This window comes from Equus caballus, chromosome 6, assembly GCF_041296265.1.
Source record: "Equus caballus isolate H_3958 breed thoroughbred chromosome 6, TB-T2T, whole genome shotgun sequence".
NCBI lineage: Eukaryota > Metazoa > Chordata > Mammalia > Perissodactyla > Equidae > Equus > Equus caballus.
This window is the reverse complement of record NC_091689.1, coordinates 53,913,322-53,985,410: the sequence shown is the minus strand read 5'-3', so window position 1 is coordinate 53,985,410 and position 72,089 is coordinate 53,913,322. Positions and strand designations below refer to the sequence as shown.

The following is a 72,089-nucleotide window of genomic DNA, read 5'->3' as shown; positions in this document are numbered from 1 at the left end:
TAGCAGATGTCACAGCTCACATCCACCGGGGCTGGAAGGGTGTAGCCGAGGACCAAGGACAGTCCTTGTTTCAGATAACTGTACAGTTAGCCCAAATTTGGGATTTGGGAAAAATTGAACTCAAGACTGGGGAAAGATATATCAGCAGACTGTCAGTTCCTCAAGGACAGGAGGCATGCTCATTTATTTTGGTATCCCTAATACCTATATATCCTAGCATAGGCCTAGAAGTGTTTGTTGGAAAGAAATGCTGGATCATTAATTAGGATACCTATTTAAAATGAAATGCTCTCTGGTTTCACATATGAATAGGACTCCTCACGGTGGCTACTCACAGAAATCCACCGCTCTAGAGGTGAGGGAGCAAAGAAATTACTCGGGAGACAGGCTTTCACCAGGATCTTTTGCAGGACGGCAGGGGATAAACACACAGCGCCAGCATGTATGTGGACATCTAACGTATGTTTGGGAGTCAGGGAGGACCTCCCAAAGGCTCTGGCCTCCAAGCCTCATCCTGGTTATCTCCAGGAGTCCTCTTTTCAGCTTGGTTGTTACATATTTTGTATTACACCAAGCTCTACCATTCAGCTTCCTCATCTAAAATAATGGACCACTTCAGAAACTAATAACTGGTCTTGGGAAAGCCAATCTTATTCTGGAGTGAAACAGCATATTAACTATGTGCCTGGTGAGTAACACCACCGGACACGGGCATGTGAGCCACCGCGGGGCCTAAAGATGAGTGGAGAGTAGGCTTTCTCAGTAAAATATTTGTGTCAGGTTCTTGTTTTTATCAGAGCATGAACATCTGTCTTAAAATATGTTCAGAGACTGCTTTGTGAGGAAGAAAAAAGACAACAGAACGGAGAAAGTAGGGTGATAACAAGGGAGAGAGAATGAAGAATAAAACTGGTGGGTAGAGCAGTGGGGAGGGAAAGCTTGAGGGAGGAAAATGCAGGGGGAGGATAAGGAGGAGAGAAAGAGGCTGGAGAATGCTAAAAATTGAGAATCAAAAGCCAGTGGAGAGTGAAAAAGACAATAAATGTAAAAGGAAGGACCTACATTGATGAACACACCTTAGGGGAAAATCAAGACAAAGAACAAAGGAATTGAGGGTGTGAGCCAGCAGCGGATGGAGATTCAGCACCCAAGCAGCCTGGCCCTCCGTGTTGCCGAGGGAGCCATCTACTGCGTCTAAGTAGAATTGTGGAGCTCGGAGAACAAGAGGGCTCTTGCAGATATAGGATAAGATCAGTGCACTCCAGAGCCGGCGCCACCCCTCCCTTGTGAAAATCTTTGGGGGCAAATTGGAGACAACCACTTGTGTCACAAGAGCCTCCGTGAGCCCTGTTCCTGAGGACATCCTTCTCCGTCCTTCACCAATTCCCAGCATGTCCTCTGGTATTTCAGACCAGATGCCAGGTGAGGACAGCGGCTTCTAGAAGTCTTCAGGGTCTGGCCCCTTGACAGTGCAGTGGGATCTCTGTCCTAGCAGCGTTTGTTCCATATATTCAGGCCAATCTCTGGAACAAGTGCCTATCGGGGATTTTTCAAGAGTCCCCAGGATAGGAGGACTACCTGACTTTGTTGTAAGATACCCTCCAGCTACTCAAACCTTGAAATAGCAAATGTTCCCCTTAAGAATCTGTTTGACTTTTTTTTCATTTACTATTTCCTTAACCTGTTTTCTGTGGAAGACATGAAAGGCATTCTCTGAATTATGGTGACGTTGATTTGAGGATGCTTGTGCTGGTGTAGACATTGTGCTCACCGCAGCAGAGCTTACATCCCTAAATCGTCAGTACAGACAAGAAACTCACAGCCAGAGGTGGACAACATGGCTGTGTTTGAACAGGAAGCTAATATGACCACTGCAATTAAATTAAGAACACTAATGGGATTAACCAAATTTACCGGCTATTATGAGGTCATTGTTGATCAAACCTAAGAGTCTCATGGGAGGGGTCTTCAAATCCCCTCATTCCACCTCCAGGGAGGATGGTAAACATCAAAGATGATATTATGTTCTCAAAGTCACATAAAATTGGTCGTCATGTCAGGAGATGGAGTTGTCAGTGAGTAGAGCAAAGGGGACACCATTTCTGTTATTCATCCCAGTTCATCCCTTTAGTTCCATCTCTTGCTATGGGTGATTAAGATAATACCTGGGGCTGCCTTCTCTCCAGGATTATCTACCCTTTGAAAGGCCAGATAAGCTCCAGGAGGACTTCGGAGGAAAGGGGACAAGCCCAGCTGAAGAAGGCCAGAATGGCCTGGATAGACGGAGGATGACTTAGAGCCAGGCTAACCTGTACCATAAGCCCTTAACAGGGTGCCATTCTTTCTGGTGCCTCCATAATCTCACGGGAGATATTTTCTCCCGGCAAAGTGATGATAACTCATGGGGTGGTGGTAACTCAGGCTCCAACGGTTAGACTGACTTCCTTTTTCTTGATCCTGTTTGCTCAGGAAGAGTACATGAGAGGCCGGAACTAAGCAGATCCTGACCCAGAGCTCCAAGTTCCCAACAACGCTAAGAATCTATGACTGGGGAGAAGGGACACAACCTCTTGCAGGGAACCAGTAAGTATCAAGTCAGACAGAGGAGCAAAGAGCATTAACTCAGAAAAAAACAAGACACAAGTTGAAGCCTAAATGCTATTGTAGCTCCATGCTGGATGTTTTTTTTTTCCTCTTTGAGGAAGATCAGCCCTGAGCTAACAGCTGCCTCTAATCTTCCTCTTTTTTTGCTGAGGAAGATTGGCCCTAAGCTAACATCCATTCCCACCCTCCTCTACTTTATATGTGGGACGCCTGCCACAGCATGGCTTGATAAGCAGTGCCCTGTCTGCACCCGGGATCTGAACCGGCAAACCCTCAGCCACTGAAGCAGATTGTGCGAACTTAACCACTGCACCACCAGGCCAGCCCCCAAATGTTTATTTTTAAATTAATAGTTTATTGAGTGCCTTCTAGATACTTTTTAAAATTGCTTATTGAGTGTATGCTAAGTACTTTATATATATTATGTCATTTAGTATTTATTCAAATTCTACAAGGTAGGTATTATTATATTCACTGTTTCAGGTGAGGAAAATGAGGCACAGGGAATTTAAATAGCCTGTCTAAGATCTTGCAACTAGCAGGTGGCTTAGCGAGGTCCCTCTGACTTCCAGTCCCACGACTGCCATGCTGCCTCTCTTGGAGAATATCCCCAGAACATGATTGAGCCTGTCACTTCAGTCCCAGAGCACCTCCCCGAAAGCCCTGTACAGCTGCACACTTCTGACTCTTGGTGGGGGAATTCAGGTGCGTGCTGACTGGCCAAATGAGACATGATTGGGAATAATTGTGACATGACATGGTCTGGAATGAAGAGCAGATGGGGCTTGAGTGCAGGGAAACCCTTTGGGGTCTGATTTCAAGGGAAGGAGACATGGCCACCTTAATGATTTCCAGCATGCTTTGGCAAGAGGAGGTAGAGGGGAAGGGTGACAGCCATGGCTGATGTGGTTGGCAACAGCTGAAGCTGAAAATCACCTCCTGCCTACAATTATAAGTCATCATTCCCGACATGGCCAGCCCTGGAGCCTGACACGGAGAGGAGTCATATGCACGGGGCAGAAAGCAAGGCCAAGAGGGCCATCTCTCTGGAAGAGTTCAAACCATGACCAAGACAGACCCACGGCATTTCAGTCCTTGCAGCAGTAGTTGGACTGGAGGGGAGAGGGACAATGATATGGTGAAAGAGTTCTTCAGAGAAGTCTCCAGAAGGCTGGCCCCCATCCCACTTCTACCCCTAACTTGGTATGTGATCCTGGAGAAATCGTTGACTCTCTTTGATCCTTGAGTGAAGAAGTCCCTTGTAATCCTAAAATATTCTGATTCTAACCTGAACCTATTAAATCCTCTATATAAAGCTCTCCTCTCTAAGGAAATCAAAAACAAAGGTACCTCTTGTAAGAAATAGAGCAATACAAGTGTTCAGTCCAAAGACAGGCATAGATTGGTGTCTAGCTTGCCATCCTGAGGGCATAAAGGAATGGGTCTCTTCCTTTCTTCCTCTTGTGTATCAGTCAGGATACCTTTGGCTGCAGGAAGAAAATACCCTGATTCAACTGGCTTAAACAATATGGACATGTATTTCATAAGAAGTCTGGTAGGCCAGCTCCAGAGTTGGTCAACTCATCGCCAAGAGCCCAGCTTCTTTCCGTCTCTCCCCTCTGCCATACTCCAAGTACAGCTTAATTCTCAGAAGTAGGTTTTCCACAGGGTTACAAAGATGGCCGCTATATTTCCAGGTGTCATTACCACGTGCTACAATGTCCAGTAGAAGAAGAAAGTCAGTCTTTTTCCAAGCATCACTTTTTTAAGAGCAAAGAAACCTTTTCCAGAAGCCCTCTGATATCTCGTTGTCCAGAACTAGTCATATGCCTAATCACAACCAATCACAGGCATCACAGGCAAGGAGAGTGGTACCACCCTGACTGAGTCTGACTATTAAGGATTACCTGAGAGGCTGGGGTAGGGCTGGGACCTGAAGAAAATCAGGGACCCAGCAGCAGGAAAGATCCAGGGGTAGCTGTGAGGTTGGTAACTATAACAAAACCTGCTCTTTGCTTCCCAGTACCCAATTTCCTCTTCTTCCATGACAACATAAACCCTCGTGTTTAACTGGGCAGTTAACTGCCCAGAATAAAGATTACATTTGTCAGCTTTACATTTTCACCACTGTGTGTGGCCATGTCATTAAATTCTAGCCAGGGAGATCTAAGCAGAGGGACCATGCAGAGCTTTTGAAATGCTGCTTAAACGAAGAAAACTCAACTTGGAGACCTGCCAACTGTATTCTTTTGCTTTCCTCCTTTCAGCCTGCAATCCAAATGTGATAGCTGGATCTCCATCAGCCATCTTGGACCATAAGTCGACCTTGAGGATGGAAACCACATCCTAGGATATGGTAAAGCAGAATGACAGAAAGAGCTCAGCCTATATCCATACTTATGTGGGAGAATAAACTAGTGTATGTTGAAGCCATTATTTGTCTGGGCTGCTTACCACCAGTGCAATTTTTAACTGATACAGCAACCAGCAATCAATACTACACCCCAGGAGTTAAATTACATTGGGTAATTGAGTTTATTCTCTCAGTTTAGGAATGCATGAAAGATAGGATAAGGCAGTGAGAAGTTTTGCAATCAATCTGATCTGAGTGCAAATCCTGGCTTTGTCACAATATTGTGACCATTGGCAAGTGACTTCACTATTTTGAGCTTAGTTTCACCATCTATAAAATGGAGCTGGCTCGTACTTCAAAGGGGAGTCATGAGGGTTAAGTAATAAAACGTTTGCAAATTACCTTGTGTTGCAATTGCATATAACAGAGGCACGATACGGGGTCCTAAATGCTTTAGAAAATGGTCACAGAACCTTAAGGACTTAGATACCACGTGGCTCAAACCTCTCATTTTCGTAGAAGGAACTGAGGACCACAGAGGTGAAATCGGGTTCCCAAAAGCTCTCTAAGGTCCCCTGTTGGAAGGCACAGTCGTCCTGATTATTCCCCACAAAGGATACCTTCATCATCCTGTGTCCTGCGTAGTATCTTCATCGCTCATGGCCCTTGCTCCAGGACTTCTCTTCTGGACGCTGTGCCCAGCCCCTGACGAGGGACAGATGCTCAGCCCTGAGCACCAGCCACTGAGATGGCGTTCTTTTCCTGCACTGATATCATCAGTCACATCATGTGGTACTACTTTAATTGCTGTCCTATTTTTGGAAAAATAGATGGCTAAACATAAGCAATTTTTTTCTCAGCATTTTTTTGGTTGCTGAAGCAAAGTGCTCAGTAAATAAGGACTGATTTGCATGACATTTTGCATGAATAGCAATGTTGAATGAACAAGGTAACCGACTTTGAACTGTCGTAGGCATTCGATTCAATTTTAAAATGATTTTTGTTGTTAATTCCCAGTAGATTTCCACTGACATAAAAATCAACCATAATTTGGGAGGCCTCTGGTGGCTACAGTGGGAAAATATGAAAGCAATTATAAACCTGTGTGTGTGTGTTCAGCTAGGTGTGGTATTTATGCACACTTGGCTGTGCACATTTTCCAGGCATGGGGAGCCTGGTTTTACTCTGAACCCCAGGTGGTGTCAGAGTTTGGGGCCTTATCAGGGTCTCGCTGAGAGTCCAAGAGAACTCATGCTGTGCTTTCCCAGGCTGGAGCTGGTCAAAACAACACCCACAGAAACTCAAGGTCAAGAAAACCAACTACAAAGTTCAAACAACCACAAATCTTATGTTCTAGAGGTACTAATGTGTTCCAATTTTGGCTTGTATACTAAATAGATAGAGAGTTCCACACTAAAATAACTAAATAAAGACTTTTGGTGTCTTTTCCACCAGCACAATCAGAATGCTCCATCACCCAAGAAACGTGCTAGGTGTGACTACTTGTTCACATAACTCACCCAAGGGCATAATTGCAGAGCAGGCAAGGATGAATGACGAGGAGAGAACAGAATATAATAATGATTCTGCTCTGGATTTATGTAATGCTTTTCCTCCTCAGAGGTCTAAGTGCTTTCACTTAGATTAGAAGATAAGGGTGGGTATGATTATCCCCATTTGAGGATAAGGAAATAGAGTCAGAGATGTAAACTGTTGGTCCCAGACTTAGAATAAGAGACTTTTAGAGGTGAATAATATCCTCTGACATTATCTTTGTAACCCTCTCATTTCTCAGATGAAGAAACTGAAGTCAGGATGATGACGTGACTTTTCCGAGACTGTGTCGTTAATGGCCAAATAACACACCTGACCCTTCATGGAGCCGAAAACAAAAATTAAGCTTCCTAGAATCCTAGTAAATAAGGTGGTCCATGTTCAAGTCCAGCTTTCCCAGGAATGTAAGCACCAAAACTGAGACTTCTCACCCAGCAACTCCAGAGCGGGGTCTCCCTGGGGTCACCAGGGTCATGGTCAGAGACAATGTCTGCTTACAGAATCCTAGGGAGGTTTATTAACTTCTCAATGAAAGTAAGCAACACAATAACTCAAGAGATCTCGTGGGAGTAAACTTTCACAAAATTGGTATAGAGAAATCCCCTCACCATATTATAATAGCACTCAAATTTCCTACACAACTCCATCTCTCCACCCTTATCATAATTACCCACATCCCATAATAAGAAGATGAGATGTTACCAAGAGTGTGGAAAGCCTTGGTAGATATTTGTCCTCAGGGATTCTCCTCTGAGGGTGTTGGCCTCTCTCCTGGGCTGTGATGCAGCATGATCGGTAGGGCCAGGCACCCAGCCTGTGGAAAGCCCATCAGGGTCTGGATTCCCCTGAAGAGCAGGCTCCAGGGCTGTGCCCAGTGTGGAATGAAGCCGCAATGGCCCGGGCATCGCTTCTGGGCTCTTGGGCTGCAAGAGGCCAGAGTAGCAGCTGGCGGGGGTGAGAACTCCTAGGCTGTGGAATAATGGGCAGTGCGCCATGAGAGAAAAGGAGCTGCCCCAGGCCCTTCTCCTCTCCCTGCAGCTCTGTCAGAACAGTACATGAGGGCTTGAGCAGAGGCTGCAGCCGCACAGAGCTCATCCTATCCCTGCCTCTCTTCCTCCTGCCGGGTGGCCTCAACATCTTCTCCACAGCTCCTTGCTGCAGACGTTCTTCCCGCCCTGGGGCATCTACTTTGGGTCTGTGGTAAGCTCTGTACACTCCTACCACCGAGGAGGGTAGAAAACCCTCACCCTCCCTCTCTCCAGCCCCCTACCCCATCAGCCCCACTTACAACCTCCTCATTTAGGAAACCCATTTCCACTGCTTCTAAGAGAAAGGAAGGGTGCTCCAGAGGTTACACACCAAGCCCTTTTCTCTCAGATATAAATGTTCTTCCCAAGGTCCCGCATCCTCACATCAAGAATAGATCCTACTTAGCAGAAATGGAGATGATAAAGAATTTCAATTCTAAATCACAATGTGTTCTAAGATGCAAGGGCAGGTATGACATCACCAGTAATTCAGATATTACATAAACATTTACCGCACAAAGCCACTATCCGGGGGAACAGGAGAGGAAAGGAATGACGAGGGGCATGGAGTTCTTCACTGAATTCCTTTACCCTGCTGGCTGCTGCTCAGTTCAGCCCACCCCAATTTTGTGCCTGTGTTCCCCAGGGAAGCCTCCCAAACAGGATATTTTGTCAAACTTCTTAGGGCATGTAGACTTTGTGGGGTGCCCTTGAATTCTGAACTTCAGTGACATCTGCGTCTATTAGGCCCCAGATTCACCACCCCTCCCGCCCCACCCCATTCCATGTCCTGGTTCCCTCCCAGTGGCCAGCCACAATAACATGGGCACAAACACATCCCAACGCTCAGTTCTGGGTTTCTGAGAACTTAATATCTAGCTGGACTGTTATCCAGACCTCTGCTTCCCTTCCTCTCCCTCCTGCTGTCCACATTTGGGCCATTTCACTGCTTATTAGCACCTCATATGGAAGACACGAAGGAGTAAATGTGAAAATCTGATTAGTCAATTTTGCTCTTTTCTGGAAGCAGTGGTGAAAGATAGGTTGCAAAAGCAGGCAAAGCTGTTAGCTGTTGAAATCTGTAGATTTCAATTAACCTTATTTCCTCACAGATAACAGAATTGACAGTAAAGTTATTTTCTCTTCAACCTTGTTCAGAAACAAAATATTTCACTTCTGATACCAACTTCATGCCGAGTTGACCGGGACCCATAAATAACCCATACTCTCTGGGCAGCACCAAGAACTCAAAGCTTGGCGAATGAACCCCCAGGGAGACAACAACCCGAAGGTTTCTGGGGTCCCAGGGAAGTGAAGCCCACCTCGCTCTGCCTTCACTGTGTTCTCTTTGTGCCTGCATGTGCCAGCCTCAGCACTATGCCCTTCCAGCCCACCCTTCCTGCATAGGCTTCATGCCCCCCAGCACGGTCAGTCTGGCCTCTCACGGCCCTGATCACGCCACCCCTCTCCTGCTCGACTCCTTCCACAAACCCAAGTCTTCTAGGCCTGCTTAAGTCCAGGAGCACCTGGAGACCTCGAGACAAAGCCAGTTAGCACTGCTAACTGAACCGTCCTCCTCAACCCCATCTTGTCCTCACCGCACACACTGAGGGCAAGGCCTGTTGCTGCCACAGTTCAAACAGACACCGGGGCAAGAATGGCAGCAGCCCTGTGCCCTGGAGCCAGGCCCACCTGGCTGCAAACCCAGGTCCTGCAACTCTCCAGCTCCACCCACAAGTTAAGTCAGCCTCGGTTTCCTCTTCTATAGAATGAGACTGGAGATGAATCTACCTTCTAGGTTTATTTTGAAACCTAAATGAGACAAAAATATAAACCGCTGGCCCGGGCTGGGCAGAGAATAAGTTCTGGGTGCATGGCGATTATGGCCACTGTTAGCAATGTCCCCACCACCCCAGTCACAGCACGGAATCCTAGTCGGCCAGCACCTGGGACCATCCCTGGGCCAGCTGATGGTGTCACACTCTGCCAGAAGAGATCCAAGGCTGTGTGGCTTGTACCGCAGTGCTTTCTAGGAGTTTTAGTAAAATGTCTCTTCCGGGGTTTACATAGATTCCTCTCTCTCCCCACAAGATGCAGACTGTGTTCACGACTCAGGAGCCACTCCCAGGCCATTCCCACAATTAACACTTAGTGGTCCAGGACCAAACTGTTACTGGGCGGGCACCACTCCTTCTTCCCTTCCAATGAGTTTGTCCCAGGAGGATCCTCAGTTCTCATGCAAATAAGCTACTAGGAGACCAGGCTGGTTCCCAGATTCATCTGAATGTACTTAGACTTAAGGCAGGTGTTTCCTCCCACCTCAATTACAATTAGAATTAAATTATGCTCCCTTTTACATTGGCAATTCGTACCTCTGGAACCACTAGAACTCCGACCGCGGCCCCTGCTCAGGCTCCTTGCACCTCTCCTCCCTCCTTCCTCTCCCTGTAACTGACAGCTCCTGGCCTCCCGCCCTCCCAGGTTTTGCGGGCAGCGCCATCTTCTGGACGCATCCTCAGCTGCACCTTCACGTCCCAGGAGCAGGGGTGGGGTGCCAGGAGCTGCTCTAGAATGAAGGGTTCTTCCCCTCTGGCAATACTGCATTAACTTTACCATTCTGCTGCAGTTCCGCCACACTTAATATTTTCCTTCTAAAAACAGGGACATAAGAGAAGAATGAAGGGCCAAATGTAAACAACACCTATACATTATAAATTCCATTTTAGACAGTCTTTTACCTTAAAAATATGATGTGTTAGCATGATGACTACACATTTACATTTCTTTTTTCATCTTTTTTTTTTCTTCTAAGTATCCTCTCATGGGAAAGCGTCAGCTTTGTAATGTGATATAATGGTATACCTTTCTGCTCTAGTATAAAAATAATCCCCAGTCTAGAGACCCTTCCTGAGTAAGAAACAAAAGGATATAAACCCTCCTTGCGAGGTCCAGAAGTAGGCTTGGGTTCCTCTCCTAATGGAAAAGCCTTGTTATTATAGAAAAAATGTCTCATGGACCATGGATTTCACTTCTCACTGGGTCTCAGGAAAAAATCCAGGATGGTATCCTAGCTACCCTTTAATGCTAGCTACCTACAATTCCTACTTAAGAGTAAGTCGCCTGAAGGGAAGAGAAGTTCTTTTTTTTCTGAAAGGAGGATTTCCAATTGCATTTTCCTCTTAATGATGTTGAATTTATCATTTGTAGTAGGTCATGCTTTGTCTATAAGAAATCATATTATTGGTGGTTTTAAATCATCCAAATTAATAATAGTAGCAGCTAACAGTTACTGAGCATTTACTAAAATACATTATTCTAAAATCTATATCTGTCTTAGCTTATTTATTTCTTATAAAAATTCAATATGGTAGCATGGTACCCATTTTAAAGATGGGGAAACTGAGATATAGACAGAATTAATTCCCAAAGTCACACAGAGCCAGGCTTTGAACCCAGCAGTCTTGCTCCAGAGACTATGAGTTTAGCCCTAACTACATTCTGCCTTATGATAGACCAGCATCCCCAAGGTGACACACCAGCGAACTTTCCAGGAAAAATGAAGGAACCGTTCTGACTCCATAGCTCTTTCCTGCCCTCTGCTTTCCTATGCATTCATCCATCTATCCATCCACAACCCTTATCCTAATCCTTAGCACATTAGTTAAGTGGATAAAAATATAGACAGAAAGAGAAACAGAAAGATAGAGGCAAAGACGAGAGAGAGAGAACATGTGAGGCAGGAGGCAGAAGACAAACAGACAGCAAATGAGGAGACTCTGAGCCAGGGTTCTTAGCCCGGAGTCCACGGTATCCATGAACTCCCCGAGATTACAGGCAAAGTGTTACGTGGATGTGCATTTTTCTGGGGAAAGAGTCCTAGCTTTCTGAAGATCCTCAAAAGTGCCCATGTCCCAGAAAAGATTAGAAATTACCAATTGCAACAGAAAACTAAATGGTGCACACGCCAGCCACGTTCTCTCTTCTTTCACATGGGATCATCTACTACACAATTCACGTCCTCCCTTTGGGTCAAAAATTTCAAGAAAACAAAAAGGAAGCCTAGAATATCAAGAAAAATTGAGTATCTTCAGAACTCACCAAGATGTTCTTAGCTACTTTCAGTAGTTAAGGCACCAACATAGATAAGGAAGAGAGACAGAGGATGCTTTTACTAAGGATCTACTTACTATAGGCTAGGCAGTTAATTTTTCTAACAACACTGTGTTGTAAGTATTATTATTGTTCTCATATGATTCATTTTTTAAAAAAGCCTGAGTCTTTGAGAATATAAGAATTAGGCCCAAGTTCAGGCAGTTAACAAGGAGCTGCCATATGAGTCAAAGGCAAATCTGTCTGAAGTTATAAACCCAGGTTCTTCCCTCTGCTTCATTTTGCCTTGGGAAAGGCAGGAACGGCTAATCCTTGTATACATCTCTAATGACCCTGGCAAATCTTTCAAAATGAGTATGGGTGTGTGTGTACATGTGTTCTTGGGACAAGGTAGCCAAGCTCTGTTGCACTTCTGATGCAACAAATATTCAGAAACAAAGTTCATTATTTGGAGATTATGTAACTTAATGCTGCTGTTATTTCTAGCTTCTGAATCCTTCCATTAATTCATCACCTTATTTCACAAATTACACTGAGCAATTCTCTGTGCTAGGCGCTTGCCTCATCGTCTTGTAACATCATCCCCAACAGACCCCGCAGTCCCTGCCCTCAGAAGCCTCGATGTCTAGCAGAGCCCGCAGGCATGTGATCAAATCATTACAGTACTGTGGGATAAGGAGTAGAGTATCAGAGTGTGCTGAGTCCAGCGGTGGAACAGAAACGGAGCTTGGTAGGGCCAAAATCTTTAGTCTGGACCTTACAGAGTTAGGACTAGTTCCCGGCAAATAATATGTGCTGGTTAACTTTTTGTGTCAATTTGGTTGGTCCTTGGTACCCAGATACGTAGTCAAACATTATTCTGGATATTTCTCTGAGGATGTTTTGGATGAGATTAACGTTTAAATCAGTGGACTTTGAGTAAAGCAGATTGCCCTCATACTGTGGGTGGGACTCATCCAGTCAACTGAAGGCCTGACTAGAACAAAAGACGGGCCTTCCTCAAGCAAGAGGGAATTTGGCCAGCAGACAGCCTTCAGACTAGAACCGCAGCATCTCTTCCTGGCCCACCCTGCAGACTTTGGACTTGCCCACCTCCATTATCATATGACCCGATTCCTTCAAATAGATAGATAGATAGATAGATAGGTAGGTAGGTAGATAGATAATTAGTTTGTTGCTGTTGGTTCTGTTTCTCTGAAGGACTTTGACTAATATACAATGTGAGAATGTGAGTAGGGATAGTCTAGGCAGAGGGAACAGCATGTGCAAAAGCTATGCCGCATCTCATACATTAGCTATATTTCGCACCTCAGGAAATCAGTTGCTCCAATGAAACTGTTTGATGCAATGAAAAAAATATTAGATTGAGAGTTCTGAGACCTGAGTCATGATCCCAGTCATCCATTTACTAGCCACATACAACTCTGAGTATGATTACCAGTATGAATTCACTGTCCGTCTGTCCTACTTGTTTGGGAGTCCCTCAGGGTCAGAGGCCTTATCTTATTTCATCTCTGTATCCTGGCTTCTAGCACAGTATCTATTACACTGCAGGCATTTAATAAATACACTGGCTGAATGGACAGAGAGGTAGATGGATGAATGAACAAAGTTTCACTCTCTTTAGGCCTCAATTTTCTTATCTGTAAAATAAGATCTGCCACATAAGGTTGTTGGGACAATCAAATGAAATACTATATGTAAAGCTTCATCCTGCTCTGTATCAGAAGAGATGAGATAATCTGAGAAAAGCAATCTCTGCTAATAGACTAGTGGTTAATAGAACATGTGTTGAGGTGTTAATCCTCCCAGAATATGTCAGAATCGTTGAACTTTGATTCAAAACAGTAGTTAAGAGCGTGGATTTCCACATTCTTGGATTGAAAAAGATATTGGAGACACATGTCTCCTGCTCCCACAGATTACTTCACTGGTGACTTCCACCCTCAACCATCCTATTATCTCCAAATCCTGCATTGTACTTTTATCCAAGTTAATTCTGATTAAAATGACCATCGAGGCAAGAAAATAAAAGGGAGACAGTGGCACAAGAGGGCAGATTATTGTGAAAGGCTTAAAGGGGACTTTCGATGTCAGAATGACATCTTGACCAAGATTACTTGGACAGAAAGGAATCTGAGGTCCTCTGTAGGACAGGCTAACTGGGCTGCCTCTCCATGCCCCAGTCAATGTCTGCATCCTTCAGTCCTCTCAGCAGGGCTGGAAGAGGCCTCTGCAGAGCCTGGAACATTCACAGAATCTGCCCTTCCTCGGCTGGGTATGCTAAGGGTTATAGAAGCCACAAGGAGCAGTTGGGATCAATGTGTCAGAATATGTGCTAACATTATCCCCATTAGAGGTGCCTGAACTTCACAGGCTGATATGGCTTTTATGAGCTTCAAAGGAGCCTGAAACTGGCCACAGAGTTGGCCCTGTCTTTCTAAATGTGGCTTCAGGGTGTGAGAAAAAGGATGAGGGTGGTGTCCCTCTCTTTCATGTATGGGAAAACACAGTGGGTACTGAAGAGTCAGCATATTGAGGTCTCGGAGGATTTGAATCCAAAGTCCCTTCCTGGCTCAGGGGGCTTCTGTAGGAAATGGTCCTTGCCTGCCGGACAGCACCAATACATTACAGAAATGACTTCCTTTGGGGAGAATTCTCTGCATCTGCCACCTAAAGAATTTCCAGCAGTACTTTTGATGTCTCTGATGCCCCTCCACCTTTATCCTCCAGAGCATCTTTGAGTATAGATGATAATGTTCTGTATCTTTTCCATTTCTATTGGTACATAATTCATTTGTACAAAATTTTAACCGTTGATTTGTTCATTCATTTTTTTTCATTCCATTCAAAGCAAATGTGTGACAGTGTATCCTTTTTATGTATTTTGGAGAATGGCAAGTGGTATATTTTAGACCAAAGGATTTAGCTGGAAGGAGGAGGGAGGGGCAGGTCTGGAGGGGAATATGTGTCATTTCACTGACTTTGTACAGTGGCCAGCTTAACATGTGCAGTGGGAGTGAAAAGTTAGTTTTGAAGGTAACTATTTCTGACAGACCTCCTCTGAATTCTTGTAGTGGGCATTGTGGTTGCCTATCAACATCCTCTCGACATCCATTCCAGCTCCTCCCTCATTCCTACTGTGTAACACCCAGGGATTTTTGTTGAAAACACCTCACTCATGGCTGTAAGGATGGGCTTAGTGTGAAGAACCATTCACAGTGAATGATTCAGTTCTGAGCAGTACATTGAGGCATTAAGTCAATCAGCACATGTCAGTCCCTTGGCCATGAGGTTGGGCACAAGATCCAAGGTGGTTAAAAATAAAAAACAAAAACAAAAATAGGTTGTGAGGGCCTCCTTCTCTCTAGCCCTGGAGAAAGCATTAGTCCCTGTTGCTCCTGGGAGTCATTCCTTCATTCATTCTTCTCCCCAGCCTTGTCTTTTTGGTGGTCTGTGTCCCAAGCACAGTAGAGTTCTAAGTACTAGAGATTCAAGTCTTCAATCTCACAGTTTAGTGAAAGAAAACAAATAAACATATAAATACATTGCATATTGTCAAGAGACAAAGTCCAAGTATAAAAAATAAAACAAGAGAGCAAAACAGAAAATTAGGAGTATGATACTTAAATAATTTAAGAGAGATGCAACCAAGGAAATAGAGTTGCTTAGAGGAAAGTGGGATTACCCTACGCTGAGTAAACCTGAGACAGCTTCCCAATGAAGGGGACATTTGAAAGAGTCAGTGAGAAAAAGAGATTGAAAATGAAGACATTTTGAAAATAAACCCATTACTTAATGACTGATTAGATTTGGGAGTTAAAAGAGAAAGGTGAATCAAAGATTATTTAAAAGCAGTATTTTTAAAACTGCAATTCATATTTCCTTAGTGGGTCATGAAATCAATTTAATGAGTCATAACCATCTTCCTCCTTGTTTCTTCTTGTCTTCCCCCAAAGCTCCAGTACACAGTTGTGTATAATTGTAAGTTATTTTGGTTTTCCTATGTGAGCCACCACCACAGCAAGGCTACTGACAGATAAGTAGTGAGGTTTTGTGCCCAGGAACTGAACTTGGGCTACTGAAACGGAGTGCACTGAATTTCAACCACTAGGCCATCAGGGTTGGCTCACAACCAGATTTTCTTAATAAAATGGAATAGATTAGAATAAAATAGATTAGAGTTCATCACGCATAGTAAGGGTAAGTACTATTTTGTGAAAATTTTTTTCAATTACACATATGTGTGTAAGTATGTGTATACCAGTCATGATGTGAAATATGTTTCTTATAGTGGGTCATGGTAAAAAAAAAATTGAAAACATTGACTTGAGATTTTAAATATGCAATGTTTCAATTAGTTTAAAAAGATTAACACATTAACAAATACCAGTGGTTTTGAAGATGAAGACTTTGATTTGGGGTTAAGGTTTCAGCTGAATATCTAAATAGAAAGGGTAGACGCAGTTGAAAGAGTTAGTATAGAGAAATGTCACAGCTAGAGACAGAAATTTGGGATTCATCTGCAGAGAAATTATATTTGAAACTATAGCAATGAATAAGGTTACTAGAGGAGAAGGTTGTAGGAAACAGAAAAAATGTCAAGGATAAAGCCTTGGGCCATAATGACATTCAGGGGAATGAGGTTGAAAAAGAAGACCACAAAAATGTTAGAGAAGGAACAACAAGAGATGCAAGGAAAATCAGGAGATGAAGGACCAGGAGATCAATAGAGAGCAGTTTCAATAATGTCAAATGTGCTAAAGAGTCAAGGAGGAGGAGAATGACATTAGCATCATGGTGGAGTGAGATGTTCCCTTAGTCTCTCGCCTGTAAGTTACAACTAAATAGACGTTCATTAACCAGCAGAAGATTCCATGCACAGCACAACAGGACTTCTGAGAAATCCACACAACTATACATCTGAAGGTGGGTGGGCTGGACCCCTGGGAGGCAGTGGAACTAGGTGAGTGCACCCCTCTCCCTCCTTGGTGGCAGCATGCCAGTTTGCAGATCATCATACAGCAGCCAGTGCAACTGTCAGAGGAGGAAGGGATAGCCTGGACTGCATAAGTGCTTTCAGAGTAGCAGCCTGGTCCACCAGAGCACCCACTCTGCTGCAGCAACCCTGCTGATGGGAATGCTCTACACCAAGTAGCAGTGGCTCAGCCACCACAAAGGTGCCCACCCTCTGAGCACAGCACAAGTGAAAAAGCACCCTGCCTGCTCAGAAGGTGCCCCAGCCTGCATAACATAGCAACCCATGCGACCCACCAACTGGTAGCTCAGCCCCTGCATGGGCACCTCACCTACCTAGTGCACAGCAGCTCAGCCAGTCCCCTACAGAGCACAGAGCCCCTGCCTATGGTGTCTGACCCACCTACCCAGGGCAGAGGCACTGCCCATGTGAGTGCAACATGCAGAGCAGCTACAGCCAGTCGCACAACTTCTAGCAGATGGGGCAGGATCAGAAAACACACCTCCCACTCCCCTCCAGCAGCAGCAGATGGAATATGTGACCTGATACTACCACAAATGTTCCAGAAAGGGATCAGTTCATCAAACAACATGAAGAACTACAGCAACACTTCAGAGCAGAAGGAAAATGACAAATCTCCAGAAATCAATCCTGAAGTCACAGAAATTTGGCTAAATGACAGAGAATTCAAAATGGTTGTCATAAAGGAACTCAACCAGTTACAAGAAAACTCAGACATACAGGTCAATGAGCTCCAGAATAAAATTAAAGAGAAGGAATACTTCACCAAAGAGATTGAAATTCTGAAAAATTAATAATTAAATAATAGAGCTGATGTTATGGAGGACAGAATTAGTGAATTAGAGGACAAAAATATAGAAATGCTTCACGTAAAGAAGGGGAGAGGAGAAAGATTTTAAACAAACAAAGAAATTCTTTGAGAAATATCCAACTTAATTAGGAAAAGCAATATCAGCATTATATTGCTTGTATTATATTATATATGTTACATATATAATATTATATATGTAACATATATAATATAATAATATATATTATAAGCATTATAGGTATGCCAGAGAGAGAGAGGAGGAGAAAGGAGCAGAGAACATGTTCCAAGAAATAATAGCTGAGAACTTCCCAAACCTGGGGAAAGAACTGGACTTACATGTCCCTGAAGCCAATAGAACTCCTAATTACATCATTGCAAAAAGACCTCCAAGCCACATAATATCAAAACTGGCAAAAGTCAATGACAAAGAAAAAATATTAAGGGCAGCAAGGCAGAAGAAAATAACGTGCAAAGAAACCCCTGTCAGGCTTTCAGCAGATTTCTCAGCAGAAACCTTACAAGCTATGAGAGAATGGAATGATATATTCAAAATACTGAAAGACAAAAACTTTCAGCCAAGAATACTTTATCCAGCAAAACTATCCTTTAGATATGATGAAGAAATAAAAGGTTTCCCAGATAAACAAAAGCTGAGGGAGTACATCCCTACAGAACCTCCCTTACAAGAAGAGATGAAGGAAACCCTTCTACCTGAAACAAAAAGGCAAAGATTTACAAAGCTTTGAGCAAGGAGATAAATAGAAAGACAGAATCAGAAAATTGTAGCTCTCTATTAGAACAAGTTAGCAAACACTTACTTGTAACATAAAAAATAAAAACAAGGAAAGCATCAAAAATAGCTATAAACACTTCAATTTAGTCACAAATGCACAACACAAAAAAGAAGAATTTGTGGCAACAATAACTCAGAAGGGGAAGGGGAAAGGGGTGGAATCTGCTTAGGCTAATGGAGATAAAAGGCTATCAGAAAATGGGCTCTCTCATCTGTGAGATCTTTTATTCAAACCTCAGGGTAACTGCTTAACAGAGAATCAGAACAGAACCACAAATCCTAAAGAGAAAACTGAGAAAACCATCACAGAATACCACGAAACTGAAATGGCAGTCAGAAATACAAGGGAAAAGAAACAATGGAAATATAGAACGCCCTGAAAACAAGAGATAAAATGGCAATATTAAGCCCTCATATATCAATACTCTCTCTAAATATAAATGGATTGAATTATCCAATCAAAAGATACAGAGTGGCTTGACGGAATAAAAAACACGATCTAGCAATACGCTTCCTCCAGGAAATACATCTCAGCTCTAAAGATAAACATAGGCTCAGAGTAAAGGGCTAGAAGAGGATACTCCAGGCAAATGGCAAGCAAAAGAAAGCAGATGTTGCCATGCTTATATCAGACAAAGGCGACTTCAAGAGAAAAAAGACAATGAAAGACAAAGATGGGCAGTATATAGTGATAAAATGGGCATTCCACTGAGAGGACGTAACACAAGACTATATATACACCTAATACGGGAGCACCAAAGTATATAAAGCAACTACTAATGGACCTGAAGGGAGAAATTGACAGCAACACAATAATAGCAGGAGACCTCAACACCCCACTTACATCAATGAACAGACAGAAAGTCAACAAAGAAACAGTGGCCTTAAATGAACCACTACACCAGATAGATTTAATAGATATATATAGAACATTCCATCAAAAAACAATAGACTACATATTCCTCTCAAGTGCCCATGGAACATTCTCAAAGATAGACCATATATTGAGAAACAAGGAAAACCTCAATAAATTTTAGAAGATTGAAATCAACATACCAATTCATGGGATGCAGCAAAAGAGGTTCTAAGAGGGAAGCATCAAGCATCTTTTCCAACAACAAAACTATAAAAGTACAAATCAACTACAAGAAAAAAAGCTGGGAATGCCACAATATGTGGTGACTAAGCAACATGCAACTGAGCAGCCATTGGATCAATGAAGAAATCAAAAAATACCTGGAGACAAATGAAAATGAAAATACAACATACCAACTCTTGTGGGATGCAGCAAAAGTGCTTCTAAGAGGGAAATTTATGACAATACAGGCCCATCTCAACAAACAAGAAAAATTTCAAATAAGTAATCTTAAACTACACCTAATAAAACTAGAAAAAGAAGAACCAAGTCCAAAGTCAGCAAAAGGAGGGGAAATAATAAAAAATAGAGCAAAAATAAATGAAATAGAGACTGAAAAAAAGTAGAAAGGATCAATGAAACTAAGAGCTGGTTTTTTGAGAAGATAAACAAAATTGACAAACCCCCAGCCAGCCTCACTAAGAAGAAGAGAGAAGACTGAAATAAATAAAATTAGAAATGAAAGAGGAGAAAGTACAATGGATACCACAGAAATACAAAGAATTACAGAAGAAAACTAGGAAAACCCGCATGCCAACAAATTGGATAACTTAGAAAAAATGGATAAATTCTTAGACTCATATAACCTCCCAAAACATAGTTAAAATTCATATTACTTAAAGTAATCTACAGATTTAATGCAATCCCAGTCAAAATCCTGATGACATTCTTCACAGAAATAGAACAAAGAATCCTAAAATTTATATGAAACAAAAGACCCTGAATAACCAAAGCAACCTTGAGAAAAAAGGACAGAGCTGGAGGCATCGCGATCTCTGACTTCAAAATATACTACAGGAGCTGGCCCTGCGGCCAAGTGGTTGTTCACACACTTTGCTTTGGCGGCCCAGGGTTTCACTGGTTCAGATCCCGGGTGCAGATCTAGCACTGCTCATCAAGCCATGCTGAGACAGCATCCCACATAGCAGAACCAGAAGGACCTATAATGAGAATGTACAACTATGTACTTGGGGGCTTTGAGGAGAAGAAAAAAAAAAAGGAAAATTGGCAAGAGATGTTAGCTGAGGTGCCAATCTTTTAAAAAAAATTTTTTAATATATATATGCTACAAATAGTAATCAAAACAGCATAGTGCTGGCACAAAAACAGACACACAGATCAATGGAACAGAAGTCAAAGCCCAGAAATAAAACCACACATCTATGGATAACTCATCTTCCACAAAGGAGCCAAGAACATGCAATGGAAAAAGGAAAGTCTCTTTAATAAATGGTGTTGGGAAAACTGGACAGCCACATGCAAAAGAATGAAAATAGACCATTATCTTACACCACACAGAAAAATTAAGTCAAAATGGATTAAAGACTTGAATGTAAGACCTGAAACCATAAAACTCCTAGAAGAAAATATAGGCAGTACATTCTTTGACATCAATCTTAGAAGCATCTTCTCAAATACCATGTCTACTCAGGCAAGAGAAACAAAAGAAAAAATAAACAAATGGGACAACATCAGACTAAATAGCAAGGCTTCTTCAAGGCAAGGAAAACCATAACAAAATGAAAAGACAACCCACCAAGTGGGAGAAAATATTTGCAAATCATATATCCAACAAGAGGTTAATTTCCAAAATATATAAAGAACTCAACAACAAAAAAACAAACAACTCAATCAAAAAATGGACAGAGGATATGAACAGCCATTTTTCCAAAGAGCATATACAGATGGCCAACAGGCACATGAAAAGATATTCCACATCACTAATTATTAGGGAAATGCAAGTCAAAACTACAATGAGATATCACCTCACACCTGTCAGAATGTCTATAATTAACAAGACAAAAATAACAAATGTTAGAGAGGATGTGGAGAAAGGGAACCCTCATACATTGCTGGTGGGAATGCAAACCGGTGCAGTCCCTATGGAAAACAGTAAAGAGATTTCTCAAAAAATTAAAAATACAAATACTGTATGATCCAGCTATCCCACTACTGGGTATTTACCCAAAGAACATGAAATCAACAATACAAAGACATTTATGAACCCCTATGCTCATTGCAGCATTATTCACAATAGCCAGGATGTTGAAGCAGCCCAATTGCCCATCAACTGATGAATGGATAAAAAAGCTGTGGTATGTATATATAGAATGGAATACCACTCAGCCATAAAAATGGCAAAATCATCCCATTTGCTACAACATGGATGAATCTTGAGGGTATCATGTTAAGCGAAATAAGCCAGACAGAGAAAGACAAATACCATATGATTTCCCTCCTATGTGGAAGGTAAACGCATGGATAAAGTGAACAGTTTAGTTGTTACCAGAGGGAAAGGGGGTTGGGGGTGGGCAAAAGGTGTAAAGGGGCACATGTGTATGGTGATGGATAAAAGTTAGACTATTGGTGGTGAGTATGATGCAGTCTATACAGAAACTTATAAATAATAATGTACAGCTGAAATTTCACAATGTTATAATCCAATATGGCCTCAATAAAATAACTGGGAAAAAACGGAATCAAAGAGGAAGACAGGGATTAAGAAAAACCCACTGGATGTATCAACTTGGAGAATATGAATGATTTTCAAGAAAACTGTTCTGTAGAGTAATGGAAATACAAGCCAGAGTGATTAGAACATAAATGCAATATATTTTGTAGTGAGGAGAAGCATATGGAACGAATATACAACCATTGCCTTCAATTTCCAGCTGCACCAGATGCTGCCAAGAACAATTCTCAGAGTCATTGCCACCAAGTTTCTCCCTTCACTCATCCAGTTCCTAGACTGTTTCTTAAAGCACTTCAGATTTTTTCCTCCAGGTGATGATCAACACCAAACGCTTTCACGAGCTGAAAATAAGCTCGTCTTAGTCAAGGGATATGTTTTTAACATTATCAATGTTAATGGACAAATCCCAAGCTTCTGGAAGGGCTCCCATTCCCTCCAGCCCTTTCTCCATCCTGGGAATGCCAGGACAATTCGTCTTTGGGAAGAGACTGTTGTTTTGTTTAGGAAATTCTTGAATGGCACTTGTGGTTATGCGAATGTAAGGCTCAGTGCCCAGTCTGGGGGAGGAAATTAAGACCATGAAGACCTAAGGCTTCTAAATAGTAAAAGTGAGAGGTTGTCTGCCTTCAGGGCAGAGACTGTCATGCTGTTTACCAATATTTTACTTCCTCAGGACTTAGAGATTAGGGATTGCGGTCCAGAATGTGGGGAAAATGTATAAGGAGAGAGGAATGTGCAAACTGAGGAGGAGTGTGACTCCAGCAGGGTGGTGGAAGCTGAGGACCAAGAAGAAAAACAACCCATTGGAGACTCTGCGTCAGAGAGTGGCCAACGGATTCTAGCCACAGCAGTGTCTCATATTCAGTTTCACATTGTTCTTCCCAAAGCTATAATTTTCCTATAACCTGAAGTCTTCAGTAAACTTTCTTCACTGTTACAACCGATCACTAATAATAACTAACATTTATTGAGGGCTTACAAGGTGCCAGGTGATTTTCCAAGTGCTCCACATGTTATTAATGCGTTCATCCTCACAGCAACTCTATAAAAGAACTACTGTCATCACTCCCATTTCACAGAGAAAGAAACCAAGATCCCGAGAAGTTAAGTAACTTATTTAAGGTCATGCAACTAGTAAGAGTCAGAGCCTGAATTTGAACTCATGAGGTCTCACTGCAGAGCACATAGCCTTAACCACTACTACACTCTCTATCTTTGTTTGTGTTGTCGTGGGAAATAAAGGAAAGATCTGCAATGGCATTTTGGAGTAGAGTGGACCAGACATCTTGGTGCACCGTAGAGAGGTGAAAATGATCCCAGCCAAGGAAATCTGGGAGAAACCCGAAGCGAGAGCTTGACAGTAATGTTAGGGGAATGTAAACAATTCCTGAGAACTTCAGAAGCCCTTGGAAAGACCCTGGAGTACCACAGGGCAGGGACTCTCCTTGGAGAAATGTGCCCGTGAGAAGGATGGGTTCTGCTTCTGTGAAATGTGATCACACATGCACAGTGTCTTTCACCATGCTCGGTCACTCAGTAATTGATGGCTACGCACATTAAGTCTTCCTGCCATTTTCTGATACTCTTTCTAACATCTCTTGAAGGGACATTCAAATTTTCAGTCAATTGCCATGATTCAGCTCATGTTCATTGTCTATTATTTGCAGGTCAGCAAGTTGACTCTGCGACGCAAATTCTCCTTTTCTGTCAATGTTACTTCTAAGGCATATTTACAGTCTCCTAAAATGCTTTACATGTTGGAAAAGAATTAATTTATCCACAGGTAAATAGACCAGAATGAAATCCATTTTCCTCATTAATAAAAAGATGCATGTGAATATGACTTTTGGTCAAGGTAACTGAAAGCAGACGGAGGAATACGAAGCTTATATGAGCAGTTGGTAGTCAATTCAGCGGAGATGAAATTGTATTAGACTAAAACAAATGTTAGTTCGAACAGTATGTGGTCATCTCGTGGCTTTGGAGGAGGAATGCCAATGAGAAACTTAGGTGTGGAAACACAAGATAACCGCCTTCCCCCAACCCAGAAAGAAAATAGGCTGGCTATCAGATCTGGTGAGTCTGTGATAGATGGTCAGCCTTATTAGCATACCTTAATTATGAATTAGACTGTCATCAGAAAAACACATTGTAAATTTAAAACTTGAGAGACAAAATAATTCATTTAAATTCCAATTGTTTTCTACCTATTTCTTGAAGCGATTCCTTTTTCCCCTCTTTTTTTTTCCTATTATTCATTTTGTCGGTCTTTCTTCTAGCTACAGCCGTCCTCTCAACCTTCTTGTTCAATGTCCTAATCTCTTCTTTTCCACAATTATATTTGTGATATATTTCCACAATTGTCGGAAGTTATTATTTCATTTCTATCCCTTTTCTGTTTTATATCCCTTTTTCTTTTATCTCTACCTACCATGATTCATTCTCCTTCATCTTTCTCATTGTCTTTCTCACTTTCTCCTCTCTCATTCCCTCCCTCTTTTCCTCTCTACCTCTCTCTCTCACTCGTTCCCACAAAAAAAATGAATTCCTAATAAAGTGTTTCCTTGCTGGTTGCAAATTCTGTTCATGTAGCTTACGCCCTGGGACTTAGGATTGCCTGAGCTCGAATGCATCTCACGGCCTGTTGCTCTAAAGTGAAAATATTTTCTTGACCCTCTCAAACTTCGCACAACTGGTGGAACAGCATTATCCATTATCTCCTTAGAACAGGGCTGAGAGGAACAGCCTGCTGAATATGCATTGGCCAGGACTGCATCTTGATTATGGAAGACGCTGTTCGCTCTCAGAACAGAGGACACTAGCATCAGCATTCACAGCCTCATCTGTAAATGTGCTTGCACTGCTCTGCAGCTGGTTAGCTCATAGCAGCAAGTGCCCTGGTGGGCATCCTTTTGCCTGAACTTAGGGGGGAGTCATGAACACGGTTGAACTCGGCTCATATATAGCCTAGGAGCATGTACCCCCAGTTACTCAAGGACTGGTACTAGCAATGGGGGGTGGTGTGTTTGAAAGAGACTTTCAAATACAACGCAGGAACCATACACCACGCAACTAGCTATTTATCTCACAGATGTGATCTGGTTATAAGCAGAGTGTAGTGAGGTATGAAGTATTTGCCAGGGACACGGGTTGATGTAGGCCTTGGCTTTATTCTCATGGGAGCTCATCTAAACTGCAGAGCCTCACAGAGGAGTTTATGTTTATCAGGAGCGTGATATTAATTATACTGTCTTCTGGGTAGTGGATGGGACCTTTGGAATATTTCTTCTACAAGTTTGCATTAGAGTGTAGGATCTGACCACAGTGGGTCTCAGGGAGCACTTTCTCTTCATGGTGGACCTGAGAATGACAAGTTCTAGCTAGTGCCTTCAAGGAACCTCTGAACCTTGGGTCAAGGATGACTCTCAAGATCTGGCAGATAAGTGCCAAATGAAAAGTCGTCCTGAACAACCAAGGAGAAACCTCACTTAATTGTTCTTCAAGGTTACTCAAGATCCAAGATTGGCCTAAGAGTATTTAAAAACCCCAGGAAACGTGGAACCCACCAGACTCCAATTACTCTAAAAGGTACACTCAAGAACTTAGTCTACACTACCATAAGCCATAGAGCTAAGCGTTATGACATGTCTTGCTTGTTAAACCACGTGGTACAAGTGGTTGTATGCAGTGTGGTTCATCCCTTTTTTAATCAGAAGAACATGCCCTTGAGAAAATTATTCTTTCACCCGGAAATAGAAACAGAGACCCAGAGACTGGTTCAGTGGCTCCCAGCAGTCTCTCCAGCTGGTTTGGATCTCCCAGTGAGGTTGGGTTGTTGGGACCTGGCCTGATGTAGCCGTCTGCACAGAACCTGGCAGTAGATATTCCAAACTTAGCCACCTGCTGCTCTCTTCTGAAGAAGGAGGGGATCTTGTGTATAGAAATTGGGTATCTAATCAATCAAAGAACGTAGGAAGGCTGCTCTTTGAGCCAGGCAAATGTCCTCTCCAAAAGCCAAAAAGAGCAATGGAAGACAACACGCCCTACAATGCTGCTCTCCCGATGTAGGTCTGTGATCTAGAAAGACAGATCCCAAGTATGTAACTTCAAATTTAACTTTTTCTAAGACAGTTGGGATTTTCCTAGAAAATGTTCAATTTTATGGGTGTCTTCACTGGACACCAAATTTGTCAGTAATATTGGAAGTCAGGTATTCCCAAATTTCAGGTGAGAAAAATGAGACAAAAGATCATTAAGAGACGCAACAACATGACTCAGGAAAAAGATAAATTTATGCATCTGATTACTGAATCTCTAGGTCTGTGTTGTGTCCATTAGATATTACTGAATCCTTTGTCTAAAAATCAGTTGAGAGATTATATCATAGCATCAGTCTTGTTCAACTCAACTACTTATATACAGCTACCCTGGGACACTAACGAAAGAAATATAAAACTCAGTTAAGTTTCGGAAAAGATATAGTGTTGCAGGAAGACAATTTCCCATACACATGTGATTGATATCTTAATAATATCAACTTTTACCCTTTGCCTTTTATTTTGGCATATCAGAGCACAGAAGACATTATCCCCAACCCTCACCTTCATCCTCACAATATACAGAAGGAGATGCAGAAATGATTGTGTGCATGATTCCCCTGGAGAAGCTAGGGCTCACAGAATTGCAGTGAAGACTCTATTCCAGTTTAGAGTAACTGTGCATCCGAGATTACCCAAGATGGCTACAATTTCAAAGATTCTGTCCCAATATTACCATATATGACCTCTTACTTCTCAGACCAGCCAGGCTGGGCTCCAGAAAACACAGACTCCAGCCTCAGTGTTGATATCCATTTACTCATTCAGCAAGTATTATTGACCTACTATGCACATGGTGCTGTGGTAGAGTAAATTAAACACCATCCCAGCCCTAAAGGGACTTACAAACCTGGCAAAGCCAAGTCTGTGAAAAATCAAATGGATTTTAAGACATAATTGTCATGGTGGAAACATGAACAACGATCTATGGGCACCATGGATTCCAAGAGGAGAGTGGGAGCAGGGCACAGATCATGGAAAGCAGAGGCTTTGAGCTGGCTTTGGAAAGTGTGGGATTAAACTGGCAAGTAAAAGTGAGGGGAGAGCCTTTCAGGAGAACAGCGTGAAGGTTGACATGGCTTTGATGAAGCAGAGGCATATTTTCGAGGACTAGTCAAGGTGCTGCACACGTGAACATGTAAAGGTGGAGGGCACGAGAAGAGCGGAGGAGACTGAAACTGGAAAGGCAGGTTGAACCCAGACTTTGAAGTGTCTGGGATGCCAGGCTGAGGAGATGAGACTTTACTCTTCATATAGTAGGGAGCCATTGAATGTTTTTGAGCAGAGTAATGACCTGAGAATACCTGAACTTTAGGAAGATGACTGTCTACTTGAAGGAGAAGAATGTGTGGAAGGGAAATCAATTAGAAGCTGACTTTTCAGAGGAGAGGAGGCAGTAATCCAGATGAGATGCTAGGTCCTGAACTGAAGCCAGGCGGTTAGATCATAAAGGAAGATGCAGCTTTCATGATAAGTGGAGGTGGAGACTATGGTTTCTCTGGTCCAAACTTTTATCTGAACTTGGGGTTGATAACTCTCCTCTTGAAACCACTTGAGAATAACTCATAAACAGGTCTCTCTCCTTTACCAAGCTCCTCCCATCCTCCACAATGTGTCATAAATAAGGTGACCGCCAGGGGGCACACTTACACTAACTGTGGAAGAGATTGGAAAAGTAGACCCAGCAGGGGTGTAGACATCAGGAATTAAAGCAGGACATGGGTGGGAAGGGGTGAGGGATGGTAGGTTTGTCCACGGGAGAAACTAGGGCTAGAGGCATGGACTTCTTATCGTTTTAGGAAATTTGAGATGAATTTGCAATATGGGCAAGAGAGAATGGAAAATCTCATTTATTGAGCTCCTAAAATATAGGAACGTGTGCCAAGTGCTTTTCTGTCGTTCTAATATATACATGGTTTCTACATGATGACTATGCATGGCTTCATTTTACAGCCAGCAAAACAAGAAGTTCATTCTCTGAGATGTTAATTGAGCATCTACTATACAGGGAGTTCTCTTCCAAGCACTTGGAATACAGGGAATGAAAAAGACAACCCCTGCGCTCACGGAATGAATGTGACATGGGGGTGGGGGGGAGTCACATAACAAGTGAACAAAGAAACAGATGAGACAATCCAGATAGTGCTCATTGCCATCAAGAGAATCACATGTTGAGAGGTAGAGAACAGGGAGGGTGGGGTGAGAAGAACTACTTTTAAACTGATTGACAAATGAAAGCCCTTCCAAGCAGGTGCCATTGGGTTGAAATCTGAGTGACGAGAATGAACCAGTCAAGTGAAGACCTGATTGTCTCTCAAGTCTCTTATATAGAATGGCATAGTATTTGCATACAACCTACGCACGCCCTCCCGCATACTGTAAGTCATCTCTAGATTATGTATAATACCTAATACAATGTAAATGCTGGGTAAATAGTTGTTATACTGTGTTATGTAGGGAATAATGACAAGAGGAAGAAGTCTGTGCATGTTCAGTACAGATGCAGCTGACATAGGCCTTTCTGTCCAAGGTTGGTTGAATTCGCAGATTCTGAATCCACGGGTAGGAAGGGCTGGCTGTACAAGGAATTTGGATTTTACATTAACTTACGGAAAGTTATTCAAACCTGGGTCCAGGCCCATATCTAACATTTTCAGGGCCCAGGACAAGAGTTTAAAGGGAAGCCCCAGGCCACATGTCTCTTCCCACTCCACTTCATCCTGCACCACAAAGGGTTTCACACACACGTGTGGACATCCCAACCCTTGTGTCCAAACTCTGTCCATCCTCCCCACAAACAGCCATCCCCTGCTCACTTCTCAAGCCAAGGGAACCAAGGGGTCCACCCTTGGGAAGATAAACCTGGTGAAGGGACTCCAGAAGGGTGATTGCGTCTCTTTGGGTAGGAAATCCCAGGTCCCTAGTATTCAAAGTATGGTCTAGGAATGAGCTGGGCTCCAGGCAAGAATGTCCCGTTGGTCTCTTAAACTCCCAAAGCAGAGCCCTCTAGAGTTTTAAGGCCCAGAACAGGGGCCTTGGTTGTCCAGGTCTAAAAAGATACTACCCTGATCTGTCTGAATTCAAATTCCAGCCTATTTTCCACTAAGCACATTTGCTACATTAGTGGGATCTCCTCAGGGACTCAAGTCCACCAAATCTAACGTGTGCAGATGTCCCCTAAGCAACAGAGTTGAATGGTGGGAAGCTGGACATTCTGGGCCAACACTTAGGTCTTTACAAGCTCCAGGCCTAAACTCCAGCTGACAAAAAAATCTACAGAGGAACACAGATGGTACCCACCCCAAAAATCCTGACAGCTTTCAGTTGTATGAAGTTTTCAAACTTTCAGGCAACTCCCTTTATCCACCACAGTGTGCACACATCGACATCCATACTTACCAACACTCTCAGGAATCATCTCCCTAAAGGTGACTTAGTAGGGTCTCCTCCAAACCATCAGACCTACCACTTGCCTTCTGCCATTAGAACCTCACCCTGAGACAGATACCATGCTGTGAAGGCTTTTCATCATCCATTTCTGCTGTTATAGTACTAACCTTCCTGCAAAGAGACACATGACAGCCCGCAGCTACTAATGTCTAGTGGGCAGGTGAATGCCAGCAAAGATTGGTTAATCCCATGAGGAGGCCGAGACACTTCCAGCTGTCAGCAGAGAGAGGGTGTTGGTCAATCACAGAAAAAAAGGAGAAATGGACTGAGCGAGTGTGTTCTCAGGGCAAACTTCATCCACCAAACTTATGTCTGGAGCAGAATGTTCTGTGAAAAGCAGAGACAAGAAGAGTCTAGATTGACCTGTTGGAGAAAGAATTTTGAGGGAAAGTATATTAGTTGCCTATTGCTGTATAACAAACTATCCCAAACTTAGTGGCTTAAAACAACAATAAACACTATCTCACACAGTTTTTGTGAATCAGAAATCTGGAAGTGGCTTGGCTGGGTGGTTCTGGTTTAGGGTCCTTTATGAGGTTATAGTGAAGATCTTAGCCAGGGCTGCTGTCACCTCAAGGCTTGACTGGGGCTAGAGAATCTTCTTCTAAAATGGCTCACTCACATGGCTGGCAAGTTGATGCTGGCTGTTGGCGGGAGGCTCCGGTCACCATGTAGAGCTCTCTATTGGGCTGCTCGAGGGCCCTCGTGACACGGCAGCTAGCCTTCCCCAGAGCGGGTGATCAACGGGAGAGCAAAGCAGGAGCTGCTATCTGTTTTATGACCCAGCTTCGGAAGTCACACTCTGATGTTTCTGCAATATGCTACTGGTTACATAGAGGAGCCATTTCAGAATGGGAGGAAGCACAGCAGGGCGTGATCATCAGGGGGCGAGAATCAGTGGAGGTGATCTTGGAGGCCAACCTCCACAGGAAGCAAGAACATTTACCAGCCCTTGTAATCTTACTATGATATGTCCTTTTATTCTCTCAACAACTGTAGGAGTTAGTTATCATTGTTGCTTATGCGAGAGGATAGGCTCAGAGAGGCTAAGTAAAATTGTCCCAAACTCATAGTTACTAAGTGGCAGAGCTAAGAGGCAGACATGGTGCTGACTGACTCCAAAATCACGAGCTGTTAAACACAAAATGTTCTCTTTCTGGGTGCAGGAGGAAAAACATAGGTTGTTGGATGGAGATTCAAGTTGGGTAGAAGAAAAGGTAAGTGAAATGGCCCCCCACCATTCTAGCCCTAGCCGTCAATATTGGGGCAAGTTACTTAAGCTCTTTGTGCCTCAGTTTACTTATCCATAATGTGGGACTCTGGTGGTCTAGTCATTAAGATTGAGTACTCTCACCACCAAGGCACGGGGTTTGTTTCCTGGTCAAGAAACCACACCACCCGCCTGTCGGTTGTCATAATGTGGTGGCTGTGTGTTGCTGTGATGCTAAAAGCTATGCCACCAACATGTCAAATACCATCAGGGTCACCCATAGTGGACAGGTTTCAGCAGACTAAGGTTTCTTCCAGACTAAGACACACTAGGAAGAAGGACCTGGCCACCCACTTCCGAAAAATTGGTTAAGAAAATCCTGTGAATAGCAGTGGAGCATTGTCTGATAGAGCACTGGAAGTTGAGAGGATGATGCAAAAAGACCAGACAGGCTCCGCTCTGCTATACACAGGGTCGCTAGGAGTAGAATCAACTAGATGGCGCCAATGACGACAAAACATGGCACTTATACTGGAACCCACCTAGTAGGGTTGTTTTAAGGATGAAATGGATTGATAGTTTCAAAATTCTTAGAGTCATGCCCAGCACGTAGTATGTGTCAAAGGAGTTTTTTATCAATAAATCAACAAATCAAGCAATAAATCAATAGTACTGACAGCCCTCCATGTTTTATTCCTGTCTGAGTAATCCTGTAATCTGAGTTATACCATGAAGCTGCCTTTATTATTTGTCCACATCGATTTTTATCTGAAACTTCCAAGAGGATGGAGTTGTCAAGGTCGCTGTATGTGACAACCAGCCATCACTGCAAGTATCTTTCATGAGCGTTAGGGTGAGCTGCTGCGGTGTCCCTCTCCTGTCTGCATTGAGCCTTCAGAGAAACTCTGTCTTCTCCTTTTCATGTTCCCTGTGCCTTGCACAACATCCAGCTCACAAATAAATGAAGGACACACCCATGTGATATTACTAATGTTCTTTTTGATGATGATATAATGGCTTCCAGAATCACCAAGACGACTCCTGGAACGTCTGTCCACAGGCTACTCCACCACGTCTGGGTGGACCCTGCTCCCAGTGCTATTTTTAACGTTAGGCGTGTAGATGAATAGTTATTTCCAAAGAATGGTTGAGAACACCATGGCTGTGACCCTTTGGAACTGGAAAAAGAAAATGTGCGTATTGAGGAAGATCACGTACCCCTTTCGGGCTTTGTCCTTTACCACTGTCCTGCCTGATTTCAGTGTCTTCACATTGCCTTCCTTCAGGTCCAAAAACAAAAGGAAGAGAGAAAAGAAAAATTTTTTTGAATGTGCCCTCCACAGTAATGAGAAAGCACATGGTTTTTTATTACATCAGAAACCCTGCTAAGGGGCCGAGAGCCTTGGGAATCTGGCAATGTAACTAAAGCAGGTCAAGATTGAGTTATTCTGCGGTAAAACCACATTTTTACTTAATATCATTTAAAACAAAATGCCATTTTCACAAAATGAAAGGAACTACCCAGAGTATGAGAGTGATCTTATGAGACTTTCGTGTAATTTTTAATTGGTTTGACTCTTTCCTAATTCACTAATAAAAAGGATTATAAGAACGTGACCATGTTATAGCTACTGTCTTTTTTCCTGAAGTAAAATTGAGTATCTTTTATAATAAAATTGAAAGAGTAAATTGGTGATTCTCATTTTTCTCCCCCCAAAAAATCTATTTCTCTGAAGTGACCTTGATCTAACCCATTCTGTAAATGGGATTTAACAGCATCGAGAGTATGTCCAGTAGGACACGAGCAGGGTAGTGATGTTTTGGCATGAGAACCCTGGCATCCCCAGTGGCTCACAATGGGAAGTTTGCCAATTTTCAATACCTGATTTCTCTCTGCAGGCAGCTATCCTTTCTGCTGAAGTGGTTCGAGACCTGCAAATGAGAACGCTTAGTCTTCCCCTGACATCTAGTGTCAAAGTGTGAAATAACAGACTGGGAATGAGCCACTCACTAGGATGGGGATGTTAATCTCATTTGTGGCTAACTGGGTTGACAGGCAGCACTCCTTAAGGGTGGCCCTTGGTGTCAGCCCTGCAGGATCCATCATTAAGCAGCTGGCAACTTCACCACCTCATAGGTAGCCCCAAGACAGAAGAAGCGAAGAGGTACCCAGAAAATGGAAATGCATTATTTTTCTTCTAATAAAATATGCCTTACTGATCCAAGACTGATACAGCACCCTCTGGGCTTATTTATCTTCTGGTTGAAAAACTATCAGAAATCGTTGCTTATATCTTCATAAACCCTCTTCTTATTCCAGGTCCTTTTATGCTGGGTCCTCTCCAGCTCAGTCTCTGCCATCACACGACCTTTTTACTCTTGATTTCTCTGGCCTATGGAATCTACACAGAATGAACAATATAGGTCAACAGATGCCAATGAGGGGAAAAAAAAGGGTGGGAGTAGCTTCTGACTTCTATTTCTTAACACTTGCTAGCTAGCAGCAGGGCATGATTATACACTATATTTTTAGCAGAGGGGTCATTGGGCCCTCTCACATTTTAGTCCTTTGGGCCCCTCAGCAGATGGCGCCAGTCATGTATTTGAGAAGGTACCATCTTTGCTCTGGAAAGCGTTTGCCAGTACTATACCGTCAAAGATGCTTCAGGCTCAGTGGCTGCTGTACTGCGGTGACTGCAAGGAAATTAGGATCATCCAGCAAAATAGATGCAGCCATTTAGGAGAAAAAGGAAGGCAGAACCTTCCTGAGAATGAGAACCATCAACGTCAAGGGAAGGATGAGGCATGCGAGTAGCTGGGCCATGCCCTCCTCCAGGCAGCCCACTGAAATCATTCCAGAATTGTCAAAATTCTACTGTGATCATGCATCTCCTTGGATTACATGAAACTTCCTCAACAACCCATAACAGAGTTCAGTAACGTTCCCTGCCAAGAAATCCCCCTGCAGGTACACCTCTATCCTGATGCCTCAGTGTAAATCCATTTCTCCTTTGTTTTGAGTTAAGATGCTTTTATCCCTTCTCTTGTTTAACTTGTTGGAAAAATGTTCACTTGATATCCACTGTGAGCCAGGCAATGTGGTGGGCCAAACAACAGAACAGGGAACAGAAAACAATGGAGGAAAAGTCGTAGAATAAGACTTCCAGGTACTGACAGTCAAGGGAGAGATACTTGTGTCCATTAGATCAGGTCTCAGTAGGCAGGATGATCTGGCCTTAAGTCAGAGCCCCTCAAACCATCATTTCTCTCCTTTCCAGCCTTGAGGTCTGTAACCCTCTCCTGGTTACTTTATAAAAAAATTTTTCTCTCTCTCTTTCAAAATAATCCTTACCAAGTTTGGCAGGAGCCCCCTTCCTTCTGTGCTCTGGTCTACAGGTTGGGCAGGTGGGCATGCAGTCCCTGGGCAGGCAAGACAGGTGGCAGGAAGAGCCAAGCCCTCGCTCTGTAGGTGCAGTGGCCCTGGGGGATATCGGCGCTGTGCTGGCTGTATTCTCTCTGCCGTCTTGACTCTGGAGACTCCATCCGGGCTTGTCCTAGAAGACACCTTGGCCACAACAGGAGCACCACACACCTGTGTGATGGGCTGCAAGAGGTCTCGTCCAATGAGGTCTCCTACATTTCTTCTGATTATCAGCCTGATCGGCAACTATAACACAGCAAATTTCCTAACAGCCGCCTTATTAGCTCAAATTTCAAGAAGCTGCTCCATTCTCTCAAAAAAGAAAGAAACGATGGGAGACTATGATAAGGAAAAGAGAGTAAAATCAATAAAACTACAGGTTAACAACTGCCCCCTCAAAACGACAAAAGTATCTTTGAAGACAGATTTTTTTCTTTATTATTTGTCAGAGGTGAAACTTCAGCTTAAAATACATGTAAATATCTGACTTGGGAGAACATGGTGAATTTGTCTAAAAAGTGGTGAAAATTGTTGCTGACCTCATTGGAAGAAATGGCTTTATTAAAATCCTTGTTATTTTTGTGTTTCAAATTTAGTGGCTCCAGAATGTACGTTCATGAGCCAAATGGCACTGAGAAGGACATTGCCCTTGAAACTCAGCATTAGGAAATTCTTAAGGGTTTTTTTTAAAGCACAATTAGTCCTTTTCTTTCATTTTAATCCATTTTGTGATCCAAAGGCTATCCTTCAAAAAAAAAAAAAAAACCCATACTGGTAATCTTTAGAAAACCTTGAGAAATTAGATAATAGAGAAGAAAATTCAGATATCAGCAGGTTGAATGACCTGCTACCTTTTTAATTGTCCTGATGTATATCCCCATATGTTTAGGGTATACATGGCAAAGATAGAAACTTAGACCCACAGGGAGAGAGGAAATTTATAGGCAACTAAAGTTCAAACAGTGTGATTTGAAAAACAACATCTGTCCTTCTTGTCCAAAGCTTCTCATAATTTACTACAGGGTCCCAGCAAGTATTGATTTCTGCCCTTCAGCTTCCTGATCTGCCATTTATCACTGCTTACCTCCCAGAGACTCGATGTCAGAAAACCACTGCTCATCAGGTTTTTTCATAACAACACATAAAAAGCTACAGAAAAAGCAGAGATTGCAATTCACTTCATTAGCGCATCATGATAACTTTCTCAGCCAATCAGCATTCAGGGTCAACTGAGAGCCAATTTTCTTCTCCCAGACCAAAGACTATATTTTAAAGAGAAGATCCTGATAGAAACTCCTGCCTTATAACTAGTTCCAGCCATGTATTTCTTTTTGTTCAGGCTCATCAGCTTTATGAGACTTTCTAGGCTACTTGTAAATAGTTTGAGAGGACGACAAAACTTTATATGATAAAATAGTAAAATAGCAAAATTACCAATTCCAAAGATGTCCCAGTTTTCTCATAGGTCCAAGATCCATTATGATCTATAAATTAAATCTATTCCTCATGAAACTCACTTCACCAAATGATTTAGTAGAACCCCGGCTCTGAAACAAGCTTTGTGATCTCACCTGGTAAAACCTCAAGCCCTCAAAAAGTTAAATGTCTAAACCTAGAGTAGCAAATTTCTTCTTAAGTAAAAATTTCAAAGGACTAGTAGAGGCTGCCTGGAATTCTGAATGGAGGACTTTTGAGGGCTGGCCCAAGCGCCACAGAAAACAATGTTGTGATTAATTAGTAATGTCTGCCAAAAGTACGGGAAGGGGTAAAAGGTTGATTCTGGCCTAAATTATCCAAGATAGAGCATTTTTTCTTCTCTTAGCTTTGCTCACAATCTTCCTCCATCATACATTCTAGTGTTCTATCTTTCTGTTAACCACCCCCTTATAAAAACCTTTCAGAATCATGCCCCACCTTAGTCTTCCCTTCTGGAGACATCAAAAACCTTTTCATCTTTCATCCTGGGACCTATTTTCCAATCCTTTAATCATCTCTGTTGCTTGTTTCTACAGTCACCCCAATTTCTTCACATCCCTTTGAACAGTGGTGACCAACACTGACACAGTCCTCTAATTCAGACTATAATCTGACTAATTCAGAATATAGAGAAATTCTTGCTCCTCATCTCCCTATTTCTTCATACATCCTAGTATCACACGGGCTTTTTCATAATGTCATCTGGCTAATGTCCATGCCAGGTCACTGTTACCTGTGTCCAGACATCATTCTAGATCTCTCATTGGTGAGATTGATGTTCAGAGTTTGGCAAAATAGCCCAAAAGAAGACTCTGTTTTGAGGGTAAGAAAATTTGGACAAAAGTAAAAGATGTCTTTAAAAAAGAAAAAGCCAACCAGTTTAAAACCAAAAGCAGATGTTAAAATTATTCAAAAGGAAAAATTAGTAAAGGGTAACATTTTTGAAAAGCAAATTTAAGCAAATCAGATATTTTGACAAGAAGTTTCATGGGTTACCAAACTGAAACTCCAGAGTGGCCCAGATCCATGCCCTGTCCTCTTGTCACCCCTCCATGGCCACCACACCCCAACTGCCTTGTTCCCTATAGGGCTACAGGATCTGGGTTGGAACTAACATAAAGAAAAAATAGGATGCTAATTTGAGGAAGCTAAATTTTGCATAAAACAATTTGAAAGTCAAATTTAAAACAAAAAGACAGCTGAATTAAAACAGATGTAAGAAGGGTCAGTCCCAAGTGAGTTGACCCAGGACGATGATGAGCCCAGAAGAGCTCAACTATCTAGAGTTTAAACGTGGGAAATATGCAGCCTCCTAGAGATTTATATTTTGGGGTGCTTCAGGGACCTCCAGGACCACTCTAGAATGGAACTCTTCAAGATTGTCATAGAACCTCTTTAGACTTGAAGGGGAAAGCTACCTAAATGTCCACTGGCTCCTTATACTCAGCGTGCCCAGATCTGAGATTTTCATCTTCCCCCTCAAATTAATTCTTCCCCCAGCTTCACTGTCTCATTAACAGCACAGCCAGTCTCCCAATGTCCAGTCTTATAACCTCAGAATCATCTTTGTTGCCTTCTCCTTGCATTCTTGCCGAATCATGTGGTGTCTAAGTCATGTCTTTTATTTTAATTGCTTCCATTCCCATCCCACCCACTCCGTCCAGTTACTTCAATTATACTTCTCTCCTCAACTACTGCAATAGTTTTCCAACCCTCTCCCCACCTTCCTTTCCTTCCCCATTCTATAATCTGCCAAATCAATCCTCTCAGAGCACCCTTCCATTACATCATTCCCTCTTCAAAAACATTTAACGACTCCCCGTGATCCCACCAAATCAGTTTGAAATCCCTAACTCTGAGAGTCAGGACCCTCTGCAGCAGAGACTCCAATCTACCTTTCCAAATGAGTCACTTGCTGCAGCTAGCTTTTCCTTCTCTGTGCTTTTTTTGGTCCCTCCTTCTGAACTAGCTTCCCTCTTCCTCCCATATGTACACCTTCCAAAATTTTACCCACTGTTCTAGTTCATCTCAAATCCTCCTCAGTTGCATGTGCCTCTGGGGCACAGCTGGATGAGAGCCAGAGCAGATTGCTGTAAGGCAGAGGCCACTCTGGCCCAGGTCCAGGGAATACGCTACTTCGGAAATCCAGGGATGGCTCCCGGGGAATTCGTGAATGCCTTAAATTGTGTTTTTTTTAAAAGATATGTGTACCTTTTGCAGAGATGGTTTTTTTAATCAAATTTAATGACCCTAAAAAGGTTTTAAAACATCCACCTAAGGGTAACTTTCCTTCTCAGCATCAACCACACTGCACCTGCATTGGGACCACTTGTCTAATTCCCCTCTAGACAGTAAGTGCCACAAGTGACGGGCTCTGTCACCCATCATGATATCCGCCAGCACCTTCCCTGGCACGTCTCACACAATTATATTGAACATCTGCTAACTGCCAGGCATAGTGCTAAATGCTAAGGGTAAGGAAAAGAAAGATGTGTTCCCTGCCTGTGTGGAGCTCACAGTCAAGGGAGAGGGCCATGCAGTGAAACCCACACTTAAAATAGTTTGTGAAAAATGCCCTGATGTAGTATGTACATGGTGTTATGTAAACAGCGATGAAGGGCATCCCAACTAGGGCCTGTGATAGTCAGGCCACCCTTTCGGAGATGAGGAATATACTGAGTCTTGAGGAATCAGAAGCAGGTAGCCAGATACCAAAGGGAGGAAGGATCTTCAGGAAAAAGGTACAGCATATAGGAAACACTCCCAAAAGCAAGGTGTAAGTAGTATGCTTTGGCTCAAGGATAGAATGGGCATGGGGAGAAAACGTTGCAATAGACGGGTTTAGGACTCAATTTTATTATGAACGACATGAAGGAGCCAATGAAAGATTAAAAGCACAGGAAGGGCATGGCAATATTTGCATTTTAGGACAATCATTTTTGCAACAGAGTGGAAAATGAATTGTAGCAATGAATTCTTAAAAGTCTGTTCAACTCCTTTAAATAAATACCATTAAAGGTCTAAACTGGTATCTTAGCAAAGCAGGTGAAAAGAAAGGGAGAGTCTAGAGATATTTAGGGGTTAGAATCAACAAGATACAGCTACTAATAAGATGTGAAGAATGAGGGAGAAGAAGAATCATGGATGACGTTCGGGTTTCTGACCTGTGCATCTAAGTGATAGGTGGTTGTTTCCTGAGACCAGGAAGAGAAAGGGGGAGGAACCAACGAGTTCAGTTGACTTTGTAGTTCTTATGGGACTGGACCCAGAAAGTTGGTCTGAGTCAAGATGCAGATTTTGGAATCATTACTAGATAGGTGGTGATTAATTATATGAATATTAATTGTCACCTATGCAAAATACAGAGATAAAATGAGCAGAGGGTCAAGGAAAAGAAAAAAGACAAGAAGATATAGGCTAAGAGTACTCACTGCACTGGAGAATCTAAAGTGACTGTTGACCCTTAGGAGACCAATCACTTTGGAGCCGTGAGGGCAGAAGCAGATTGGCTAAGTGAGGCTGTACAAGAATGAGTAATGGGGCCAGCCAGGTGGCACACTGGTTAAGTGCACATGTTCCACTTAGGCTGCCCAGAGTTTGCTGGTTCGGATCCCGGGTACAGACATGGCACCACTTGGCAAGCCATGCTGTGGCAGGTGTCCCACATATAAATAGTAGAGGAAGATGGGCATGGATGTTAGCTCAGGGCCAGACTTCCTCAGGGAAAAGAAGAGGATTGGTGGCAGATGTTAGATCAGAGCTAATCTTCCTCAAAAATAAATAAATAAAACTAAATTTTAAAAAAAAAGAATGAGTAAGAAGTGAGACTGTGAAACTAGTGTCCTTAGACCAGGAGAGAGGGCCGTCACTGGGCCTGTGCTTTCAAGGCTCTGCTCTGACCCTCCTCCAGCCACACATCCCATGAACAAGAAGTCCTTGGGCTTGAGGCCAAAGGAGCATACCCATTGGAACCCACACTCTCCTTCCAGCTTATATTCTTTGGTTATTCAGGACACCAAATTCCCTCCCCAAACGGCCCAAGCTCATCTCTAGGCCTCCTTCTCCTGGGGGTCCTCTCTAGTCCAGTTCATATAGAGGTCAGACCGTGTCACAGGGTGTGCACACTCCTAGCCTAAGGGATGGCCAAGGGGCAGCCGTTTGCAGGACAGGGAAGGGGTGAGGACTGGTCTTGGATGTGTGGGCTGAGGTCTCCACATGTATGCACTCGAGGTCCCTCATGATAAGGGATGGAGACAGAAGTGAATGGTCAGGAAGGCAGGCTGTGGGCCAGAGGCCCGGCACCAAGTCTCCCCTGACAAACCACATTCTACCCCAGAAATCTAAGGACCTGAGAATTCTAAATTTGATCCCGACCTTCTAGGTATATTTCTCAGGGTGGAACAATAGAACGCACTTTATTTAACGGCTCGTTAACTTGATAGATAACTTTTAAATATTTAGACATACAGTGTGCAGGCCTCCGTTTGTGCTTTGGCTTGAGGCCCCACAAATGTCAAGGTGTGACCTGATGGAGACACAAATAATAAGCCACGCTTTCAATAAGCTTGCCCATGAAGAGACGGCAAGAGGTAAAGTATTAGGGTAAAAAGGAGTCTTTTGTTTTGGTTTGCTAATAAACTGAAGTATATTTTATCCACAAGAGAAAATTTCCAGTAGAGAGAGAGAGGTTGGAGATGCAGGGAGAAGGAGTGTACACCAGAAAGCATCTCTGAGGGACTAAAATAGCGTGGAATTCAGAAAACGGTGGTGGAGGGCGTTAACCACAGAAAGCAGGAGGGGAGCTCCCTCCTCCAAGTCAAGAAGAGCAGTTCTGGGAATGGGAAGGCCCAGGGAAGCTCATGGGAAGGGATGCCTGAAATGAACTTAAATTGAACAATTAAGAGTTGTCTGCATTTATCTGTTATCTGTCCTTCCAGGAGCTCTGACAAGTATTAAATACAACGAGAGGTAAAGAATTTTAATTACTCTGGAGAAAGAAATGAGTCGAGTCAGTTCAAGTATGCCACGTTGAAGCGAATTTGGTAACTTGGTTTATGGAAATGAATATAGCTTTAAATATCACTGCCAGAATGTTTTAAATTTCTTAAAACCAGATGACTGAATGTCAGGTTAATTAGTATAACCTATTTCACTCATAAATCCAGTCCTGTGATTCTCAGACTTGATTTTGCAAAGCCTGGTTACCTCAAGAGCTATTGCAAAGTTGTACCCCAATACTCAAAACAGGTTTAGTTTTGATTCAGCTTAAAAATTATAAATATACGTGCCCTATGTCAGCATTTTATGAGAAGGAGAAGTTGTGAAATCAAACTAAAATAGTAAGATTTCGTAATGTCCAAAAGCCTGTCATTACTATACAAGGAGTCAGAATCATTCTAAAGTTCCTAGGTAAACTAGATTTAAGCCATTGACGTGCTAATTCAAGTGGGAAAATTACGATTGATTTTGAACCATGAGATCAAGAGAGTGGAACAAGCAGTCCCAGCTTAAGAAGACTCAATTTACAAAACTATATATGCATATTTACAGCCAGACAGAGCCATGCTACACACCCTGTTCTCCTACTTTCGATGGCAAACTCTGATCATGGCCAGGTAAGAGCAATTCTCTGGCCCTCAGGCAGCCGCGTCTTCTGATCTTCAACCCATATTCAGTCTCCATCCCACCTCTATCAGATACACTCCTCTTACCATAAAGGTTTGGAGGGGCAACAGAGGATTCTAATTTCCAAAATTTAAACTAGCTCATTTCCCATTGAAAATAATAATAATAGTTTAATAATTATGAAACTTCTTTTCCAGGCTAGATTACAAGTGTTTTTAGCCCATATCGTAAGTAAAATAGTTCTGAAATTGTCTCTATGGAAAATTATGTTCTGAGTTCCAAACAACCAATTTAGGAAAATAATGTTTGGAACCAACTCCTTCCTAAATTGGAAAGAACTCAACAGTTTGTTCTTGCTTCTCTATCCCTGACTTCCTTATTCAATTTATCTCTTAATATAATAAAGTCCCTCATTTGCCATGTGAAGGCAGTCATACTTGATTTGAGACTCACTCTATTTTCCTCATAGATCAGCAGTTAACTGGGAGATTGAGTATGAACCTATCATAAGATTATGCACATTGGCAACTTCTGCTGGAGTTCTGGTCCTCCCAGCCCTGAGTGGACTTCCTGACAGTGATAGAAGCATCTGTCAACACTCATCCTGACATCGGCATAAAGGCCAGGTTCGAGAGACTGGAGATGAAGGCATGGAGGCTGTTGGAACGTGTCCCGCCTGCAGTTATGCAGATGGAAGACAATGAGGGCCTGGAACAAAGGGGTGGCATTCGGGCAGGATGATTTTGGCAGGGAAGAGACACAGAAGAGGTTAAGTCCACAGGAGCCATCACCTAAGTGCTCATAGGGTGGGATGAGGATTATGATGAAAGGCTGAAGACCAAAAACTCCTTCTATCCTCCCCGAGGTGGCAGTGCTCCCCTTCTCCGCTGTGCTCCTCAGAGCCTCCTTCTGTTTTCTCTAGGTATGAGACTTACCCCCAAAGCAGACTGTAGGCTGGATGAAGACTGGAAACACAACTGCTTGATCTTTCATTCCCCCAACCTCTGGGTGCAATACCCAGCATCCGGTAGTTTGTGCACATATGTTCTAATGGTTACCCCCTGCCCCATGAGCAGACTCCACGTGTCTCCCTTGCAGAAATAAAGCCAAGTGGGATTTCAAAACACTCCTTTCCTTGGGATCCTCACAATCAGCATGCATCCTTTCCTACCTGCTATGAGTTACATGCTCCTCTGGACTGCACACACATTTTAAGTGAATTACTCCTCCTGAGAATCTAGTCCAAAATTTCCAGCAAGTTTTCCTCTTTTCATCCTGCCTCCCAAAGCTCTACCCTATTCGCCTTTGTTCCCCTAAATCTAGCCTTCTTTTAAACTCATTTACACATTTTTTTCTGGGGCATTTTAGCTGTATTTTGGTATATTGTGGCTATTTCCTTAGTAAACATAAGAGAGAGCTTCTCCTTTCAAGTGCGAAGTCTTGCACAATATGCTTTTAGTTTTCGTATGCCCTCTTTCAAAACCTTCTCAAATATTTTTCTGTGCCTGAAAGCCAGTGGGGCTTTGCACAGGGACTGTAATGGCTGCGTCTGACTCAGAACGGTGTCTATTAACCATTTGGTACCTCAAGTTTTTCATCTTGATGAATAAATAAGTTGTCAATTGTCCACGGGTCCCAATCTTGAGTGGTAATGGAGAACTCTATAGCTCATCTTCCCTACGCTCAGGATTTGGACCAATTTCACCTAAGAGGATTTATTTAACCACTTCAATTCAATCTGACTCTACCTAAGACATTTAATTCAACAAATATTTTTTGAGCTCCTCTATAAAAGGGACTCTGACAACTTTCTGTCTTTTCGCAGGATATCCAAGATCATCTCGCAAGGTAACCCTCATGACTTACTATTTCACTGCTTGAAAGAGAAAGTGTCAACTGTAAACATAAAAATTTCCACTGTTTAGGCTTCTTTTAAATCATTTCTGAAAATGTTTAATAAGCCAGTGCCTGATCCTTGATAAGGATGTTACCCTCTGTGATGGTTAATTTTATGTGTCAACTTGGCTGGGCCATGGTGCCCAGATATGTGGTCAAACATTATTCTGGATGTTTCTATGAGTGTCTTTTGGAGGAGATTAACATTTAAATCAGTGGACTTTGAGTAAAGCAGATTGCCCTCCATAATTTGTGTGGGCCACATCCAATCAATTGAAGGCCTGAATAGAACAAGACTGATCCCCACTCTCCACCCCCTGACAACCTGGGGGCAATTCTGCCAGCAGATGGCCTTTGGACTTGAACTGAAGCATCGGCTCTTCCCTGGATCTCCAGCTTGTCAGCCCACCTTGCAGATTTTGGACTTTCACGCCTCCATTATCACGTGAGCCAATTCCTTAAAATATATATAATTTACTTTATAATATATGTAATATTTTATATACTATATAATAATAGTAAATATGCATATCTATACATCTTATTGTATTCTCTGGAGAATCCTGACTAATACACCCCCATTCACCATCTGAGTCTTTGAGGAGGGTAATTCTGGCTTGGTGGGAGAGGACGCCTTGGGTAAGGCTGGGAGTTTGTTGGAGCCTCTGACTAAAGCCCTATAGGAAGAAGAGAGGAAGAGGTGCTTTGGAGGTCTGATCCATGACTGGGCACGTGACATGGGGGAAAGAATCCCAGGAAGAACAAAGGGAGAGAAGTAGCCTCTTCAAATAATATCCCAGAAGCAATCTAAGAAATCAAACAGGTCTCTGAGAGGGTATCAATAATCAATGCAATTTGATTAACTGAATTCAAAATATGTTGAAGCTTCATTTTCAGGTCACAATGTGTATTTTTTGTGCATTACTCTGTGCAGTTATTTTATCCAAGACCACACGGAACTGAAAGATTACCCACTGCACATTAAAACCATTCTTATCATATTGATGTTGATATGATGCTGGGGTACATAGTGTCTAGCCTGCTTTTCCACTGTTGGTTCCAGTGCTCATTCCTTACAGAAATCTGTTAAGCTTTCCTTCTCTCATAGGGCCATATAGATACACCCAGTTTATGCAGTGAATGGGCTCCTGCAAACGTACATCACACATACCTTTGTGAATTACTTTATATTTTAAAGACACATTACAGTAGTTGGCTATTTCAAGGAAACTTTACAAGTGTCTGATTTCTTAATGTCATAGCCACTGTGATTCAGATCATAACCTCTCTCTAATGTTTAGCTTACAAAGTTTCATTTTTTGCTTCAGAAGTTTAATTAAAGCAAGATAAAACTATACTTAATAACATTCAGTTGCCTGAAAGAGTTATTGTAGAAATACCTAATATATTACCACAAAGTGGCCTAATGTTTTGAATAAATGCCAAGTTGTCCAAATAAAACTCATTAACAACTTCAGTAGGAATAAATGTTGCTATTATCCACATTTTACTATATTTTTCAAAAGAAAACATCCACACAGTGAAGGGAATCAGAATCTATTTTAATATCCCTAGAGTAATAAACATTTGTATCAAAATATTTACAATTATAGTATATGAAATATCAACCTATTAAAGAAGAAGCCAAATACAGTACTAGAACAACCCACCAACGTAATGCAAATTACATGAGACATAAATGTCACAGAAACAAAGTAAAAGACAAGGGAATACATGGTTCACTCCAGTCATAGTTTGACTTTTAACATAATGCAACTATCTCTTTTGGATAATCTGACATGTAAGCATGCTACTGCACATAAGACAGCCTTCTGTAATCATGTGATAATTACACCATAATGAAAAAGTTTATCATCCCCCAGTTTTTGCTTGCCAATCTCTCTACACCCTGCCCAGGTAATTTGATGGCCTGCTCTCAACATTCCCTTAACCAGAATGAACATAGAGAAATATACTTAGTAATAGTCCTTTTACATAAATACCAACAATCATGGTACAACAACTCCCCAAAAAAGCAAAAGAATGTAAGAAATGGAAGGGGGAGAGAGCTTGGAGAAGGAAAGAAAGCAAGATGTCTCAGATTCTCCCTGGGGTAAATCTTTTTTCTGGGTGATAAAGGAAATGTCTTCTCGAAACAACCCCTTTAGGATCTGAGATGACTTAAAATAACTGTTGTAGGCCAGAACAATGCCTGCATAACCAAGAACAGCATACTACTACTAAGTCCTCTATAGAAATGCTCCTGTGGCAACAGACAGCTCGGTTACCATCTGACTGGGTACCACAAGACTTTTACCTTCTTTTTTTTCTTAAAGAAAATATCTGCCCATTACCTATATTTTTATTTATCTCACAAGAATTTTCTTATTTTCCTAGGAGTGCAGGCACCATTTTTATCATGACTGAAATCTAGTATGCTTAATACTTTACAATTATATAGCACCTTCCACCCGCGAATCTGGTGTTTGGTTTTAGTCTGTGTGTGTTTTAATAAGCTTCCAGAATTGCCCTGCCTCACCTTGAAGTGGGATAGACAGGGCCTCTGAAAGGTGACCACTCCAGCCAGTGTCAAAGCTCAAGCTACCACTGCGCCTAGGAGCCCTGATCCCCAACATGGATAATTAGATAAAACTTCCTCAAAAGTTTATAATTTAGAGCGACAGTAACAGATTGTGTTACAAGGGGCCATGTCCATCTCTCTCCCATTATATATTTAAAAGAAACATTGATTGTATGGAGAGGGGACGCTAAAAATATAACCCTAATGTCACCCTGTTGCAAGATGCCCCTTGATCCCATAATTTGTGTGGTGCCTTCACCACTGAACTGGTCATTAGTGGCTTTACAGAAACTCCAGAAGAGCTGCCTTGGCTTTAAGCGAGAGGTCTAGCAAAGTCCAGGGCAAGAGGTCTCCATGAGGGACAGCTATGTGAGGTCTGGTCTGGGTTCTGACCAGCCCCTAGGCCTTCCATTGGGAAAAGTTCTTTCTTGGTTTAGCTAACCCACTAACTTGATCTTATGACTATATCTCTTCCTCCCATTTTGTCACAAATACCAATGAATTCCACAGAGCTAAATATCTGCTCTAAAGAGGGATGATGGTTCCCGGGCCAAAGCCCTCCTGTGAACCCTTCAGACTGCAATGTGATGTTTTGCTTTGGATCGGAAGGGTGGTATGGCTTCCAGGCTTAGCATATTCAGCACAAAAACAGGATCAGCTCTTGCTGCAACTTGTACCGCTATTTTAACTTGGAGCAGTAGGTCTGAGGATCCCAGTGCGAGACTCAGAACTCACCCTCAGAAGTGGAGCCAGTGGTGTGGCAGCTGATGGGGCCCCTGCAGTGTGTGTGACTGAGAACTGCTGGAGGCCAAGTCTGGTGGCTGGAGAGAGGCTCTCTGGCCCGGATCACGGGAGCATCGAAGTCTTTAGCCAACTACTTTCTCCCAAGGACAGAGGCTTGACAGTAGATAACCTCTGCAGTAACGTTTGGGTTTCAGCCTCTCCCACCCTTACTTCCCCCTCCCCCGCCCCCCTTCCCTCTCTTGGTTTTCCCTGCATAGCAACGTCCACCTCCCTCCCAGATTCAACAGCTTCCTTCTCCCCACCCCCCAGATCCCCATAAACTGGTTCAGTCTTATTTCTTCCTCAGGACCAGATAGAGAACGCCAATGATGAAGCTAAAGCAGAAGCAGATCCAGCCCAGAATGAAGCAATAGCCGTGGTGGAAACCGCCTTCGTATGAGTAATGATGAGTGTAGATGGATACCCCAATCAGAACACACAGCCCTGTGGGGGGAAAAATGTTTTGTTTATTTTGGGGTTTTTTAACATTAAAATCAAGCAAAACATTTTAGATGTTTAAAAGATCCTATTTCCCTCATCAGCAACGGGAAAATGAAATCTGGTGTTCGGCCCCAAATAGTAGTTCTGTTGGCTTGCCCTGAACCAAGCTGGATGGTTGTGTTGATAAATTAGAGGTGTCTGGGCTCTCCCATATGCACTGGTTTGTGTGGCTGCAAGTGCAAAGTACCACTCAGAACCTCGTGTCCACCACCCAGCTTTCCCACCTGGACCCCAGCGCATACAGGCAGGCTGCCTGGGGATGCAAAAGAACATAACCTTCCACCTTCCAAACCGCGTGTATTTGGGAAGACTGTCAGGAGAATGAAAATGGCAGTGGTTTCATGCATTGTGGCAGTGGTTTCGTCTTTGCAAGGACTCCCACCTGCCTGCCCTCTTCAAGTGTCTTGTATACAAGTGCTACTGATGGGCATGCCCCGGCCACTTGGTTGCTGGCCAAAAGCACTAGATTTAAACATTGAAACAGATAAGGCTTCTTATTCCAAGCAGCTATCAGGGGTTCTCAAAAAGAGAGCAAAGAACCACAAGAGAAAACTGTACAAGGCAGTTTCCCTGAGCCATGTGCTCGTCTGCTCAAGTTGCAGGAGCACCCCCGGTCAGATCCACGTAAAACGTTCTCCAGTACAAACTGAAGTCCGCCCCTGAGATACTCACAGCACACCAGCATGACGGCCCCCGAGAGGAAGAAGCAGTTTCCTTTCTCCATGGTGAAGAGCTGGAACACGAAGACCACGAGAGAGACGACAGAGAAGATGATGGAGAGGATCATGAAGGCCTGCACTGACTTGAGGGCGCCTGTGGGCACAGGGGCAGGACAGCAAGGGCGTTAGGTGGGAATTTCCCTCATCACGTGAACTGTCAGCATTGAATATAGTATCTTCATATATACCTTCCCCGCCATATGATAAAGGATCGCAGACACCATTGCTACAGTTTTTCCAAAGACCTAATGATGATGATCCGTCATTTGCAACCACCCAGACCTATAACGAAAAGAAAAAGAATGTTGATTAAAAACTGACCCTCTGCTTTAAAAGAAAAAGAAACAACAAATCAGCCTGTGTCAGGACCAAATCTTAAGCAAGGCACCATATTTAGCCATAAATACGGCTAAGCAGCCCATCTGTCGGTGGACATAAGTCCAACTAAAGCTGAAGTCACAAAGTTCCCCAGAAAAAAAAGAAAGAGAAGCATGTGTGACCCAGGAAAACTCGCCAAGCCTCTCTGGGCGTCACATTCCTCATCACTTTTTAGAAAAAGAAGTAATTCAACCACAGTGGTTTAAAATTCTAAGGTTCTAAGAAACGGAAACCCTGCATGAGGAAATTGGTTTTCAGTAGCACAATTCATACACTCCATGAAGATTGTTTCATGTAAGGGCCTGGCTAAGAAGGAAAAAATGGTAAGGAAAAATGTTCGACTGGACAACTAAGAAACATAGGGCTAAGAAAACAGCAATGAGCCTGGGTGATCAGCAAGCCACTTTCATTTAAACAGAAAGATCAAATTGTCACGACATGCAAAGTATTTTCCTAGTAAAACAGGACAGCAAGAGCTTTCCTGGGGGGCAGCTGAAAGTAGAACAGACCAAAATGTATTCCCCGATGCTTGCCATGGTGTCAGCGCCCCTCCTACCTGGCCCAAGAGAAACAGTCATCCTGCTGGGACGGAAAACAAACACCAGCCCTGTCCACACAGAGTGTCTGTTAAAATGCACGTTACTGAAAAGGCAGGGCGGCGGAGGTGCGATCGCCTGCTCTTGATTCAACAAACTGTGTGCCGATCCCTATATTAGAGGCTGATAATTCAGATATACAGCACTTCGGCATCCACTAGTACAGTCCGAAGTTGTTTATCAGACCTGTTATCCTGTGAGACTCGGGGATTGGCATAGAGAACGGCTAAATTAGTCTGGAGGAGGCCGCATGCGTGAGGATTCTGTCTTAGCATAGTTACGCTTAAATTAGCCTTGCTTACAATCACACCCACCGATGTTGGCCAAACTCTTCTATCTGAACTTTTAAACCCATTTATCTTCCAACTCTAACAGGACCTAAAGAGATTCTGGAACCATCTTTTGCCTGTCTAGTGATGGCTGGCCTTGGTTTTCATGTCCAAGGGGCTATCTTGTTTTTTTCTCCTGAGAAAAGCACAATAAAAGCAAATTGGACACTACAAACTGCCACTAGAGGTCAGAGTAGCCCAAGATTCAGAGACAAGAGACTCGGCACCTCCATGATATTTTTATGTTGTTTTATTTGAGCGAGTTAATTCCGTGGAACCAAGTTAATCTTGCAAAATTCCACTTTCACATGCTACTCTCTGCTCAGAACTTGAATTTATCAGTCTGGCCACCCAAGCCTCTCATCGTCTCACTCCCACCTGTCCTTCTGATCAGAGTTCCCAGGACGAAGGGACGTGCTGCTCCTGCCACACAGGGATCCTCATTATGCCCCGAACAAAGCCCGCCCCGGTCCCTGGGCACCTTAGCTAGCTCTCCTGCCCGAAATGCAACCCTGTGCTCCTTCCACCACTCATCTTTCACCAAGAAAAACCCCACCCAGCTCCCCGCCCTCCAAGTTCCACCTCAAACCCCACCTCCTACTAGAAAGCTCTAGAGACTGAAGCAGCCTCATTGTGTTCTCCAGGCTCTAGACGCCTACAGCCCTGGCGAGATTACTCCTGCAGACACTGGCTTTTCTCCTCCTATTATTTCATTGTTTGAAGTGTGAGTGTATATGTTTTTTTTTTTTCCATAAATAAACTGCAACTCCATGAAGGGCAGGGATGGCAGCTTAAATTTCTCTTGTAGCGCGTTATGTAAATATTCAAACAACTTCTGGTTGAATGAATGGACGAAAGAACATTACTCACATTGGCAATGGTGGAAACAAATAACATAACGACAGTGGCGATGTGGACCACAAAGATACCAGCCAGTAATACCAGCATGTTGGCTTTTTGATGACTCGCGAGCAACGAGAGTTCTGAAAAGAAAGAAGACAAAAGGGAAAGAAAGTTACTGTCAGGTTCAATTCAGCTTTCCCACATGTGTGGACCATCTGCTAACATCAGGAGGAGTTGCAATAAAAACCATCACAAGTTCATCATAAATTCCTGAAAACACCTAGTTCGCTAAGTGCCTATTAGTCTATGTAAATATACCTAAATATAAGCACAATTCTGCTTCTCGGGTGTTTATACACTCATCTCTCAAATACAGCCTGTTTCAAAAAAAGAACATTTAATGGTAACTTAACATTTTAGTCTGTTTGTGTTTTAGAGGTGTTTTGATTTTTAAAAGGCCTTTTCACAGCTGTAATTTCTAGATCTCTGTGCAACAATGTCATATAAATTTCCATTTTCCACTAGGGAGGTGTCCCTGCCTCTATCAGACTGCTCATCCAGCAATTTTCATAGAAGTGGATGCCTTCCACAGAACAGCAGCTATTACTCAATGCCCATAGATTGAACAGGCTACTAATTTGATCCCGGGTGAGATATAAAACGTGAGAGCCACAACTTCTATGATTATAATGCTGTTTGGTATTCAATAATTATAACAACCTAATTACAGTGTAGTGGTCTGATCACCTCCTGATTGAATATCCCGGATCTGTATTACTGCACCTGAGCCTTGGGGCTGTGTGTGCCTCACCGTGGGGACTCTGCTATGGATCTGGGGGCATAGTGTTATATTTCCTTCTGCTCAATATGACAGTTCAGGGGGCTTTAGAATATGCAGCTTGAGATACCACCAAACATGCCTTCTACTTGTGCATGCCATTTATACAAATTTCAGTCCCTCAGGACTCAGGACAAAGACAGGCAAATGCATCAATCACCCGGGAGGTGGGAGAATTGGGAACTAATATAGATTAAGAAGGTGCATGGATAAACAAAAGCATTCAGCCGTGATCTCAGCAGTGGAGAAGGGAGCCCACTGATCATAAAACCTCGACAATAAAGGAAGTGTGAAGGAGGCACATGGGGGACGCTAGTCTGATTTATGTCAGCTGCAGAAGGAGTGCTTTGTCACGCCCAAGACAGTTCGGATGCAGCGCAGGCTCGTGGGGACTCCAAAAGGGAAGGGCTCCAGGTTATTCACAGCCCGGGCAGGGGGGGATGTGTGGATGTCCCGACACAGGGAGGAGATGGCTGTGCACATTCTGCAGTTGTCCCTGCTCTCTCTCATTGCACCTGATTTAATTGAAGCTTTGAGTGCGCTCGAACACTCTCCTACTGTACCAGCTATTTATTGGAGAGCACTGATGCTGTCAGACCGACACTTCAGGTGCCTTTTATCTTCTCTCACTTTCCTCATCAGGTGCTCAAAATCCAGATTGATCTAATGTACTGGAGGCCGCCTGGCTCTTTACAGGCCAGGAATGAGAGGCAGACACCGGCTTCCACGGTCCCCCCCCCGACCGGCTCTAACCACCTCTGCCCTCCTTCCAACCCAGGCTATTTTGTAGGCATTTGTCCAATTTATCTGTGAACGACAAAAATGATGAAGTTTATCCTGCCACCTCAGGGGAGAGCTGGAAGCTTTCATGCCTGCTATTAATAATCTCCCCACACATTCAAATCCATTTCTGCTTTTCTCAGTTCTTGCACACCTCCACAATTTTCTGCTTGACTTGAATGCACAGTGAAAAGAGGTTTTTGAATCAGACAGAGGCTGAGTTAGAATCACACAGTGATTTGACCTTTGGGTCTCAGTTTCCTCCTATATGAAGCGGGGGTTGCAATGTCAATTGTACAGGGAAATGTGAGGTATAAATTGGATCATATGTGAAACTCTTAGCACAGTGCCTGGCACACGGCAGTACTAATGGGGCTGCTTTGGTTGTGGCTATTAGGATTACTATTATTATTGTATGAAGTTGAGTAGCTGTTGTCGACCCAGCCCAGTCAATCACCAGGTTGCCCTAGGTTAAGTGCAAGTAAGAGGAGATCTGCTATCTAGTTCACAAGGTCGTGCGTACAAAATCATTTTGATCCTCTTAGAAACTGTCATGATGCCTAATCTTTGCCCCTTGAGTGGGGAGACCACTAAGAACACAGCCTGGATAATGAGGAGGAGAAAGCTCACTTTCTCAGCCCTCAGACCATCCTCCCAACATCACCAAGATTCCCACCATCACTTGATCCTGATCTCGCCCCTCATGGGGAAAGGAACAAGCTGAATGCGGAGAATTAAAATATTATAGAAAGAATCTTACATTTAATCCTCCTTGGGCTCTATAAATGGCTTTTCGGTTCCTTTAGCTTCTAATTTACAAACACCCTCCTCTTAAGAGCAGGAAGTGGTTGATGAGCCAAGAACAGAATGTAACACCCCAAGTGAGGCCTCTTCCACGAGGCAGAGGAAGATGTCCTGTGTTCCCTCCCTGACATGCTGTTGGGAATTCAGTAGCATCTTTTGTCTCCTTGGCTTGTTCTGTCACCCTCCAAAGTCACATCTGACTCCTCTCACCCCTGCTCTACTCTCCTTTTTGATGACTTGAACATTATTGCATTCAAAGCACTCTGCTCCCACGGCACCTCCACCCTGGCCTGCCCACCACACCCCCAGGGCGCACGAGTTCCTGGCTTCTGGGTCTCACTTCTGATCTTACACAAAGCCCCGCCTGATCCTTCTGCCCCTGCCAATCACAGGCAGGAGGAGAGGCTGGGGCAATCCAGCAAAGAGGAGACTCTCTTTCATTTTAGATTTCTGTGACTGTGCCACGCCTACTCACCAAGGAAAGGAGAATCACGTCTTGTTTTATCAGTGTTCTTAGTGTACAGAACAAACAATTCTCTCTGCTTTCGGCTGCTGTATCCAGCCAGAGGTGGGGGCTGTTTAGCTGGACTAACCACATAATACATATGACTTGTCCATCTTTTCACTGGCCCAAATTTTATCAGGTTTTATTAGTATCAGCCACTGTCAGCTTAGAGGGGCTTCCATTGTTTTCAATGGCCCTCCTCAACACAGTTGGAAACAGAATGAACTATCTTCTTAAATTTCTGGCCTGGATCACCTCAGTTGCTCAGACCCCATACTAGAGAACCCCCAGCAGAAAAACCCTCAGCCGGGGGTGGGTGGGCAAGCAATCCTTGAAATCTTTATGAACAACCACGAGTGGTACCTAGCGCGTGAATGGGGCATTTATCAAATAGCAGAGCAGAATGAGTATAAATAACAGTAGAGTTCACACTAGAGACTTCCACCCACCCATTACTTGCAGTGTGGCTCGTAAGGAGCCTCATTCCCTGCCCTGGTGTGTATCTGCTTCATACAAAAGCACTGAAAAGAGACCATTTCTGAGCATTTATATTATTGGAAGTATTGGCTTCCATGACTTTCTTTCCTGGCAGTATATGTCACTAAAGCAATCACTGATTTCTCTCTCACACCTCTCTAAAATGCTATGGATGGCACTCTCCAATGGAAAGCATACCCCTAGTCGTAGTTGGGCAGCTCAAACCAGAGTAACAGCACTGCAATGCTGAATCCCTGGGTGAAATGCCTGCCGCTCACAGAGCATTTGGAGCACTGGACAGTCCCAAAGTTTGTCAGCTGTTTGCTGGGAACCCCTATAACAGCAAGTTATGTGGTGCATAGGCTCTCAGACCCAGGGCATCAAAACTGGTCAACTCACCATGTTCTTAAAGGATAGGACGTCCACTGACTGTTGTAGTAGGGTGCCAGGAACACATTTCTCCACCCACCACTGTAAGCAGAGTAAGATCTCTTCCTTTACCCTCATCTACCCAACATGCCTGGGACAGGGGTGGCCAGGGCTCCCTGGGGCTGGGTGGGAAACGTATACGAGACATGAATGTTGACTCTAGAGAGGAGGGACTGTTAAGAGCAATGGAGGTTAGAGACTGAGAGCCCCACATGAGTTCTCTGTAATCCCTTTTCTGTTCTTCTTTCTGCCCTAACACACAGGCCTGCCGGTTTCCTTTCCACCACCGCCATCTTTTGTTTTTGACCACGCTTCCCCTTTTTTTCCCTGAATTGCCCAGACCACATTAGAGCAGAGGCCTCCTTATGCTCCTGTCCCCGATACAAGCCTTGCCACCACTGACCATTCTAGATTTGGATTGGGTTCTTTGCTAACAGAAAATTTATTACTGTTAGTGGAAATGACCCTGAGAATTACGATTGCTGGCGATGGGAGGTGTAAATGACTAACGTGGGAGGGAGCAGATGGACAGGGACAACAGCCCTTTCTAGTTGTCTCCATCCACTTAAATCTTTATTGGTTTCTTGTCTCCCTTTGAGACCACCTCCGCCCCCCCAAAAAATTGTAAGAATCAAAGGAACAGAGTTGTGAGGCCGACTTGCATTGTCTCTTTGCCTTAGTTCAGGTGGCCACACACTTTCAGGAGGCTCAGCCATGAGAAATGAATCAGGCCCCTGTGGATACCTTTCCTTCTCTGATGGGTAACTAATACTGCAGAGACTTTGAGAATAACTGACTTCTAAATGCACAGTAGAGGAGTTTAGATGTTGGTAACTTGGCTCCATGATTGCCAAGCTGGGGGTCAGACAACTTCTTCCTGCCATGGAGTCTTTGTGTTTATTGAACTGCCACCAGAGCCTAGGGGACACATTCTTTGAGGTGGCTTAAGGCACAATAATTGGGAGCAATACAGTAAAGTAGGGCAACCAGAAACCTACTTCTCTGGCAAAGGAAGTGGTGGCAATCCTAGGCTTGAGTACCTGAAGAACTAGCCTGAGCCTGGGGGCATAACATAATCGGAAACGGGGGGCAGGAGGTGTGGGAGCAGTGGGGGAGTCCCGCAGAGCTCAAACGTCCATGGTTCATTAGAGTACGTGAGATTCTCCCTGACAGAGGCAAAGCAGGGCATCCTCTACCACATGGCGCAAGAGACTTTCTGAGCAGCGTGTGCATCCGGCTGGCCACCTAGGAGACAATTCAGCCATTTCCCTGAGAGCCTAAGGCAGCCCCAGCTTTTCTGGGGAGAAGGGAGCAATATGGTCAGCTACCAAATTCCCTCTCTCTCCTTCCTCACATCCCAGTTTTATTGCCCAAAACACCACAGTCAGGCCATGAGTTCTTCCTCCTTTATTTATGGCTCATCCATTCCTTACTTTCCACTCCCATTGTCATTGTCCTTTAGGTCCTACCCTGGACCATGACATCAGCCTCTCCCGTGATCCTCTTTTTGAACTCCTTCCCCTCTAATATACCCTCCATGCCCCTGTGTTATCTGACCATGTCACTCCTCTGTTCAAAATCCTCCAAACACCCCACCACCCCACCACCAATCACCAGGAAAGAGGCTCCAAACACCTCCCACTGGCCCTGGGAATCCTAAGAATTTGGTTTCTTAAAAGAAAGCCCTGCCTTTGTGTCCTTTCTCCAGTAACTACCTATCAAATTATTTTCATGGAAGCTCAAATCCTGCCTCCTCCAGGAAGCCTTCCCGGATACATAAGTCAGAGGTAGTCATTTTCCCCTATTATGCTATAGTTCTCACATAGCCCTTTATTAAAACCACCAGTGGCAGCCTGCCTGCCAACAGAGTTATTTATGAAAACGCTTGGCTCCCCGACCCCCTAGACTCTAAGTTGCTGAAGGGAGAATCTTGTCTATGACAGGTGCCAAATAAATAGCTGTTCAGTGAGTAAAAGGCAATGTTTTCTTCTTGGTGGGAAAATAATCAATGTCAAAGTGACTGAAGGCTTCATAATAAAGAACAGAATTATAGATAGAAAGTGTTTCTCTTTTTTTTTATATATACATGTACTTTAGTCCTCTATTATTTTTAGAAATAATTTATAATTACTATAAATATGTACTGAGCATCTTATTATATGCAAACTGTTACATATTTTCATATAAATATCTGTGTAAACACGTGAATATTTCCTGAGTACCTCTGACATTTGAATATACAAGGGTATCTACGTGTTTGTTGCCTTTTATTCAAGAGGAAATAGGTGAATACAAAGAAAATGTCTTAAATTTCCAAACACTAACTTGTCCACAGATTTACCTTTTCTATCTATCTCTTTAAGTTATAGAATCTCTGGACTGGAGCGGGGCTTTAAAATTCCTCCCCAAAAGGGGAAACTCATCTACAAAGCTAAACCAAGGAGCTATCTAAATCATGCTTAAACTCTTCCAGTCACGGGGAGCTCACTACCTATCAAGACCCTCCCACTAGAAAGGTCCTTCAGACAATGCATCAGCGTCTGCTCTTGGCAACAACTGCCCCTGATCTTCTGCCCTTAGTCTAAAGCTTCCTCTTCAGATTTTTTGTAGAATGGTCACCTCTGCAGCAGAACTTTCACGTTAGCAGAGAATTAGCCAGAGGACATCCCCTTAGATCTCAAAATCCCAATCAACTCATAGCACAATCCTGAGATGACTCAACTGCTAGACACCACTCTGTCTTTGATTGGTTGATGGTTTCCTGGCAGGGACATCGCCTCTCTTTCTGGATAACTACAAACTGTGAAGAAAGTTTTTCTCATACCATCTGACCGAAGACAGGGTGCTTCCTCCAAGGCATGAGAAAGACGATAGGAAGGCCACTGCTGGTCATACGATCTCCCTGAGTCAGCCCGTGTCTCCATGCCATCTTCCTCGGGGCGACACCCAACATTGCGGCTGCCGCTTCTCCCTAAGAACCCCGGGCAGGGTGGCGGCGGCACGAAGGCCTTTCCACCCTCTGCCCGTCGGGCACATTTTGCTCTCATTGGTTGTTTTTTGATGTGTTCATCTCCCATTGCGGATCACTTGGGTTGACAAAGTGGATGTCCATTTTACACAAAAGCAGAAGAGGAAATACTCTCTTTGGGGAACAGCCATAGAGGATGTAGCCAGAGAAGGAAAAGGCTGGAATCAAAGGCAGGCTGAGTGGACGAGACCTTGGATGAGCTCTTCTGGCCATTGTTATTGTTGTTTTATGTCGAGTGTGCTTTTCCATTCTAAATATTGTTTTTACGTAGGGGAGGGAGAGGGAGCATTAATTTCTCTGTGGGAAATGTGGAGAAAAAAGATCCTAAAGGGCCACTTCTTCCTGCCTCTGGATGTCTCATGTTTGGTGTGAAAGAAAGAATTTTAGGTTGCACCTAGCTATGTGCACACCATCCTGGGACCTGATGTTTTTAAGCGCAGAGCAGTGTTTATGGTGGGGAGAAACAGCAAGAATCAAGCAACAAAAGTAACTACTACATGCTCCAGGGAAAACAGCTATCTTTTCACGGTCCTGGGGTGGCGGGGACTGCCTCTCCCCAGTGCGGGCTATCATAAATGGGGGCTATTACAGAAAGAGTGGTGTTTATTTGGCACAAGTGTAGACTAGCATAGGCTCTGACAGAGTTCAGGATGAGGAACTGGCGTGGAGGAACAACCATGTTATTTTTCAAAAAGGAGAAAAGAAAGAAAAAGAATATCTAGTAGAAAGCCAGATCCTCATAAAAATTCTGCCTCTAACTGCTGACTTTGGGAAAATCACATAACCTCTCTGGCCAGTGACTCCTAGAGAGACAGGGTACATAGTGGTAAAGAGCCTGGGTTCCAGGTTCAAATTCTGACTCCGCCTCTTCTTTTGTTTTCCTTCTAGTTTCACTGAGTTATTACTGACATAGAAAATTGTAAGATGGTTAAAGTGTACAGCATGGTGTTGCTGACTCTCCCACTTCTCACCTGTGACCTGCAGACCCCAGAGGTTAGTGTGAGCATTGAAGGGCTCGTGCCTGACACAGGGCAAAAGCTCTATGGTTGCTGGTTATTCCCTTTGTTCCTTTATGTATATTGAGAGGCTTGGGCCAGAGAAATGGGCTTCGAGCTTCTCTGGCAGAATCTGAGGACCAACACATGTGCTAAAGGCAAACAAGTAGCACGAATCTTGTTTTTGCAAATGCTCCCGAGGGGAATAACCTCTCACTCTTATTTCCTCTTGTCCTCCTCTGTGTCCGGGGAGGGGGTGGATCTGGGCAACATCTGCAAAGGCTCAGGCTGGACCTGGGCTGTGAAGCTGGGTCCAGCCCACACCCCCAGACCGCAGCTGGTCATGCCATCGGGCCATGTCCCCTGGGGGAGGACGGAAGCTTCCGTTGTCTTCTGCTTCTGACGAAAGAGAAGTGTTCTGGCGGCCAGAATGTCTTCAAGGGAGATGTTGCCAAGATAATAACTAGGGTCTGGGAAGAAAATCCAAGGTGTGGCCCAGCCCCAGTGGCGCTTGGGCGGTCTGACAGTAGATGGCGGCAACACGCTTCAACCAGCACAGCTGCAGCTGTGGGAGGTGGCAGCGAGCTGGGAGGGACGTGGCCACAGCCAGAGGCGCCCTCAGTGCGAGGGCATTGGGTGGGCTGCGAGCTATGTTTCTCTTTTGGAAGGCAACTGGTGATTCAGAGGTCTAGAGGCATTGAGGTTATTCAGTCCAATCCCTTGACAAACGAGGAGAGTAGAATGGGAACTGAAGCCCACAGCTCGCATGTTCCAGGCCAGGCCTCTTCCACTCCAGCATCATCTTCTCTCTCCTCTGGTTGTCTCTGGGTTCGGCAGAAGTTCTAAAACCTCTACCAGAACTACCTTCCACTCTATTTCTCCCACTACCACCTATTGATCAGTGGGTCAGCTTAGCCCCTCAAAACGGTTCCACTGGCAAAAGACCAAGGGTCTCTCCAGGGCTGCTGTTGCTTCCTGTCACGTTGCTGAGAAGGTCCACCAGCAGAGCCAGCCCTGCAGGGCCACCAGAGGCCCAACCCAGATCCCCACCCCGCCAGCCCCGAGACAAGCTTCAAACATTCCATCCTGGCCCCCACCCACAGCACCCGGGCTCCCTCCCCACCACAGCCCAAAAAAGGGAAGCCCGGCGTTTCAGCTTCAGGACCTATCTCCAAAATCAGTGTGAACACTCCGGCTTGCCCAACTCATTGCTTCAGGATAAGAGGCCTCTCTCCAATTCCCTGTCTCCAGCCCCTAAGGGAGGGGTCTTTGATTATTTGAAAGAAGAAGTCCAAGTATCACGGACCTCATTTTGCTCTCAACTCTGATCTGACCCTTCTGAAGAGAAGAAACATCGGGGACATCACTGCCCTTTGGCACAAATATTTGATGGAAACTCACATGATACCAAGGATGTATTGACCAACATTTGTTGCCTGAGCAACAAAAGATTCTTCATGCAGGACAAATAACAGAATATTCGACCCTTAGGACTGTCCTGAAACATTGAGGGTGAGTGGGCCCCAAACAAGAGGGAAGGCCCGTTAGGAGTAGAAACATCCTCCTTGCACTTCTCCCTTGCTCTTTCACCTTCTCCCTGTCTTTCTCTTTCCACTTAGCTCTTTCTCCCTCTTCTAGGCCTTTCTGTCTGCCCACCTCTCTCCCCCAACACACAGGCCTAAGGAAACACATGCAGTCCCCCTTGCCCCCTCCCCGCCTCCCTCCCCCCTGCACCTCCCCTTTCTCCCTCTCCATTTCTTGCTCATCTGCTCTCATCCGCACCTTTCCAGCCACACCCTCATGCTGCAGAGTCTCCCTCCTTGAGAAGAGGGTGGAGTTCTTTCCCAGGACCTGCTCAGTTTCTCCGAGTCTGGTTTGGTTCCTGGTGAATTCCTTGCTGTTGTCAGTGTCTTAACAGGCTTAGCTAGCCTGCCCCTCCCCATCTAAGCTGGCATCCTTCATGTTTAATCAAACCTCTTTCTTTTCTTCTAAGACCCAGATGAATGCTCACTGCTATCTGATGATAAGTCCTGTGAACATCACATCTGAGGAATCTCTCAGCAGATGAAGCACTGGGTCCTCAAGCCTCCATAAAATTCCTTCCAATGCAACAGGTTGTCTAGTTTCACTTTTTTACCAATTTTTAGGGATTAAACTGGCTGTTAGCATGAGACCAAGGGATTTCTCAAAATAGGAATGGTAGGACCTCAGAACAACAGAATTTCAGAGCTGCAAGGGGCTTTGGAGACTCCCAAGTTCAGTTCCCTCAGTGGAGAAGACCAGGTCTTGCCCATGGTCACGAGGCAGAGGTGGGATACGACCACAGCCCCTCGGTCTCCTACTCAGCCATTTTGCATCTATGCCAGGATTCTTGTCACCAGTTTTAACTTATGCCTAAAGGGTTCTCAATCTTAATTACCCCATTTGAAGAGAGATTTCATGGAACAGCCTCAGGAAATACAAAAACTGCTCCATCCTCATAAGGCCAACGGCACCAAGAGCAGACGAGTCCATTTTACTTCCAGGGAAATGCGATTTCTACAGCAGGGAACAAAACGTTGCCCCAACTATTTTGTAAAAAAGGAAGAGGGAGAAACAGCAATTCCCCGCAAGGGTTTGTACTTTTATCTGTATGCTTAAGTATCAGTGGCTCTCCCAGTTAAATTGAGAAAAATGATTTCACCCAGTCAGCACGCCAGGCACTGAAGTGACACAAAGAGTGGTCTTGGGACACATGTGTTTGGAGGCGGGGTGTTGGGAATCCAAGTGAACTCCTAATTAGAGCCATATTTGGGCTCCCTTGATTACTGAATAGAAATTCGGGGTCATCTGGGCAAAACTGGGATGAGTACTGGAAAAGGGAAGTTTATGATCAGAAAATTCCAGTTCTACATTGGTTAAGCATTATGAGCTCTTCCCAAGGGACTGACATCCAGATTGTCAGCCAGCAATTACAAGAGGTTACATTTGATTGGCAGCCTGTTCCTATAGTGTCCACCATTACAGTGACAACAGTATACAGGCGTGGGCCACATGAACTATAGGCCAAGTTATAGGATAACCCCAGAAGCCTGTGTTTCTGGTAGCGGATTGTTTAATCATGACTTCATGAGTAGCAACGGGTGTGCCCCTCTGAGTATGGACATCTGAGCATCCCAAATGTCTCTGACCTTTGTGTTAGGCAGCTATGTATATCCATGGGGTACGTTAAAGAAGGAAACATATTCATGTGTGTAGAAAATGAAACACCTCGGAATCAAATCAGGTGGATATGGTTGACTATGTGCATAGTTTCAAAGCTTCAAAAATGTCCCCTGCTCTTTCTGAGTCTTAGGCAAAAATAATAATAATAATACAATCCAGTTCCATCAAATTTTACCTATTGAATACTAAACGAGGGTTAAATGTTTAGAGGATAAGGAGGATTAGGTAGAACACAACAACAACAAAGGAACAGATGTTTTCTGGGTCACTTCAGGACCGCAGAACTAGGAACAAAGCATAGAAGTCATAGAGAAGCCAGCTTTGCTGGATTTAACGTTAGAGCTGTCCAGCAAAGGGGGCTGAGCACAGGGGTGCACTCTGAGGCACAGATCTCGCCTCCCCGGAAGTGTAAAGGAAACATGAAACGGCCCTCTGTCCTGGGTGGCAGAGAAACAACATTTCTACATATCGTAGAAGAACAAACAAGTTGATCTCCAGGAGCCCTCCCAAACTAAGAATTCAGTGAACAAAATCAAGGATGCCATATAACTGAATTTGCCTTGTGTGTGCTTTTCTGTGGGCATTTTTCAGCTCTATTCCCCAGCAGGGTCTGAGGAGTCCAGAGAAAGGCCGTTTTGCTGCATCCAGAAGTCATCTGGGTCTCTGACTGCTCTCTCTCCACTGATCCCAGGGGGTCCAGCAGGAACCCAAATCCCCAGAGTCACCCAGACCAGGCCAAGAGGGTCTGCATCCCAGGATGGTCTCTTGGCAACCCATTCTCTAGCCCTCCCCGTCCTCCCTGCCCCCCACTTCCCCCAGACCTGGAGTCTGGATGTCCCCCTGGGAACGGGTGGGCCTAAGCTGGTCTTGGGAGGGAAGCAGGAGGAGTTGGGAAAGCCACAGTCAATCTTTTTGGCAGCCGTAGAAGGGATGTCTTGCCTCTCCTCAGAGGTCTGCCCTGTACTCCTGGGACGTAGCCAGCGTCTGTTCTGGGACGGGCTCTGCTCTGGGTTGGTCCTGGATGGCCTTCTGCCAACTCCCAGGACAGTTTAGTACCCTCAGACAATGTACAATCTGGGGGGCCCTCTGACCAGGACTCCAGACCGGATGTCCTGCCGCCCTCCAGACAGCACTCCGCCCCCGCCCCATTCTCCAGAGTCTGGGGTGGAATTTGATCTGCCTCTGAGGGTGGAAGGCAGCAGGGAGAAAAAAAAAACCTCACATTTAGTATTGTCAGAGACTTATGACTGAAATCCAGAAAAACTCCTGCCTCCGAGGAACTCTCTCACTACTTCTTGGAGAAAAGGGAAAGTGGGAAGCAGAACGGCATTTTTTAAGTTGCCCTCAAACTCCGGGAAACAACATGCAGCCTATTTTCTCATTTATAAAACTATAGCGTGATGCAAAACGCTGCACAAATAATGCAATTCACGATGGTATACGCCCCCCAGAATTGCCAGTATTTTCTATTGGCTGACTGGCTAAATATTGCTTATTAGTTTTAACCTGCACAGAACTAAAGGATTTGTACTAACTTCACGGAATACCATTACTATCTACTTAATAATGGCTTCCCTGATCCACAGCCATGTAATCTGGAAATAATAAACATTTGAAGCAAATGTGGGAGCTCCCTGCCTCTTGAAAAGTTGCCCTCACACTTACTTCATCATCCCCTCCAGGGCAGTTTTACCAAGAGCCTCGCCCGTACAATGTACACAGACTGATTACATTGAAATCTTCTCTTCCAACGTGCTGTGTTTCTAGAGGAAAAGCCTAATTTTGCAAGACAAGCTGAATCCTGTCATTTTCCTCATCTTGTTTATGTGGGAGAAAAACACCAGTCTCTATGTTGAAATGGGCCACACCTCAACGAAAATGCTAATCTAAAAAAAAAAAGCAAATACAAATCACTCTTCATCCTTTCTCCAGATTCATGACGAGCACGAGTGTTGACATCTGTACAACCATGTTTTGGAAAGAGTGAGAAGGTAAATGTTTTGAAAGGACCACTGCCTCCCATGCAGAAAAATTCCACAGCCACCTCAAAAAATTCTTTGATCATTTCTGATACACCACATTTCCACTCAGCGCTACATGCGGCTGTTTCTGGGGTGGGAGCAAAAAGCCTTCAACATTTTTTTTTTTACGGGATGAAGGTCCCCTGCTCTACCCGCTCCTCCAGACTCAGTTTCCCGCCTGCCTCTCCCCTTCCTCCACATCTGGCAGAGGAGAGAAGGAACTCTGGGATCCACATCAGTCTCCCGATTCCACCAAACGAACCCCTCCTGCGTTTTATTTGCAACACCAGTTGGTCCCCCCCCCAACCCCTCTCTTTCTGTCTCTAACGGTTCTATTTCAACAAACCAAGCCCCTCGTCCCACGCAGGGGAGAAAAAAACAAATTTAAACAGATGTGGAGGAACAAGCAAAGGGCAGCAGCAAAAGCAACAACAAAAATAAACTGCCAAGCAGCTATCTATTCACCATGGGCCCAAAAGGGCCAGCAAACAGCCAACAAGCAGAGAAACAATTCACGTCCTGAAGAAATTTGAGGGAAAAAGGAGGAATTAAGAACATCTGGCATGTGCGGCACGTCATTTCGAAGGTGTGTAGTCTCTCCCGCGCAAAGAATACCCTATCCAGCTGTGTTCCAAAGTCCCTGCTCTCTTCACATCCTCAGAGCAAGAACCCAGTTACTACGAGACAGAATTACAGCCCAGTCTCACCGATTTCCCTAACCCCCTCCGCGCCTCCCCGGGGAAAGTGTGTTTTTCTGAATCTTATGGAAAAAAGTCGTCTCGAGACCCACTTTTAGCCAAAAGTTTCAAGGATTCAATTCCAGGAATCATAGAAAAATGTCGAAGGAGAGAAGAAACAGCTACGCTTAGATGAGGTCAGAAGAAGGAGCGCAGCGGGAAGGAGAGAAAGTTCGCTGAGCTTCCCCGCCGCGCTGGGAGCCGCCTTACCGGGTCGGAGGCGCCCTGAGTGGCAGGAGCTGGCGCTCGTCCGCTCTTCTGGAGGTATGTGAAGGCAGTGACGGGAGGGCCCTGCCTCCCGAGGTTATAAGTTTCCTGCGCTGGTGTGCTGGGGTGTGTGATGGGCGGTTTCTTTTCACTGAGTTTTAAAGGAGTTTCTATGAATCAGTCTGGCTTTAAAAAAAAAAAAAGATTTGTTGGTAAGCTACGCCCTGCTAAATTGGCAGTCCGTCAAGAGAGGCTGGGAGTGAGCCATCAATTCAAAGAAGCCTGTTTAGGCTCTCTCTGACTCAGACACACAGACCACAGTGGAAAAAGGAGTGACATTGCTTCACATGAGTAATAGGAGTCACACAAATAGATCTGTTTACCAAAGCCCATTCCTCTTCACCAAAAAGGGGACTTGGTTACCATGGCCATAGGACAAAACATCAGTTATCTGCCCAAACTTTCCTCTGGGGAGGGGGAGGGAAGGGGACAGTGCCCTGCCCATTGAAATCCTAGCTCATCATCCAAGGAGATTCCCATTCTTCCTCCCACCAAATGCATCAGCGGCTGCTGGCTGTCAGGAGCCATGGGTTGATTTCTGATTTGCTTCCCTGCCTGGTCCTGGCGCACCGTCCTCTGGGTGGCTGTAAGATGAAGCGCTGGAGGCAGAAGGAGACGCTCTCTGAATGATGGAGTGCAGGTTGGACAGCGGACTGGTCTCTAATTAAGCGAATGCCCAGATGGACTCCACACGTTCAGGGGGAAGTCCTCAGTTAAGAACTTTGCTCTCTGATCTCCATGTAATAATCAGCTGGACCTTGCTCCACAACTGAGCTTCTTGTGCTTGGCAGCAGAGCAATCATCACAACGTCCCTGCACCCCTCCTCTCTCACTCAGCCCTGGAGCTGGGAGGGACCCTGGAAGGTATCTCATCCTACAGCCGAGGCATTCCACCGGAGACAGAGAGCCCAGGGGCCTGAGTTCAAGGCCAGCTCCCCACTTATTAACTGTGTGACTGTGGGCATAACAACCTCTCCATGCCTCAGTCTCCCCGTGCATAAAATGGGGGTAGAAGGTACCTATCTCACAGAATTACAGTAGAAAAGTACATGGGGAGCTTATAACAATCCTTGGCATATAGTAAGCACTCAATAAATGTTAACTATAACAGTTATTTTACTGAAGAAGAAACTCAGGCCCAGAGAGGTGAAATGATTGAGCCAAGGAGACTCAGTGAATTAGCAGCAGCAGCTTGGTTCCAAGTCTGCCACTGTCCACGCAACTCTATTTCTGTTGTTCACTGCTGTATCGTGAAAACCGACCTCCGTTCAATTTATTCTTATACAGTTATTTATTGATTCACTCAACCAATACGTCTGCACGTCACCATGCACCAGGCACTGTTCTGAGCACTGGGTCACAGCTGTTAGCCAGATCCCTGTCCTCTGGTAACCTAGTTTCCACAGAAGAATAGAGAACGCGCTGGTGGAGCCACCAAAACGTTGACAAACTAGGTGGTAAAATTATAGGTGAATTTTAGTTTCTTCTGGACAGCATTTCTATATTTTCCAAATCTTCTGCCATGAACCTATATTACTTTGGTTTTTAGGAAAAAATATTTCCAAATGGAAAGGAGAGAATATTTGTTAAACTGACTGATGGAGACAATACCACACACACACACACACACACACTGATTTGATGCTGCATCTTCCCAAGTCCCTGAGAACTGAAATCTGTCCAGGTAAAGATGAGACAATGTAGATTTTTTTGTTAAAAACTGATGATGTCGGGGCTGACCCCGTGGCCGAGGGGTTAAGTTCGCGCGCTCCGCTGCAGGTGGCCCAGTGTTTCGTTGGTTCAAATCCCGGGCGCGGACATGGAACTGCTCATCAAACCACACTGAGGCAGCGTCCCACATGCCACAACTACAAGGACCCACAACAAAGAATATACAACTATGTACCGGGGGGGCTTTGGGGAGAAAAAGAAAAAAAATAAAATCTTTAAAAAAAAAAAAATGATGATGTGATGGAAGATTGTGTCAGTTTCCCATATGTTTCCTCACCTCTCCCCTCCCCCATCACTCATTTGGTGATAAAACAGACCTGTTTGAGAGGAGCCACTCCCAGTGGTGGGTCAACAGTCCCTGTGATCTCTGAGCAGCTTAACCCTCAGGGAGGGGAGGATGTCTCCTGGTGAGGCCCCGGGAACCTTGCGGCTGTGTGTGTGGAATGACTGGCTGTGAGTGTGGAATGACTGGCACATTCTGCCCAGCTGCAGTCAGCCACTCTGCAGGCCTTCTCCCAGCCCGGGGTTTGCCTTTCACCTCCAAGGCCACCTGCCGGTTTCAAACTCTCTCTTCCCCCAGCAGCAAGGAGAGGAGGGCCAGGCTCCAGAGGCAGCATCCTGGGATGCTGAGGAGTATCTGGTCTAGATGCATTTTCTAAAGAGAGATCTGGAGCCAGAGAACATGGGAACAGAAGCATTCTCCCTCCTGCCCCTGTCTTGGGGTTAACAAAGGAAAAAAGCAGAAACTTCCCTTAAGGTACTTGAGGAGAGGAGTCGTTTGGTCCCTCTGGATTCCTGCACTGGGTCTGAGAGGGAGAAGCAGTGGGTTGAGGAAGGGGTTCTGAAAGTGGGACTCAGAACAGGAATTCTCATTTTCCTCTCCACTGCCCGGCAGTGGAGTGAGCAAGCGATCTGCCTCCTGCATTTCAACCTTAAAGTGAGTAGATGTCACAGCCTTCCAGATGGGCCTCGTAGTAAATCTCACCTTCTTGTTTACTTTCGGAGATGTTTAGGTTTTGGAGAGAAAATGTTAAATGCTTTGAGCTCTTCAAACACACACACACACACAACACACACACACACACACACACACACACACACAGTGGTACCATATAAAGCTAAGTTGTGTAAATATTTTTGAAAGATAAATGCCAGTCCAGGATTTCCAAAGGCTGGTAATTAACCCATGAATGTCAGTGAGCTCATTTTATAAAACAAAGTTATCAAGTCTGGGAAGGAAATTGAATCTGTTCTGGCTGAAGCTCCAATTTATTGTGCCTTTGGATGTAAATAAAGTGTTAAGTTGCTTCTTTCTGTGGCCATGAGTGGGACAATTTTAAGATGTGGACAGTAAAGGGTTCAGGGATCTGAAGCCACACGGGGCTGGAGAACACAGCTCTCTCTGGCATGTACACAGTCTTTTCAAACAATTTGGGATAATCTGCCTTTCTGCTCTGTGCTTCCATTTCCCTCATTTAGACACATTCATTTTCCACATGAGTAAAGAAGCGGGCAAAGTTTCAACTGACCTCAATAAAGCCATATATTTGTGGGAAGGAATGTCCCCTTTTGCCCAGTGCCACAGCTTTACCCTCGCCACAGGAATATTTCCCCCTCCTTCTGAGGCAATAACAATCAACTCCTGGCATGATGCCATTTGGGGCAGAGTTTTCAGGTTTAGACTGGTGTAAACGGTTTGAACCAGTATAAACACTTTGAATGAATGTATGAATCAAGGGCTTTTAACAACTAGATGCAGGAGGTAGGTCTGGCGCTTATGGCCCCCCGAAAAGAAAAGTAATAATAGCTTGAAATTGTTTTTGCTTAAACTCAGCCAAAAAGAATCTCAAACACGTTCCCCAAAGTTGTTACATGGGCAGGGGATGTCAATGTTAATATTAGCAAACATTACCGGAAAGGTAAATAGACTAACAAAAAGTTATGTAGGATCTTCCAAAGTTAAATGAATGTTTGTTCCTTGCCACTCTTGCTTGAAATTTGAGAGTTTACCAGAAATGTCATATTCTTCCCTCTTTGCTTCCTGTCACTTCTTTCTGCTATGCTCCTCTCTTGATTTCTCCCTCTGGCCTTTTCCTTCCTGCTTTTTTTGTTTACTTTCTTAAATTCTTCCCAGGGAAATATAATTTTAATATAAATTCATAAAATGAGAAGCCCCTTAAATCCCCTTAGACTCCCCCTTTCTTGTTTCTTAGCAAGCTCATCCTGAAACTGCTCTTGAAAGATAAAACTGATGAAACTGCAACAGCGTTCCCAGAATGTGGGTCCTTGGCCCAACACTTCCAGCTGAGTGGAAGGCCCCACTACCCAAGCGGTGCGATGTATGCAGTCATAGCAGAGAGATGGCTGTGTTGACAATGACATCGGAACTGGGCCAGGGAAGTAAGCCTATGCTGCCACTTCAGACAGTTACCAGATTGATAGTAATAGCTGTAACCAACTTCTTCAGACAGTTGGGATGTGGCATGGATGGTTGAAATGGCCAAAAGAACAGACCTCCTTAGCCATGTCCACACGGCTGTGGCTTCATAGCCAGAGAAGAATAACAAGCCAACAGATAAGCAGTTGTGGCCAAAATAAAAAGTCAAACGATCCTGTCATTCTCCAACTAATGTCAACTGCAATGCTAGAAGGTAGATCTTAAAGGTATATCACCTCTTCCCTTTGCCCCTCTATGTTACTAAACGCGTTATTCCTGCTGCTCAAAGGACCATTTCAGGTAAAGAACTGAATATTCGTAAGTAATTAGAGTGACTCTCCCTCCCTTTGCATACAGTGGGCAGCAGCTCCATTAGGTAGATGCTGGCTACAGAGCAGGTGTTCAATTAAAATTAACTACATTCAATAAATGAAACGTCCAATCCCCAAGTAAAAGAATCTGGTGTCCTCCCTTAGGATTTTCCCTCAAACTCAGATGCTGGTGAGAGCATCCCTCTAGCTGAGCCCCCACAGCTGTAGGAAAGGCAGTTAGCGCATATCTTTACATTTGCTGGAGGAACATCAACAGGGAAGGGGCACAAAGCCGGGCAGCTCAGCCTAGGAGTCTTAAAACATGTTTCCCACTGGAGCTGTGTGGTCAGCAGAGCCCCCAAGACATAGACAGTCTAGAAGTGATCTTTGTGACCAAGTTAACACTGTCAGGGACACGAATTGTTTCTTGGTGAAAGCAAACACACGCTAAGCAGAGCGACTCACTTTTTCAGCCTCATTGGAAAATGGGATATTCTTTCTGGTTAAATTTTAGGATAATTGATTGAATATTTTTAAGTCTTTACAGGACTAAACAGACCTCTTTCGAATCCTTGAGACCCGCGCACATGCACACACACAAGGTGGCATTTGCCATTCCAAACACACGGATGCCAGGTCCACCCGGGTTGTTTGTGGGTGGCATGTAGGGAGGTGCCTCAAGGCTCTGGAACCTGGCGGAGTTTGTGGACACAGGATTCACAGCCGTTTTTCCCTGACAGGGCTGAGAAATCGCTGACAAGCACACACCTCCTTTTCCAGACCCTAGGCTGATCATGCCCCTTTGGTTAACACTCTGTGCCTTCAGCCAAATGATGGCGCCATCCCATGCGACTCATTCCGTTTCCTTTTTTTTTCATCTTTCTAGTTATAACTTCACTTGAAACATGCTTGCCTGTGACTACACCCAACCATCTTAATTAGAGTTAGGGGTCCTATTCTTATTAAATTTCCTCTGCCACTCATTTGTGACTATTTTGAGGGTGGTCACATCCACAGAGGCTCAAACCAACCACTCTGTTCCTCCTAATTTTTACTCTTAAATGGAGACTGTATCTGGATGTTCTGGGGACGTCTTCATCTGACCCTTGCATTAATAATTTCCATTTGAAGATCCAAGGTGTCATGCCTTGCATAATGCCTTTCCTTCTGGAATATGTGCCAGCAGCACAGGCCTGTTACTGAGGGGGAAAGCAGCAACAAACCAACCAGATGTGGGCACATTCACTCCCACCATCCTGCAAACCTCTGAGGCTGCGCACGGGGACCCATGACAAAAAAGAGGATATCCTTTTACTGTTGGATTTATGATGATAAAAAATGACACATGATCTTTGAACAAAATTCCAACATTGCATGAAAATGTAAATGAGCAAGTTAAAACGTCCAAACCCTCACCTCTGAGATAACTATTGTAAACATTCTTTCATATATATGTGCACAGATATATATATATATATATATATATATATATATATAAACTTTTACCCAAGATAAGGTACGTGCTGCATTGGCATCTGCTGTTATCACACAACAGTAGGTCACAAGTGTCCTAGCTCAGCCCCACAGCTGCCCGTGTCAATAATGTAGGTCTACCTCATTATTTGTAATGGCTACAAAGTATTCTATTATGTGCATCTACTGTAAAGCATTTAAACAATTCCCTATTAATGGACTATGGATATTTATGTTGCTTTGATTTTTTGTCTCCAAAAATAACACCATGGTAAAACTCCTGATACATGACATATCTGTACATGAAATGACATATTTGCCATCTTTTTAAATGTGCCATTCCCCGTTCATTGGACTGGCATGTAGTACTGGTTTCACCACTCAATCATGTGCAATCTTAGACAACTTACTTAAGCACTCTGGATTCTATTCCTCATGATCTTGATGGTCCCTTCTAATATTAACATTTTATGGTCACTTGCCCAATTCTAAAAACTCATGTGAAGCATGTATAAATGGATGTCAACCAGCTCTCTCTGCTCTCTTCCTTCTCTTTTTGTCTCATGAACAATGATTGACCTTCATATTGTTGTACTTCTGATTTTCATCTGAGAACATGGAGCCAGTGGAAGCCTAACCTAAAAAATTAGGTCCAGGTGGCCGCCAGGAATTTGAGATTTAGACGATTCTTTGGTTCTGGTTAAATCTCATGGACATCTCTATTAGTGTGTGCAGTTCGAGCACACCCATTTCCCAAAATTCCAGGCTCATGGCATCATTTTACCCTCATTTTATGCCTTAATCCCCAAGGCTCAGGATGTGAGCCTAGTCAGTTAGTTCCACAGGCTGGAGCCACACAGAACTCAGCAGGGCAGCTGAAAGTGCGCCAGTGACCCATCCCTGGTGAGCTGACACCTCCTTGTCTCCGGGTCCAGTGGGGTGCCCTCAGTAAACTGTGTGCAGTGAAACAGACAAAGCTGTGCTAGTGGAGCCCTTGCCAAAGAATTTCTAGGCTTAGATAAGAAGCAATAAAATGCAAGGTCCACACTAGCTGGTGGCAAGGCGACAGCTGCACAGATTCTCAGGCCCGTGCTGGCTGACTGACAGGCAGGGCAGAGAGTGGCTTACTGGCGTTGACTGTTGGACTGTTGGACTTTCCTCAGCCTGCTGAGGGAGAGAGAGCCCTTGGAGTAGCTCAGTTACAGAATAGTGTGGACTCCAGGAGGGAAGTCTGCTAAAAATGATAATAACGACAGCAAAAACTGACATTTGTGGAGCACCTTATGGACATAGGTTCCCTGTATTTTAACCTCTTTTTTTCTTTTTTTACCTTATTTGAAGGGTAAAAGTGAGGCTCAGACAGGCCTAAATGCTTGACCAAGGCTACAGAGCTATTAAGGAACAGCATCGAGATTTCATAGATTCTTTTTTAACTCTTCCTTTGGTGTAACTTTCCTCTTTCCTCTATATTGCTTGCATTTTTGTGGCTCATGGAAGCTGTAAGGACTCTGCTGTAGATGCAGGATGGTCCAAAAAGGTGGAGGACTTCCAGAGGTGTTTGGTGGTTTGGCACTACCCCAGTTGGCTGCTATCCAAATTGAAGCTTCCTGACCCTCAGGGGGCAGCTTATGTCTCCAAGAGGTCCTTGAGCCATGCTCTCTGAGTGGGGAACACACCCAGCCCAAACGACGCCTGCAGTGGCCTCTGGGTCCCTCATCCCAGGCTTATCTTGCAGACCCAATGATCTGGTGAGAACCAGTCTCCCTGGGGAATTTGCCGGAGTATCCTGCACTATCAAATTCACATCAGTGGACCAGCTCAAGCTTAGGTTCCAGGACCCTTTGGATGCATCTGGAGACTTTCCCCCAGAAGGAACTCCTAGTTGAGGACAAAGGATTAAAGATTATAAGGGCTTTCTGACAGAAGGTGTACATTTGATGAATAGGTCAATGGGAGCATTTAAGGACACAGTTAAATTATCTTCTCAAAAGAGAACATAAATTGTTTTCAGAGTATGTAGAGGAGGTACTATCTATGGGATTTAAAAAGAAATTATGGTCAGAGAAAAGGCAATGACAGTGATATTTAGAACTTGGGCAAAGCACTTAAGGTTCTATTTGAGACAGTGGAGCTCCGATTGCCAGGGTAAGAAGCTGCCATGCTGTGGACAATCCATACTCGGGGACAGGGAGGCCCAGATGATGGAGAACACAGCCCCACCTGAGAGAGGGCTGGATGGAACATTCTCCTGGCTGGGAGGGGGCCATCCATGTGTGCACATCCCAAA

General features: G+C 44.0%; 1 protein-coding gene and 1 long non-coding RNA gene across 2 annotated transcripts in view; one reads left to right on the top strand and one right to left on the bottom strand.

The window, feature by feature from the left end:
* The window catches only part of LOC138924659 (uncharacterized), a 12,169-nt gene extending 6,843 nt beyond the window's left edge, over nt 1-5,326 (top strand). The window contains exons 3-4 of the long non-coding RNA XR_011439697.1: nt 2,470-2,583; nt 4,872-5,326. This is a non-coding gene — a long non-coding RNA (uncharacterized lncRNA). The remainder of the gene's footprint in view (nt 1-2,469; nt 2,584-4,871) is intronic.
* Nucleotides 5,327-44,576: 39,250 nt separating this feature from the next.
* Nucleotides 44,577-64,505, bottom strand: EMP1 (epithelial membrane protein 1). Its single transcript, XM_001501548.5, has 5 exons — nt 63,794-64,505; nt 49,793-49,905; nt 47,808-47,901; nt 47,573-47,713; nt 44,577-46,843 (listed from the first exon to the last, which is right to left on the bottom strand). The coding sequence occupies exons 2-5, from the start codon at nt 49,868-49,870 to the stop codon at nt 46,692-46,694; spliced, it is 465 nt and encodes a 154-aa protein (XP_001501598.2). The 5' UTR covers nt 49,871-49,905; nt 63,794-64,505; the 3' UTR covers nt 44,577-46,691.
* Nucleotides 64,506-72,089: the final 7,584 nt, after the last annotated feature.

Excerpts from the sequence above, each read along its gene's own strand:
- EMP1 (XM_001501548.5), bottom strand. The coding sequence starts at position 49,870 with ATGCTGGTATTACTGGCTGGTATCTTTGTGGTCCACATCGCCACTGTC. Across the intron at positions 47,902-49,792 it reads TTGTTTCCACCATTGCCAAT|GTCTGGGTGGTTGCAAATGA; the intron begins GTGAGTAATGTT and ends TTTTCGTTATAG. Across the intron at positions 46,844-47,572 it reads GGCCGTCATGCTGGTGTGCT|GGCTGTGTGTTCTGATTGGG; the intron begins GTGAGTATCTCA and ends TTCCCCCCACAG.